At 38.6% G+C, this 65,531-nt stretch overlaps 2 protein-coding genes across 2 annotated transcripts; both read right to left on the bottom strand.

Annotated features, from left to right (window-relative positions):
• Positions 1 to 12,647: 12,647 nt before the first annotated feature.
• Positions 12,648 to 25,021, bottom strand: tfe3b (transcription factor binding to IGHM enhancer 3b). The gene is made up of 9 exons (XM_037679285.1): positions 24,878 to 25,021; positions 21,660 to 21,882; positions 16,210 to 16,434; positions 15,669 to 15,764; positions 14,889 to 15,000; positions 14,732 to 14,788; positions 14,167 to 14,242; positions 13,854 to 14,019; positions 12,648 to 13,455 (listed from the first exon to the last, which is right to left on the bottom strand). The coding sequence occupies exons 2-9, from the start codon at positions 21,849 to 21,851 to the stop codon at positions 13,009 to 13,011; spliced, it is 1,371 nt and encodes a 456-aa protein (XP_037535213.1). The 5' UTR covers positions 21,852 to 21,882; positions 24,878 to 25,021; the 3' UTR covers positions 12,648 to 13,008.
• Positions 25,022 to 25,375: 354 nt separating this feature from the next.
• Positions 25,376 to 42,939, bottom strand: gnl3l (guanine nucleotide binding protein-like 3 (nucleolar)-like). Its single transcript, XM_037679284.1, has 15 exons — positions 42,843 to 42,939; positions 42,706 to 42,749; positions 40,678 to 40,788; positions 40,481 to 40,597; positions 40,306 to 40,389; positions 40,067 to 40,202; positions 39,869 to 39,972; positions 39,614 to 39,758; positions 38,744 to 38,831; positions 32,272 to 32,449; positions 31,631 to 31,773; positions 31,401 to 31,537; positions 26,950 to 27,116; positions 26,667 to 26,838; positions 25,376 to 25,484 (listed from the first exon to the last, which is right to left on the bottom strand). Exons 1-15 carry the CDS (start codon positions 42,853 to 42,855, stop codon positions 25,432 to 25,434), a joined length of 1,692 nt encoding a protein of 563 aa, XP_037535212.1. The 5' UTR covers positions 42,856 to 42,939; the 3' UTR covers positions 25,376 to 25,431.
• Between the last annotated feature and the right edge of the window lie 22,592 nt (positions 42,940 to 65,531).

Below are 65,531 nucleotides of genomic sequence, written 5' to 3'. Positions count from 1 at the left end.
CTGACTACATGTTAGCATGATCTTTTCTGACTACATGTTAGCATGATATTTTCTGACTTCTTGACAGTGCTTTCACATTATTTACTTTTTTATTCCCCTTCACACTATTTAACAAGAGCTGTTAGTAAAAGAAGAGGTAATTTTCATTAGGGAATTAATTTTAGATTAACATTAAACCAGTATGTTTTTATATAGAATGTTCTGTTAGCTACTAATGTCAGTGCAATATGCAAATGTTCTGTGCAACTCTGTTCCAGACATCTATCATCACAGCACATGGACAAACATTGAAGGGCCTGCCTTTGTGTCTTCGAGACAGTGATGAGAAGCTCTTCCGGAACTGCCTTGTGAGTAACAAAAAATGATGGACAACTGCGATCAATGTAAAAGATCAGTTTTCATTACAAAGTTTCAGCAATTTTTCTCTTTGTGCTGTGACAAGGACACAGATCCAGAGAACCAGACCAAGGGCCTCACCGTGGGGATCCTTACTGTGCTGGAGGATGACGACACCTCCCCTGCTACAAATGTCACAAGTCTTGCTGCTGTTGTGGAAGAAACCATCATCTTCCAGGATCTCCCTGACTTGCCAACAGCTTTTGCTTACCTCTTCGAGCTGATCTACACTTTTCATTTCCCAAAAGATCTGAGGTACACCTTTGAAACCATTCACAAGATTTTTATGGGACTTGGGACAGATCTGTCTGCAGGGGTCTGATCCCTCGAAAGCAGACTTCTTCAGTGAATCCAGCAAGAGAGCTGATGGGATTTGTTTTGTTTTCCTTTTTTTTTTTTTTGGGGGGGGGGGGGGGGAGATTACCTTTAATTTTGGTGTTCTTAATGTTAGTGCTCTTAAGTATAGAGCTCCCATCCTTTGACAGTTTAAAGGCATTTATATAGAAGAAACAACATTTGTTTGGATTCATGCTTTAATGTAAACCTTAAAGTAGAAACTCCTGTTTGAACTGGACTTAAAGTTGTTCTAGTTTCAGTATGTCTACCTCTTTAGATGACTTGCACCATATCGGTTCTTTAACTGGTGTTGTTCAGCTGGTTATTGTGCTGCTTGGTAATAGAAGGACTTCTGAAGCATGTACAAACTCAGTACTGCAAGTGTTGCTTGAGTCCTCATATTAACGTCTCTACATCACTGAACCTCAGAAGTAGGTTTTGTAGAAGTTGTGTCAAAATGTTCTGTATCTTTCAACCCAATACTCATCTCAAGTTCCACGGAGAAGTGACCTTGTATTTTGACCATTTCCTGGGCCGTCCCCTGTCTCATAGTGTTGTTGAGCAGTTGTGTATCAAACTGGTTTTGTACCTGTTTAGATCAGGTTTATGGTCCATATTTTTTCATTGTGTTTACTGAACATGCTAAAAATCACATTCAGAAAACAAGGAGTGTGACAAAAGTTAAAAAGAATAAACATTCTGAATGTAGATGCTGCTTTGGTGATAATTTTTTGCTCTTCACTGGTTGCTGTATTTACTGTAGATGTATCATTTTAAAGATGTCAGTAAGTTTAGCCACAAAAAAAAGTTAATTTAAACCTTTGTAATAAGAAAGTAAACACTATATTTTGAGAAATTATGAAGAACTAAATGGTATGTTGGGAATTCAATGATGGTACATTAAGAAATGTTTTAAAGTAAATACAACTTACTTTTGACTTGGCAAAAGTTCACAGTTGTACTTATGTAAAATTTCTAGTACTTCCTTCTTTAAGTAGAGTGGATAAAGAAATTTGTTGCTGCAATGTTAAAATTTAAGTTACTACAACTCATAATTAAGTTGACAGTAATCAAGATTTATAGTTGTCAGAATCTATAATTTTAGGTATCTGCAAACTATAATAGTTAGAGAAATATGAAATTCATAGTTTGTACAACATAAACTTTTAAGTTACTGCTACTTTAATATGAATTAGAAAACTCAGGATTCAAAGTTCTTACAACCTAAAACTTTAAGTCTCTACAACTTTTGGTTGAGTTACTAAAACATAGAAATCAAAGTTTGGCAAACTCAAAAGCAAAACTTAAATAGTTAATATTGAAGTCCAAAACTTAAAAATGCCCTGAAGTTTGGTGCCTTAGAATTTTGAGTTCTGCCAACTTTTCTTTTTTTACAGTGTGCTCAGTGGAATCTGTTGTGTTTTTGCACACTTGGGAACTGTCAAAAACATCCCATAAAATAGTTATCACATTTGTACCAAAGTCCACAACAAATAAACTGTAACTATTTAACTAAAAGCAATAAATTGTTGATGTAAAGGCCAAACTTTAGTCATATGTGTATGCCAAAAGAATAAATAAAGGTTTGTCAATGACGGTAAAAACAATATTCCCATTTAGCCTTTGTTACATGCAGAAAAAACAAGTTTACATGTATAGACTCCACTGAACTAATTGACACTGATTAGTATAATTCACTGGACTTTACAAAACATTAACCTTCTTTTTTATTGCTTGCTGTTGAAGGTGAAGATAAAGTGTGTACTTGTTTGTCTGTATCATTCCAAATTTGACTGTTAATGGTGATAATTTAAATAAAAAATATTCATAGGTAAAAAATTTAATTTAGATATTTCATGACCTCCACAGATAACAAAGTAAAAAAATATCCAACAAAGAGGCCTCACAAACTTACTGTATGGCAAACAAACATTCTACATTATCAAATAACCCATTTTACTTTAAAAAACCAAGAAACTGTTTTGTATTATATACAACATTTACTCAGCGCAAGAATTTCTCAAGAGACTGTTCAGATTTCCAGTTGATTTTTGCCATCAAGCAGAAGAAACCTCAGAACTTGCATTTCCTCATGTTCAAAGTAAAAGAGCTTTTAGCTGGAGCCTAAAATGTGAATTTAACTCATAATAAATTATATTCCTATCTTCACCCTCCCACACATATATTTTAAAATTATTTTTTTGAACCCATGTAACTTTAATAACTCTGACTGGATAAAAATAGTTAAGTTCACAAGTTAAGATCACATCTACTGCTCTAAAAATAGAAAGTCCTTGCATATCTTGCTCCAATTATTTTAAAATGCTGTATATTTTCAAAATCTACTTAACCCCTAATGTAGGTTTAGAAGTTTTATTTTTTCTAAATGTATTGTTTCAATTATGTTTTTTATTTTTATTTTTTCATACTCAGTGATATCTTAAATTTTATCTTATAATCTTTTTATTATGTAAAGCGATTCCAGTAAATAAAAAACATGAATAATTTGTTTCATGAAGAAACCAACAAACCTTAGCTGTTGATCATTTGAATTAACTTTTTTAGATTTTTCTACCTGGATCATTGAGCATGCATCAGGATATGTTGATCATCTAGTTTGATTCAAGTTAATCAGTGACTTATGAATTATGTAGATTTCTCCTCAAACAGAATATATAATTTTTGTGCTAAAATAAAAAGTGAACATGCTCTCTAAGCTCAAATATGAAACAAATGAAACTTACTTGTTGTTTGAATAGTCCAAAGTTTAGAAAATGAACCCTTTCAATCTGACATGAAAACAAAATCATAAGTGACACGTGTGACCTGCTTCCTGGATTGAACCAAAGTTTACCTGTGAAGCAGGTAAAACAGACAGGCTGGAGGGGCAGTAATGAGCTGTAATGGAAGTCAAGATTTCTATATGATTCTTAACAGAAATACAAGTGTATGTCAAGATGTTTGATTTTTGTTGGTTTGTTTTTGGTCTTATTATTGGGATTATTATTATATAATAATTTATATTATATGTATCATATTATTATTATTATTATTATCATTGTTGTTGTTGTTATGTTTTGTAATTCTTGTGTTTTTAGTTTTACAGTTCCCTATGTTGCTTGGAGCCAACCATCTATTCCTGTCCATTGTTTTTCCAGTCTGCCACACCCACTCCCACCTGTTTCCAGTCAGCATTCAACTCCATCTTCCAACAGACTGACTGGGAGCCAGAGAGCAGAGAGTTGGCACGGAATAAAAATCAATAATTAAAAATCAAATAATAGGCAACAATAGGAGAAACTGGAGACCCCACGTAAAACATTAATAAGCCCTAAGATATGAACTAAGAAATATACTAAATTAAAAATACACTAAGCACTACTACAAAAACAATATGCCGAACAACAGCAGCACGAACGTGAGTCTGTGTGAGCAGATGAGTACAAATGAACACAGCAGTGTGAAATAAATCAGCAGCAAAACATCAGCAGCATGGATAGTCAGCAGCACATATCAACAATCAAGTGGCATTACAGTGATTTTTTTTTCACAGTGTTTATTCTGGTTAGAGAGTCATGAGTCTAACAGCCTCAGGGTAGAAGCTGTTCCTCAGTCTAGTGGTTCTACACTTAATGCTCCTCAACCTCCTTCCTGAGGGGAGTGGGGCAAAAAGTGTGTGTGCTGGGTGAGTGGGGTCCTTCATGATGTAGGTGACCCTCTTCCTGCATCTTGAAGTGTAGATGTCTGTGATGGTGGGGGAGGCTGACTCCAACAGACTTCTGTGCAGCCTTCACCACTCTCTTTGGCACCATCTGATGGCCAAAAGACTTAAATGAATCATATCTGGTTTACAACCGAAATCTATCCATCCATCCATCCATTATCTTTACCTGCTTATTCCATTTTGGGTCATGAGGGTCGCTGGTGCCCATGTTCAGCAATCAGTGTGCAAGGGGCGGGGTACACCCTGGACGGGTCGCAAGTCCATCACAGGGCCACATAGAGACAAATGAGACAAACAACCATTCACTCTCTTATTCACACCTAGGGACAATTTTAGAGTTACCAATCAGCCTAACATGCATGTTTTTGGTCTGTGGGAGGAAACCGGAGCACCCGGAGAAAACCCATGCATGCACAGAGAGAACATGCAAACTCCACCCAGAAAGGCCCCTGGACCGGGGTTTGAACCAAGGACCTGCTCGCTGAGAGGCAGCAGCTCTACCAGTTGTGTCACCGTGCTGCCCAACAGAAATCTAGTTTGGACTTAATCTTGTGCTGCAAGTTCCCTGCCTTCATGACTATGTAAGTAACCAGTTCATATTTACTGTGAACTCATCTTGTTACTTACATACACTTGAGTTTAACTTTTTTCACTCACGGTAAATGTGCTTATAAATTGGTAAACTAAACACTAATACAGTAGTGCATGTCTCCTTGTATGTGACTCACTGATTTGTTATTTTTTGTGCACATTAGCCAACACCTTTTAACTTTTAAGTCCCATGTTGAAAACTTAGTAAAGAAGCTTAAGCTGTGTTTTTATTGTAGAAATAAATCTTGGTCTTCCTATGCCATCAGGAGAAAGCAATAGAGGCAACATTAGACACATGGACTGTGGTGACTTGCTGTACATGAACACCTCTGCCCAGTGCCTGCATTAGTTAGACACAGTGTATCACAGAGCTTTGAGATTTGTTACGGGCTGCAAAGCTCTTACTCACACAGGCTCACACATCAGTACCTTTTCATTTGTAAAGCCATTCTTGGGTTGTTTCTCCTCCAGTCTTTGTGGATATATTTCATTTAAAACTAGCCAATAACTGCATTCAAATTATAATATTTTATTGATTGTTCCCAAGCTTTGTAAAGAACTTGGTAACAATGATTTATGTTTCCTGCCCCTGCAGCATGAAATCACTTGCAAACTAAATTAAAGCTTCACGAGTTGATCTTGATCAGTGATTTGAAAAAGCAGGTGAAAGGTGGAAGAGGACTTGATTGAAGTTTGCAGCTGCTTCTCTACTGCTCTTGAATGTTTATTTTACACTGATTTATATTGAGTTATATTTTATACTTTTTGTTTCATTGTTTTGTTTCTAGAGGTTTGTATGTTTCTGGAACTGGTGCTGTTGCCCTCTTGGCCAGGGCTCCCTTGAAAAATAAATCTTGTAATCTCAATCTTGGGACTCATCTGCAAAAAACACCACAAATCCTGCCAATGAATCACTTCTTTAAAAACATTTGTATGAGATACCAAAACATTGACTTCAGTGCTTGTTGAAGTTTTGGACATCGTGTAACATTTGCCAAACAAATCAAGCTCCCACACAAAACTTCTAAAACATGTTATTTGTTTGTTTGTTTGTTTATACATATGTCAGAGCTTCAGCTTTAAATGGCCTATCATTAACAATTCTTTATTCTAAAAAAGGGGGTTAGTAAGAAAAATAATGTAGATATTCATGATATTCAGCAGTTCAAAACTACATATCATATATTTTATTTCTTTTTAACCAAATAAATGTGAGGTTTTCCTGAAGGAAACAACTCTCTTGGATCTTACTAAAGTGTAGTTTGTGGTCCAAAGAAAATGACTCAGTTCTTGGACTTTACCAGTAGAGTGATTGTGAGAAGTGTTTAATGATTAAACCAAATAATTTATGGTTTTTATGACAATCTTTGTTAACATGTAACAGGTCTAAGAAATAGCATTGCTTATTTTGGCCTTTGTGATGTTTTTATATGTTTATGTACACATTTTCTACTCTGAAACTCCATTGTTAGATAAATGTATTCAGGAAATGAGAAGTTGTTTTTCATATTTTATTCATTTAATTTAAATTCAAGTACAGTTGTTGTCTTTAGGCTCTCTAATCAAACCCAAATTGAACTCCTCAAAATTCTTGCCTTGTTTTGTTGACTTTATTTTCTTCAGAATTTTATTTTGTAGCATTTTTACTGTAAAGGTGACAGTAAGTTTATCTCATCATTTAAAGAAGTATGTTACAATCCCCGACCAATAGAACAGGTGAGGTCACAATCTCAGCAATCAACAGTCACACATTGAACATATAAGATTCATTAAAAGGACAGTAGGAATTTATTATAAACTGTCTTCTACATTCTGAGCAGCTTTCTTGACAACCTGTTGACCTGAAAGGATTTTCAATGTCGCAAAATGTGGGACAATCATGTATTTATAGTGTAAATGGTGCACTTTTTATTCCTCTAAAATTGCTTTAACTCTATTTCTCAACACAACTGAACAAAATATATTTTCTTTTTCATTTTTAATTGCATCCAATAAAATTGTTCTAGAATTGCACCGCTCAAGGTGGCTGCATGGTGGAGCAGCTCTGTTACTTTCATTCTGAGATTTTGCTTTTGGAAACTTTTAATTCCTCTTTTTCTGGATGTAAATCACATTTTTTGGATGATCGTTTCCTCTGGTATCAGATGCTGTGCAGCTGGAAGGATTTTTATTGAAACTTTTTTAGTTTTGGACATTTGTTATGATGCGTAACCATGGCAACAAAGCAGTTTTCTACAACCAACAGCAGCTGATTAACAACTCAAAAGCTGAAATAATATCTCCACTACAGCCCCAAATCTCAAATGAGTTGAAAAGGATGTTCTGTGGACGCATTCTCATCTACCTGCCAGCTGCGCTCAAGTGCCTGACCACTGAGATCCTGGAACTAGCAGGAAACATGGGTCATGACAGCGGAAGGACAGGATCGTTCCTCGACACCTACAATTGGCTGTCCACAGTGACGAGGAGCTCGGCAGACTGCTGGGAGGAGTGGCCATCGCTCTAGGAGGAGTTCTGGCGGGAATTCGGGCGGCCCTGCTGCCCAGGAGGACCGAGAGGCCAGCCGGATCTGACAGTAAGCTGGATCTGGGTGGACAGATCAGTATCTGTGGCCAGATTCTTCGTATTCGCTGCAGGAGATCCTTCCTTCCCACAGCAATCAGCATCTAACAACTCTTGAATAAAACCAGGATGATGAGCTACGACAACACTTAATTTCCCTCTGGGATTAATAAAGTATTTTTGAATTGAATTGAAACGAGTTTTAAGAAAAATTTCGAACTTCAATTTTTTTTGTAACGTTGCTACTATTAAAAAAAAATACCTAAGAACATAAACAAGTTGTAAAGTCCCCAATATGTAAATGCATACTTCACAATTTATTTCATTTGAAGCCATCTGTAAAGTAATAAAACTTTTGTTCTTGTTTTTATTTTCTGTACTTTTACTCGAGACCCTTTAGAAAGGATGGTCCCCATAAGTACTGATTATAACTGTAGTCCCTGCTGAACAAGGAAACCAGTGTGTGTGTGTGTGTGTGCGTGTGTGTGTGTGTGCGTGCGTGCGTGCGTGTGTGTGTGTGTGTGTTATGGTGTGTGGGTGGGTGTTTGTGTGTGTGTGGGTGAGTGAATGAGGGAAAGTGGTGCAGACAGAAAGAGGTTATTTGATGGTTACATCTCCATAGCTTACAGTTCACTGAATGATGTGTCTACAAAAGAAGTTACATCCTGGACTTTCTACTTATAAATCATGACATGAAATGTAAGTACTCATATTTCTTTCAAAACCAGCAGAAAGCAAAAAGGGGAAATTGTTTTTTGTATGCATGCATGTATACTGACGTCTCATTAAATGTTTTTAACAAGTACAATTTCAACCAAATATTCAAGATTATGGTAGTTTTTAATAAATTAGCAGAGTCAAAGATATTTGTATTATTTATTTTGTATTTTCCATTTTAAAATTTTGCACAAATACTTATTTTTAGTTTATTTGAATGCCATGTATGCTTTATACATGACAATTTATTTAAAGACCCCTTTAAACTCAAGTGAAATCTATGTGAATAAAGAAGTTTAAAAGAAAACAGCACAATATGTCACATCAGGTAAATATTGCTTGAGGACATGAATCATTAATGACAGTAAAATCTGAATGTTGCTTTCAAATAGCGGTCAGGATGTCAGCATGCTACTTTTCATCCATTTTATAAATGTTGCCAAAATGCAGATGAATAATTAATTAACTTCAGTGCCATTTCAAAGATGCCCATTCATCACTAACAGCTAAGAAACCTCAACTATTGATCTGACACAGACTCTGCAGTGTGAAGAAAAACATCTTTTAAACATGCATTTTCATTCAAACAGCCACAAGAACATATATACTGCGCCTATGTGATTTATTTGATGCAGATTTCTCATTGTTCTTTTTGTATAAATTTGGGCTGGGGCCAGTTATTTGTTTTGTTCTGTTTTTTTCTCCTAAAAAGTCTCACACAGATGACTTTACATAGCAAATGCCACAATGGATGACCAATCACTTTCTGCAAATGCAAATGAAAAACAGGATAAAAAAAATAAAAAAGCCAAGTTCCAATATTCACAAACCACTTCCTCGAAGTCAAACACCGAGGTCGAAGATCAAACAGGTATGTTTGTCCAGGGTCTGTGATTAACTGCTGGTTTTAACAGGAAATTGAATTCACTGAGTTTTTGTCTTTCAGGATCTTTGACTGAAGTCAGTTCTTCAGAACAGATGTCCACAGATAATACTGAACTGTCCTCAGCTGACGTCTCTGTGAATGTCTTCTCAAATAAAACTAAACGTAAGAAGACATTTTTTAACACTAATATAACGGACAAAGTTAGTCAGGTCTTCTGGACGGTTCAAGTTCAAGTTCTAGTTTCTTTATTGTCATTCGTATCACATGTGGTACATGAAGTGGAACGAAATTCAGGGTCCCAGTTACACCCAATAATAGCAAAAATATAAAGTATAAAAAGAAACAGTGGATCTAAGATATATGCTAAAAACTAATAATGTAAAATAATACGGTGTATTAAACAGCAGCCCGAACATGAGTCTGTGGTGAGAAGATGGGTATGAATATAGCAACATGAGATCAGCAACATGTATAATCAGCAGCACAGATAAGTCACATATCACCAATTAAAGTGGCATTACAGTGATTTTTCTGGTTAGAGATTCATGAGTCTAACAGCCTCAGGGTAAAAGCTGTTCCTCAGTCTAGTGGTTCTATACTTAATGCTCCTCAACCTCCTTCCTGAGGGGAGCGAGGCAAAAAGTGTGTGTGCTGGGTGAGCGGGGTCCTTCATGATTCAAGTGGCTTTCTTCCTGCATCTGGAGGTGTAGATATCTGTGATGGTGGGGAGGCTGACTCCAACAGACTTCTGTGCAGCCTTCACCACTTTCTGCAGAGCTCTCCTTTTCCTTTGATGGTGACAAGATAGTTTCTGGAGTCCACCCTCTCCCTTGCCAACTTGTTTTAGGCAGTCATGGTCAAAGTGGTTCAAATACTTGAAACGTTTCAACAAGAAGAATCAGTCCAGAGGACCTGACTTAACTTTGATGGATTGTTCTACCTGGATTATTGAGCATGAATCAGGAGACAAATAGAACTGGCTTTATGACAGTTTAATTGAAAATTTGTTCATTTTAATGTCTGTCATAGAGGATACCCCTGAAAAACACATCATGATTGACTCTAAGAGAGGACCGGACACTGAGGTGCACACCTGTAGCTCATGTCCTGTTAAGGTAGACCAGCCAAAACCTCTTCACACCCTGCTGCCATCCTCGACAGAGACCTGCACACTTCCTGAAGCAAGTCAGTCGTTCTCATCAGCCAGGAGTCAAGACAACCTCAAATCTGCCACAGTATACACCGAGCCAGATGGGAGCGGTAAGAATATATATATTTTTTGTTTGTGCTCATTTTTTTTTTTTTTCTTCTCTTCATCTCACTGCTGGTCATCCTTCTTTCCCACATGAGATTACTGTGCTGCAATCCTACTGGCTTGCCTGTTCTGCCATCCACTGGACTGTCTGCTGGAGACGTTCAGAGGGTGCGCCTGGTCGCTGTGCTCATCCCTGTGCGGCTGCGAGCCCACCACCCTGCAGTCCCTCCTGGACGTCACTCAAGGCTGTGACCTGTGTGGGTGTCTGGGGGTTCGCTGCTTCATGTGCGACTGCGACATCTGCCTTCCTGTCACCGGGTGCCTGGACCTTGCTATGGAGCTCTCTCAAATGCTCTACCACTGATACATCAGGACAGACAACAACCAGAGATAAGCCAATATGAAGCATTTATTTGTTAAAATCTTCTGAAAGACAACGTATGGGGACAAGATTCATGGTTAACAGTCACTCAAATCTTTGTCTTGGTTGAAGTTGCATATGAGCAGAAAACTCAATATAAATGACTATGAAACTGGAAACAACACAACAGATGTGGCACGGAGTGGAGCTGCCTTCAGCTTTTGAAAGAGAACAGCTAAAACATTGTGTAAAACTCAGAATAGATGTTTTTGGCTGCTCTTGGAGGAAAAAACCTACACCAGAATGAAAATATGAACATTTATGTTCTCAAACACACATTCACTGACTGCACACAGGATTGCGTTGAGCGTCTGACAAATAAAATACAATTCTTAATTTTGTGCCTATAAAAAAAAAAAATTGCAGGTTTTACTCAACAGTCACACATTATTCTTATTAGTTAGGACATGAGACTAGTGGTTTCTGAACAGTCAAAGCCCTCTGAAATTCACACTACAATGAGCAACGATGCACTTTTAGAAATTGCATTTGATCATCCAAAATAATGCAAACGACTTGGTAGAGCATGCCAGCTGTTAAAAAAAAATCACTCAGTGATCACAAAGGTTAAAGAGACAAAAATCACAGACAACACAAGATATTAGTCAGGAAAAAACACTTATCAAACTATCGAGTTTATAAAAACAAAGATGAACTACAGTACTGTTGTGGAAAGGATAAACTTGTTCTCTATTTCTTACACGCTCCTGCTTTTCTATTTACCGAGTGTTCAAAAATAAAATGCTGATCTGTGATCTGTAGATACTCCAGAAGAAATCCTGCTTTGGCTAACTAGCTACAGCAGAAAGTGATTTTCCCACTGCCTGTAAGGTTTAATACAAGCACATGCAGCCTGGGTAACATCTGTCCACGGTGTTGTAATTACCGTATTTTCCGGCGTGTAAGTCGCATCAGTCCAAAAAAAGCAACACAAAGAGGCAAAAAAACATTGTGTCGCTTCAGCGTATAAGTCGCATTTATTATGCGTCACCGCTGACAAGCTCTCCAGCATTCCTCCACCTGTACCAGCTGGGTGAAGCAAGCGCATACGGGAGGACTCACTGTTGCAGTTCTTCAAAATTTAACAAGATTAACACTTAAAAACAATTATTTGTTTGCTCGACATTAAAGCAACGGTGTGTCTCAGTTTAATTTTTACTTAATAAATGCACTTTAATGGTCAAAACAGCTTCATTTCGCCTGGGTGGCACGGCGCCATCCATCTGTCGTGGCTGGAGCCCCTAGCTCTCCAGCATTCTTCTGCCTGCACCAGCGGAGTGAAGAGAGCACACAAGAGAGGACTCGCTGTTGCAGTTAGAAATTTAAAGCATCAGTCAAAATTTGCATTATGAATACGGAAAAAAAAAAGGATATACGTTGCTTCGGCGTATAAGTCACAGGACTGACAAATCTATGCAAAAGACTGCGACTTATACGCCGGGAAATACGGTGTGCTAAAAACCAACAAAAAGCGTTCATAAAATGCATAGACTGCCGTAAAGTAAGGTGCGGTCAAACTGCTCAAAATAAAATACTCTTATATACAAGACGCAGTAAAACATTTCACCATGTGCCAATTCCCTTAACATGGATCCCTTCTGTAGCTGCTGGTGAAACGGCCCAACACGGAGGAGAGCGCGACTGCTTTTACACAAACCCTGATTCCAGTCAGTTGAAGGAGAATAAAACACGTGCACGTATTGTTGGCACCTCTCAGTAAGTTTGCTATGCCAACGTCGCCATGAAAAACACTTCACAGCTTTTATCGTTACAAATAATAAATGCATATATTAAATACAAGCTAAAAACAAGACATCCGTCTTAAATCTCTGAATCAATCTTAAAAACTACGTAAGAATGTTTGATTTCCTAAATCTAGGCCCATGCCTGCTATATTCATTTAATTAAGATTGTATTTATAAACTTAGACCTAATCACTTGACCTGTTCTGAACAGGAATAGTAAATATATCAGGAACTGCCTGCTCTGGTTTAATCTTTTAGTATCATTATCTAGAATAGTTTGTTTTAGGTTCAGTTGTATAAATAGACTTTTGGTATAAAGGCTACACCTCCTGACATTCTTGTCCCTACAGACGGTCTCTGACCACACCAGACTCATCACAAGTCCTCGTCCATTTCAAAGCTGCTCCTGCGGCTGCTGGTTTTAGAGGCACCTGGTGACAAAGGAGAAAACAGCGGCTCGGCCCCCTGTTCTGGAGACAGAACGCACCCCTCGTCCATTAGAATGTCTCCCAGACCAACGTCGGGGTAGAGAGCCGAGGCGGCGTGGTCGTCGAGCTCGGCGAAGCTCAGGCTGCCGAGGTCCAGCGGGCTGCTGATGGTGACTCCTGCGGGGGAGTCTGAGGAGGGCGGGGACAGAAAGGAGGCTGGCAAAGGCTGCCCGGCGGCTCCCAGACCAACAAAAGTCTGGGTGGAGGCGCCTCCTGGCACCGACTGGCTGCTCTGTGGAGCTGCCTGATGCTGCAGCAGGGAAGGATCAGAGCGCAAACCCGAAGAAACGCCAGCAGATGAGAGTCCGTGGAGCCGTGCCTGCATTTCCAGTTCCTGTGAACAACAGCGACACGTAGGCATTCACACTGATACGGGTACTGGTTTACACCTAGGAGAATGTGTTGGTACATGGAAAGTGGTTTAAAACATAGAAACCATGACTGAAGCAGCTCTCACTGACACGTGTTTTAACCTGCAGTCATAACTGTGTGCTAAGTAAGTGTTGGCACCTCTCAGTAAGATATCATAGATATCACAAGTGTTATGCTGATAACACAACAGCATAAAATATGATGAACATTATAACGTAAAGTCTGCACAGAAAGGTTTACTTGAGCATATTAACAATTACTTCTTAGAATATGTGCATTTTTGTCTTGTTTTTCTCGAATATACAACAATGTTTTGAGCATCTGTGGTTTAAACGTAACATTTTTTACCACTTTTACTACCTGGATGCGTAACATTAGAATCTGGTTGTTTTGTTCCAGCTTTTTTTGCCGCATTTCAATATCTTTTGCTTTCTGCTGCTCCTTTTGCAACTTCCTGATGTAATCCACAGAAGCTTTCAGGATGGTGCCTTTATTCCATCGCATGTCCCTGTCATTATTGTACGACCGTTAGAGGGGAAAAAAAATAAAAGAGAAAACACAGCAGAAACAAAACTTGATTACTTACAACAGTTGAAGGAACAAAGTGCAGAACTTCAAAAGCTTTAAAATTTAAAAATAAATAATTGGAGAAAAATTCAATAAGGCAACTTACGGGTCACTGGATTTGGGTATCAGAGTACCCAGCTCCTTTATGCGGTCATTGATGTTGAATCTTCGCCTCCTTTCAACTGTAGTCCAGAAGGTTGAGAAAGAAAGGAAACATGAGTGTAACATGGAAAATGGAAGAGAAAAAAAACACATACCATATTTTTTTGGACTATAAAGCGCACCAGATTATCAGGTGCAATATCAATGAACGGGTCTGTTGTCATACATAAGGCGCACAGGATTATAGGTACATTAAGTAAAACAAAACAGTCAGATAAGTCAAACTTTATTCAACTCATTCACAATGACCACATAAAAATGGTTTGAGGTCAGTAAGTACAATCAGAATTAATACATAAGATGCACCTGATTATAAGGCTCGCTGTCAATTTTTGAGAAAATTTAAGGATTTTAAGTGCACCTTATAGTCCGAAAAATATGGTACCTTATGCAATGACAGCTATCTGCATTGTACTTGTGCATAGTGTTACTGTATTCACATTCATTTCAGTACAAGTCGTCAGTATGCTTACAGAAAAAGCAGAACGCATAAATTAATGTGAACTTACTGAGGTTATGGTTGTCTTTCTTCTGCCTTTCTTTCATTAGTGCTTTGGCATCTGACTCTGACAAAACAAAGTCATGTTTTTTAAACTCTAATCAAACTAAAAAGAGAATTACTGCATGTTTCATAAAAATCAAAGCACGTGTAAGTGCATTCTGTACCAGAAAGTTCCCTTTTAATTTTTGGCAGGTCAGCGGGGCAGGAGTTGCTGACAGTAAGCGTAGGAGCAGCCATTCCGGGGCTGTGGTAAACGTCCAACAGATTTCCTGGGAGCTTGAACCACAAGAAACAACGCGTTACAACAGATAGATACTTTTAATGGAAGAAATCACAACCGCTACATATTCAGAAAAAAATGCATATTTAACAATTGGTTTCTTAGAATCAGATAAATGCCTTTTTTACAAGCTGAAGCAAAATATTGACAATATTTTCAAACTAAGTTTTAATCGACTGCTGTTATTCAAACAACAAACGGTCTCTCTTTGCTTCAATACCAAAGAACACATTTACCTCACTGAGTTTCTTTTTCTTGTCCTCCAAAATCATCACCATAATCCTCATTTTCTATTTTACCGTTCAGTTTTGACGAGCTTCCTGAGACTTAGTGGTTAACCTGCCAGAGTACTTTCCTGTCAGCAAAATCCACTGTCTCGCTTCCCCCTTGTCTTCCACCCTCCCACAGCTTTACCCCGCCCAGGCAGCACTTCTGTGACGAATAGTAACAAAGTGCCAGAAATGCATATTTGTTCCCACAGCTTTCAAATTCCACACATAACAGAGAGCGTTCATTCACAGAAAAAAACACTCCGATTATAAGGAGATAAGTGCGACTGAGCTGCCTAAAATCAAGTGAGATTTGTCACCAAAAACCAGAACAAACAGTCAGAGCTAATGTTGAAAAGGAAGTAGTCACAGTTCAGTGAATGTATTGTTCTCACCGTGCTGGGCAGCTGAAGACCAGAGTCAATCAACGTAATGATGTCATCATTAAAACTGGATTCAAGGCTAATAATGTCGTCGATCACATCATCGATCTAGATACAACACAGAGATTCACCCACAGGGACATGTTAGACTGTACTAAAGTAATAAAAATATAGACATATTGTGTGTGTTTTAGCATCAAACACAATGTCATGACATAAAGCATTTAACCCAATGCAAGAGCTGTAAAGGAAGATGATTCCAAAGATGCAGGAGAAGTGCTGGCTCAGTTAAACTACAGGTGTAGTATTTCACATCTTATTGTGACAGCAGCCCAACAGGAGCGAGATGATAACGGGCACGCTTCATCACAGTGGGAGCTTCTAGTTTAACGCTGCACAACAAACGTAAATAGGCAAGAAACGAGTTGTGTTTAACTTCCTCAAAATTGTACTGTGATTTTGCAAAAAAGGCAAATAGGCAGCATTGAGCAACCTGCTGTCAAAGCAAACACAAGCCCACAGAGAAGACAGTAAACCACAGGATTTCTCTTACTTCCTCTTTGTTGGATCCAATGTTGAGCAGAGCCATAGGACTGTTAGGGGCACTGCTGGCCGAAGGGCCAACTTCAGGGGCCGAACTGGACTGGGGGGCAGGGGACACACTGAGAGTCTGAGTCACCGTCTTGTTTCCCAAAGTGGTGGAGAGGTACTGCTTCACCTGCTGCCTCTGAGCCTGCTGGATGTGGTACTTGGTGGGGTTCTCCAAGTGGGTCTGCACCTGAACCATACCAAAAACATTAACGATAAATGTGTAAATCTGATGCACTAAACAGTTAATACAAGTTATGTTATGAATACAAAAGTGTTTAGACAGTTAAACGCTGAGTAACAATTATATTAAGAAATGCAGTGATGTGAACAGTTTTTTAAACAAATGTTTTTATTTAATTGTGTTTTGCTGTTAAAATTGATATAGGTGGTAGAGCTGTCATTTCTAACCCAAACCCAGAGCCTGACTCCACCCAACCTGGATTCATACTGGGCCATAATAATGTGCTTAATGTGCGAGCCGGGTCGGTGTCGGGCTTTTGATTGCGTCAGCGGACGAGCGTGGCTGACGATCCAATTATATGGCAACATGGCTTGCCATACAATCACCAGCTGCACATGGCCATTTGACCGCGTGCTGACCAGCTGGTTGAAAGAGGTAAAAAGTTCAGTTAAGCTTCAGATGGACTACTGCCAGTGATCCATCGCCCAAATGGACATTCATTCAGCCGCTGCACTCAGCGGATGAGCGCGGCCGACAACCCAAACAGGTGAGATCACAAAATATCCAAGATGTCAGAGCAGGGTCTGTGTCTGAATAATGCAGAATGCAGCACAAGCAGGGATTTTAATGCGCTTTGACAGCCATGAAAGGACAAACATCCCCTCAGCTCTGATCTTCTGCCCCCTTTACTCAGCCGCGCGCATCCGCCGACCCTTAACTATATAAGCAGTCAAAGCTTAATTAAACTGTTCGGGGGGGGGGGGGGGGGGCTTCAGGTTCGGACCTGTAATTACTGTTAATTCCTTGGGTCGGGTGGGGTTCGGAAATTATGGCTATGGGCTGGGGCCGGATTTTTGGGGCCCCGAATGCAACTCTAACAGGTGGTAACCAAAGACAGTATAAATTGTGTATTAAGAGAGTAATAAATACATGCAATACCCCACAAGTACTGAAGTTCTTTGGTAACATTTCAATAGAAGAACTTGTAAACTCCACACAGAAATACACCAGGTCCAACCAGGAACTGAACCCAGGAACTTCTTGCTGTGAGGCAACAGTGCTAACCACTAAGCCATCGTGCTATTTTCTTTTTAGGTTTTAGACTAATGGTTGTAAAACTGGCAGGTTTCTTTATTTGTCATACACACCACATGTGGTGGAATGAAATTGGGTGCACAGGGTCCCAATCACATCCAACAAAAGTATAAAATGTAAAAGAACTTCAGTAATAAGATCTAAGATATGAACTAAGAAAAATGTTTAACTAAAAATACACTAAGCACTAGTAGTACAAAAACAATACGAGGAACAGCAGCAAAAACATGAGTCTGTGTGAGCAGATGAGCATGCATGAACACAGCAGCATGAAACAGATCAGCAGCAACATGATGTGATTTTTCACAGTGATTATTCTGGTTAGAGATTCATGAGTCTAACAGCCTCAGGGTAGAAGTTGTTCCTCAGTCTAGTGGTTCTACACTTAATGCTCCTTAACCTCCTTCCTAAGGGGAACGGAGCAAAATGTATGTGTGCTGGGTGAGTGGGGTCCTTCATGATGCAGGTGGCCCTCTTCCTGCATCTAGAGGTGTAGATTAGAGCTGTCATTTCTAACCTGAACCTGAAACCCGGCCTGGACCGACCAGTTTAAATAGGTTTATAAAAGTTGCGTTAAGCTCAGATGGACACCTGTCACCGGCCTGGTTGAAATGGACTTGTGATCTGTCCAGGGAGTACCCCACCTTTCGCACAGTAACTGCTGGACATGGACACCAGTGACCCAGCAACCCGAAAAGGAAGAAGTGGGTAAAGATAATGGATGGATCAATCAGCTGATCGCCGGCTGCGTGCATCTCCGCACCTGCTCTCATCTGCAGTGAAGGAAGTAGAAGAATCTACAAAAGCCAAAGCGAGCATCGCGTTCAATTAAAATAGCCTTTTCTATATTTTTCCTAATAATTTAGCTCTAAAAATAGTTTTGTTCATCTGTATAATAGCCTATCTTTACAGTTGAATTTTTAGGCTATTCTTTTTTATGTTAATATCCATTTGGTGACTTGTTAATAAAAATAAGTCTTATATCTTCCATTCATTACATTTGTAAAACTATCATGTCAAACTGATTTGTTTACAAAAGCAAGAAAAGCTTAATTATTATTTTTTTTTTTTTTTTCGGGTTGGGCCCAGGTAGGGCTCAGAAAAACAAACAAACTACGGGCTCAGTCCAGTCCGGGCCGGCTTTATTAGGCCCCAATGCAACACTAGTGTAGATGTCTGTGATGGTGGGGAGGCTGACTCCAACAGCCTTCACCACTCTCTGCAAAGCTTTTCTTTTTGTGTTTGTTAATGTGGATTAGCTGTGTAGAAAATCATCAACCGGTAATAATTATTTTCTGTAAGTTTCATTAAAATCTCTTTAGGTGTTCATAAGATATTTTGCTAAAACTATAGACAAGTGAAAACACACACAAAGGCAACAACTCTTTTTCTTCAGCAGTGGGAAATATGTATAAATCAGACTCAAACGCACTGTTGAATTTTCCAAGTCTACAATAATTAAGGATGAAGCAGAGTGAGGTGGAAAACTGTCTGATTTATACATTTTTATTAATTTTACGTTTTTCTCCATGAATAAAGCACACATCGAGGTAATAAAAGGAAGGATTAGACAATTTTTATCAGTTACATTCAAAATATTTTTACTACAGCCAGACTGATATATCGGGAGGACTGATATTTTAGGCCGGTATAGGCATTTGGGGACAGATCGTATCAGTGATAATTGTTCCATTATGTGCCAATATAAGCACTTCTAATTTTCACCCTTAAAATGCTGAGAATCTGCGTAATTGTACAACGTATCCAGCAGAGGGTGCATGCAGACTATTTCAAGTCATGGCAGTTCACTTTAAGTTTCGATTTCAGTTAAAGCAGGGAGTAATACTGTGTGGCATATTTTGCTGAGCAGAGCATGGTTAAGTTTATTTTAACTGATCTGTAAGATTAAAAAAAAATCAACAATAAAAAAAATTATCTTCAATCCTCCAACACGCTTGTCATTAGCTATGTGCCTCGCAAGTTAGCAAGCTAACATTTAGATAACCTAGCATTGGCTAGGTTTTCTAGGTTATCTCACATTTTACCTTGTAAAACTTTATCCAGAGCAATTAGTTTAACGTAGAGGTAAAATATATCAGTGTTAGCAACGTTATCTTTGTTGTCCTCAGTGAAATACATTGTCTGAAATCTTCACTTCTTTGCAAAGAAAAAACAAAATGCTGCTGCAGTCAATACTACTGTAATTAGGCCTTCACCATAGATGACTCACTGTTCAAACAATGAACAGGGAAGGGCATTTCTTTGTGTAATTTATATTTTTGTAAACACTTGATAACTTTACGTTGAATAGCGGAGGGTAGAAAATGTGAACACACGTTAGGAAGATTGTTTTTATGACCAGTACACAACTTGTAAACCTACTGTTGGACTAATTAAAGCGTGGATCTGATTAGCTTAGCTTCATGGTTGTTAACAGCTGCTCTAAATAAACAAGCCCTGCTCCACTTGCTGTTTACTTAGATTCTTAGGGGTGGACACAGCTCAGTTTTATTAGCCATTACATCAGTTATTGTCATTTGCCTTCCCCTCCCAATATCGGTATTGGCAATAGACAAAATTTGTATATCAGTCGGGCTCTAATTTTTACAAAACAGCGCATAGATTTCAGAGCAACAAATGTTGTCATCAAAACTTTTTTTCTGAGAAATGTCTTTCTAATTTTTCTTTGTTAATATGATCAACATTCTGCATTTAACACCTTTGATTTTGCTTTCTTTGAGTTACTTTCAAAGTTCTCCAAGATATTGTTCACAGATTTGTGTAAATCTGTGTTAGTGAGCACTTCTCCTTTGATGAGATAATTCATCCACCTCACAGATGTGGCATATCAAGATGCTGGTTAGACAGCATGATTATTGCACAGATGTGCCTTAGGCTGACCACAATAAAAGGCCACTCTAAAATGTGCAGTTTTATCACACCGCACGATACAGATGTCGCAAGTTTTGAGAGAGCATACGATTTGCATGCTGACTGCAGGAATGTCCACCAGAGCTGTTGCCCGTGAATTGAATGTTCATTTCTCTACCATAACTCGTCTCCAAAGGTGTTTCAGAGAATTTGGCAGTACATCCAACCGGCCTCACAACTTCAGACCACATGTAACCACACCAGCCCAGGACCTCCACATCCAACGTCTTCACCTCCAAGATCATCTGAGACCAGCCACCTGGACAGCTGCTGCAACAATCGGTTTGCATAACCAAAGAATTTCTGCACAAACTGTCAGAAACATCTCAGGGAAGCTCATCTACGTGCTCGCTGTCCTCATCGGGGTCTGCACCTGACTGCAAATTGTCATCGTAACCAACTTGAGTGAAATAAATGCTCATATTCGATGGCGTATGGCACGTTGGAGAGGTGTTCTCTTCAAGGATGAATCCTGGTTTTCACTGTACATGGCAGATGGCAGACATGGTGTTCTTTGGGTTATCGGTTTGAGAATTGAGTGGTCCTTGGTGGGGGTGGGGTTATGGTTTAGGCAGGCATATGTTATGGACAACAAACAGATGCATTTTATGTCTCACCTGTGAGGTGGATGGATTATGTCTGTAAAGGGGAAGTGCTCACTAACACAGATTTACACAAATTTGTGAACAATATTTGATAAAAAGACTATTGTGTTTGTAGAAAAAGCCTTTGAGCTTTGAGTTCAGCTCATGAAAAATGGGAGCAAAAACAAAAGTGTAGTTTATATTTTTGTTCAGTGTAGTTAAAAAGATGAATTTTAACCTGACTTAGTTAAGTCATGACTAAAAACTAAAGGGAAGTGCCTGAAACTATGGAGCCACATCAGGAAAAACAAAACACTTTTCCACTCGCCTGAGTTTCACAATGCTTAATGTTTTTTTAAGAAAAAAGGAATAAACAATGATGAAACGTTACATTCAAGGTTGTTGTTTTTTGTATCAATCTCTAAATTAGTAATTTCTAAAAATAAAAAATAAAAAAACCTAAAAAAAAACCCAACAACTTAATTTCCATTTTATCTTTTATAAGAAATGTTATCAACAAACTAAAACAAATTGAATTTTAAATCACTGCATTTTATTTTTAACCTATAATTTTCAGCATTTTAACAACTTCTTTTTAAGAACAGATGTACAAACTCTTACTTTTAGCACCTCCACGGGCACCTGTGCAGGAGGAGGGCGGGCAGCGTTGGGGGGCAGGGTGACAGAGATAGCAGGAGTGGAGTCGGAGGCTCGGAGCTGAGAGGCCGAGGCATGTTGCTGGGCCTCACGCCGCTCCTGCTCCTGAGCTTGTTCTCGCATTAGCTGCTGCCGCAGCAGCACACGGGATGACATGATGGGTACAGATCAAGGTTTAGAGCCGGAGCTGGAAAACAAATAAACAAAGTGTTGAACTGGTGCTAGAGGAAATAAAATAATCTGCATTAGTGTTTAAATGATGCTGCTTTGAATGTTTGTCATAATGTGACTGCTCCTCATGGTTTCTAATATATTTAAACTCAAAATAAACACATTGTTTTCATTCATCAATATCCCAAGCACTTGGTTTACTTACATAAAATCAAAATCAGACTATATAAAATGATTTTTGATGCAAGAAGGATGACATCACACAGATGAAAACGACAAAGACTATGATAATTATACAATTATGTTATTGGGCAACCACTTGTTATCTTAGATGTAAATTTACAACAGTGAATTATTGAGGCTATAAAAATCTTGGATAGTTTGTGACTAATTGGCTCAAAAATGTAAAAAATATTCAGTTTTATATGTGCTGATGTTCAACCCTTATAAAAACAACCATATTTCATGATGTGTAAGAACATGCAGATCAACTCAATATACTGAAGAGGTTATTAAAAAAACAAGCTGATGATCATAAATTGCTCTGTGATCTCCTCACTGCTGAGCTTTTTCAAAATAATACAATATTTCTGACAATATTTACAATATATATAAATCTACTCTGTAATAAGCAGCTATGAATTATGCCATACTGAAAGAAACTTTCTAAACATGTTACTAAAGTCACTAAAGCCCATCAGCCCCTGCTACAGTTGCTTTAGGAACTGACAGTCAGTAAAATTAGTAAACAGTTTCTTTACAGCGGCAGGTAACATTGTTCACAATGAATGGGTATGTCTGTTTACATTTTAGACTAATGTAGAACTACTGTAAAAGGTGGAGAAAGTTGTCTAATGGATACAACCAAACATGAGTTCGCTTAACCGTTCCGTGAATAATTTTTCCCAGCAGAAGTTTTGATTTGTAAATTGTAAGAGTATAAAAATGGATTAACGAAGTGAGCGTTCCTCTAAGAGGAAGTTCTGCAGTCGTGCACCTTGTACAGGAAACCAACATGCACAGGTGGAGAAGTGGAATGCAACTCTTCAGCACCTACAAGTCAAAATGTGTGAGGTGAAATAAGAGCGTCTAATATTTCTAAAACATCTGACTAAAGGTGTGGCTGTGCTCTGTCAGCTCCTAGCTTTTAAAGTCTATCTTTACTCTTGAACTGGCAAGATGAAGTGTACAGATAACTCAAAATAATCTTAGTTGCACAGTGTTAGAATACACAAGTGTAATATTGTTGCTGAATTCTACAGTCAGTGAATATATGAATTGTGATAAATCCACACTTCTCTTTTTCTTCTCATTACAACTCACACCACTGTGTGTTTTATTGTCCACCATCTTCATCTAAATAAGGAGTGAGCTCCGTCTGGACAGTCTAATGTATTTCTGGTATGTAGAGCATGAATGCATCACACTCGGAATAATAACCTAATGTGATCCAAGCAGCGTTTTTGCAATATTGTTACTGCACACACTGATAAAACAATGCATAATGTGATGTACTGTACTGTCATACAATAATGCTATATTTAATATTTTAAATATACAACTTAATAATAATACATTTATTTGGTAATGGGTTGGAATAAGGGGCACCTGCGTTGATCACATATAGAAAAAGTACCCAGAACTCCATCTGTCATCTAGTTGTTTACTTCCCACTTTAGAGACAACCATAGCATCATTTTAAACTTTGGCTCCAACAAAAGCTGCTTGATTATCCTAAATGTGAAAAAAGAACTTTTTCAACACTAAGGGACTCTTAGTTTATATTTTAAGCACATAATTATCTAAATCAACCAGAATGGTTCATCAGCATATACTTTTTCTCACTACCAAAGTGTTATGAAAGGTAACTACAGTGCTCTGTAGTTTTAAGCAGTAATTAAAACACTTTTGAGGGATTTAAGGTCTAATAATAATAATAATTTTATGAAAAATATTGTATTAATATTGTTCTAACCACTGAAAAAGTCAGAACATTTTAAAATCTTTATTAAAAAAATACTCGCAGAAAGGTTCATGAAGTAGAAATTATTAATACGCAATACATTATGCCAGTTTTACTGACTGGTGACAACCTGTTACATTAGTCAATGGAAACTATTCATTCCAGAGGTTGTCATTTTATAACGCTGCAATCTTTCTGTTTTCATTATTTTTTGTACCTGCATATTGATCATTTGAAAGTTAATTTTAAGCTTTTATTAATGGCAGTCATTTGTTTTAACACACGACAAAAATATCTTCAGGTCGAAGAGACAAAGGCATAAGTAATCTGTTAACTTGCTTTATTTCAGGTGACAGTCCGTTAAAAACAATGTGAACATTTTGTTCTTATGAAGCTCAAACTATTTGTTATATCTCAGGTGGTGCTCAGACCCTACAGGAGAGTTTGTTGTATTTATTGCGTATATACTACATAACACAACTTTGTTAAAAATAGACCACTAACTTTAGAAAACATACAAGTTTTCCAGTGTTTAATATGCAGTTTGCATTCAGAGCACAGCTTACTCTTGGCTGGTTATGTAATAAACACACCGCTAATAAAAGTGCTAAGCTCATTTTTCTGATAGGACTCCATTTTTTAAATCATATATCTGTTTGAGTGGTTAGATGATAGTTAACAAGCGTCAGACATCAATCTGAGGATACTTTTTGTTTTGTAATCTCCATGTTAAGCAGCGGTGTTCAGGCGTCATGACTTGGCAGAGCTGTTTGACAGCTCCGGGATGCTAACGGGCCGCTCAAACAAGAAACATACACAAAAATACAGCTTTTACTTCAGAAACCTTTGACTGAAGCTTTAAAGTATAGCAAAAGACAGGAGTGGTTTATGTTTGAGGACAGATTCGATCTTTCAGCAGTAACGAACAACACAACCAAAGTAAAAAAGGAAGTTAGCGCTTAGCTAACTAGTCGGCTAACCCTCGTTAGCTGCCCCAAAAGCTACTGCTATGTAGCTAAAATATATATTTTAGATTCAAGATACGTACCATATAAATTACTTTAAAGTAATCAGGGCCATAAGTTTGCGGAGTCCTCCGTTTTCTTTGCCATTGTACAATGTCGGTGATTACAAAATCGTTAGCTAACCACTATTCTAAACACTGTTTACGTTGGACTGAGGTCAGCAGGAAAAATGTGACCCGGAAGTAGTTGTCAGCTGTCAAATGGGATTCCTCAGCAGCTGTTTTGTACATTTAAAAAAAAAAAAGCTGTTTTGTACATCAAGTACTGTACTTAATCTAAGTATACTGTACTTCTGTACTGTACTGTACTTTGTGTCAGTGCAGCTGGGTGCAGAACAAAGTCTGCTTTTGTATCATATTTAAGGGGTGTTCAAATAAAACAAGGGGAGGACGAAAAATGTACTGAAAATTTTTAATTTTAGAAGTGTCCAAAAAAAAAAAAAAATCAGTTTTACAAAGAGATTTTTTTTTGTGTGAGAAAATCAGGTTATTCGTTTCACTGAATAAAGACAAGACAAATAAAAAAAATGTTTAAAGTTTTTTTTATTTAAATACAATTTTAATTAGTCTTTTGAAAACTAGAAGTCCATTGCAGATGTCAGTGTGTCTGAAAGTTTGGTGGCAATTTTGTCTGCAAAGAAAGATAAAACGTTATTTTAGTTATAATAGTTTGACAGTAAGAAAGTTATTTATTGTTAACGTTTATTTAACCAGGTTATCCCATTGAGATGACAGATCTCTTTTGCAAGGGAGGCCTGGGCCTGAAGGCAGCCTAACATGCATGTTTTTTGGATTATGGGAGTAAACCTATGTAAACATGAGGAAAACATGCAAACTGCACACAGAAAGACCCCTGATTCAGTCAGGGATTGAACCCAACACCTTCTTGCTGTGAGGCAACAGTGCTAACCACCAATCAACCATGCTGCTCAATAGTGGTTGCTGAGACAGTAGACATTTTCTGTCTGCTGGGTGATCCAAGGAGCTGTGCTCCACAGTTGCTTTAACCAACAAGACTCATTATGTGACTGCTTAACTTAAAGTCAACCCAGGTTTGCATTACCTACACAGAAATATGTTGCATCAAAATCTGATGACCACCATCTGCATACCTGAGCTGCACATTTGCAGCAAAAAAATAAAATAAAATAAAAACGGTAATCTGAAACTAAAAACAGATTACATTGACCTTTAGCAGATTGAAAACAACATAGCTGCTCTGCTTCAAGAAGAAAAAAAATGCCTACGCCAACCTGATAATTTCTGATACTCTTTATTTTTCAAAAAGGATGTGTTGCATGTTTTGTTTTGAGACGTGAGCAAATTTTAATCCTGTTAGTTCTACTAAACAGAAAAGATTTGTCAAACAACTGCAGTTTTTAAACGCGTAAAAAGATAAACATGGATATAAATATGAACATACAGACAGAACTTAATGCACTCTGCAAATATTATGTGCTGTGTGCCCTTACTGCATATAAGAAAACAGGATATTTAGTGTTCAGTGATAATTTTAGTAAAGGAAAACATACCAACTCCAAAATTCTGAAATGTCACAGGAACTAGATTTAACAGGTTCCTGTTTAAAACTACATTTACTTTGTTCTGATAAGATGCTTCTAATAATGCTGACTACAGGCTCTTGGAGGGTTGTAATCTAGCTTAGCAGCTTTTGAGTTTTCAGACTTGAAACAGACCTTTTTGTTTTGTCTGTTAAAACTGGGTCATAATGAACTTAAATACATTTATTGTCTGAACACAGCGGAGAGGTTATAATGTAAAATGTGATGTTGAAACCAGCAGTTATACAAACCTGCTCTTTTCTGGAGCTTTTTCCTTTTCTTGCTGGCAGCCAGGAGCGCCTGACCCTGCTGCAGAGGATCTACACTTAAAATACCCTTCAAATCTGGAGCTTTAGGTGCAGCATCCTTTACAGGTAAATCAGTCTTCTTCTGTGCTTTGATCTCCACTGTCATTGGTCCAAACTATTTTGAGGAGCACAGAATTGTGAGAAACAGTGAGTGTGATCACCTGCACTTAACAAGAGTTGAGGACATTTAAACATCTTAAGCTGTAAGGATGCAGTCGTTTCTCACCTCTGAATCACGATCATCCTCCATAGATTCATATTCATCTTTAAACGTTGAGCCTTCCACTGAGCCTCTTTCCACCTCTAGCTCATTACTTGGCTCAACTTGACTACCCTGTGTCATTCCAGTAGTTTCCATGCAGAATCCCATTGGGACATCCAGACAAGAGGACTCTGAATAAAAAAAATCATCTGTCAAAAAGTTTGACCTCACATCACTGTCAAACTAGATGAGCTGCTTGAGCTTTAGGTAAAACTTATACTATTTCCACTTAAGCGCTTTTCCGTTTTAAATACCTCAGCAGCAATCTGAGTACATATTTTTCAGATTAAAAACAGTGCAGTTCAAGTAAACTAATAAAATTTTCTAAAACTGCATATTTAAAAACAGTAAATGACTGTACAGTAAACACCATATTAATCCAGGTTCAGCTGGGCAACCACTTCTGCTTCTTCTGTAACACACACTATTCCTGTGGTCTTCAATCAAAACTCAACAAAATCCACCTAAAAAATTTCTGTCAAGCAAAAATCCAAACTCATCGCTTAGAATATAAAATAAATCTGTCTAATGTGTATACCCTGTAGGGGTTGAACGAGTATATAATTTTTAAACTCGACATTAACATAATAAAACCCGAGTAGAACTAGAGTATTTGATGACGTCATAGATCTCAAGATACATAAATAAATAAAACCGCAAAAAAAGGTAATTATTCACAAAAAAGACCAACAAAACATTGGGAGCATATATTATGCTCCTACAATTTATCATACTGCAAATAAGTCACAGGAAAAACTAAACTATTAGTTATTATGATTAAAGTGCAAACGTGAAAAAACATGCAGCACGTCAAAAACGAAACTTAAACCGAAACTGGTTCTGGTTCGGTGGATTGGACCCTGTGTTACACCATACTCTGTGACCTGCAACAGTGCAACACCGCCCCCTACGGTCATACGGTGGTCACAAAATATGACGTCACTACGGATACTCGACGTAACATTTTTAACCTTGATAGATGTTCTAGCAATCGATGTGTAGATTACTCGAGTACTCTGTTAATGCCCTAGTACCCTGTCTCTCACACAATAACTGCAAAAAAACAACATATATTTTCCCTTCAAACATTTCTCTTTTAGTGACAGCCATGCAGGTTGTTTCCACTCACAGTAGCGTTTTATCAGGCTTGTACCGCTACAGAAGAGGAAGAAGTTACTGCCAGCCCATGGACAAAAAACAAAGCGTTAACCACTGCAAGAACTACAGGTCCTTCTAAAAAAATTAGCATATTGTGATAAAGGTCATTATTTTCCATAATGTAATGATAAAAATGAAACTTTCATATATTTCAGATTCATTGCACACCAACTGAAATATTTCAGGTCTTTAATTGTTTTAATACTGATGATTATGGCATACAGCTCATGAAAACCCAAAATGCCTGTCCCAAAAATTTAGCATATTTCATCCCACCAATGAAAGACAAGTGTTTTTAATACAAAAAACGCCAACCTTCAAATAATCATGTTCAGTTATGCACTCAATACTTGGGCGGGAATCCTTTTGCATGAATGACTGCTTCAATGCGGCATGGCATGGAGGCAATCAGCCTGTGGCACTGCTGAGGTGTTATGGAGGCCCAGGATGCTTCGATAGCGGCCTTAAGCTCATCCAGAGTGTTGGGTCTTGCGTCTCTCAACTTTCTCTTCACAATATCCCACAGGTTCTCTATGGGGTTCAGGTCAGGAGAGTTGGCAGGCCAATTGAGCACAGTAATACCATGGTCAGTAAACCGTTTACCAGTGGTTTTGGCAATGTGAGCAGGTGCCAGGTGGTGCTGAAAAATGAAATCTTCATCTCCATAAAGCTTTTCAGCAGATGGAAGCATGAAGTGCTCCAAAATCTCCTCTCATCTCTCCACAATCCTCCTCAGGGTCCGGTCACCTCTTCTCATTGTGCAGCGTTTTCTGCCACACTTCTCCCTTCCCACACACTTCCCACTGAGGTGCCTTGATACAGCACTCTGGGAACAGCCTATTCGTTCAGCAATTTCTTTCTGTGTCTTACCCTTTTGCTTGAGGGTGTCAATGATGGCCTTCTGGACAGCAGTCAGATCGGCAGTCTTGCCCATGATTGCGGTTTTGAGTAATGAACAAGGCTGGGAGTTTTTAAAAGCCTCAGGAATCTTTTGCAGGTGTTTAGAGTTACGTCGTTGATTCAGATGGTTAGGTTAATAGCTTGTTTAGAGAACCTTTTCATGATATTCTAATTTTTTGGGACAGGCATTTTGGGTTTTCATGAGCTGTATGCCATAATCATCTGTATTAAAACAATTAAAGACCTGAAATATTTCAGTTGGTGTGCAATGAATCTGAAATATATGAAAGTTTCATTTTTATCACTACATTATGGAAAATAATGACCTTTATCACAATATGCTAATTTTTTGAGAAGGACCTGTATATAAACACACACATATAAAAATACTAAAATAAACTACTACTTACTACTTGTACTACTATCCCTATTTTGCGGTTTTTCAGTTATCGCAGGGCTTCAGGGTACAGATCCCCCGCGATAAATAAGGGACTACTGTACTTCCATTAGGTAAATTTATTAAACAGAATGGGATAAAATTTCATTGTTATGCTGATGATACTCAGTTATACTTGTCCATGAAACCTTAAGAATGCATTCAGTTACTTAGATTACAAGCATGTCTTACAGACATAATAACCTCGATGACCCATAAATTCCTGCGTTTAAACTCAGACAAGACAGAGGTTTTGGCTTTTGGACAAGAGCATCTAGAAACTTTGTAGCCTTCCACTTTCTCTGGACTTCAGTTAATCCAAAATGCTGCTGCCAAAGTTTTAATGAGAGTTGGTAGGAGAGATCATATTTATCCAGTATTAGCTTCTCTCCATTGGCTCTCTTTCAAATTCAGAATGAAATTCAAAATCTTACTCACAAAGCTCTCAACAACCTAGTTCCATCTTATATTACAGATCTTATTGTTCCATACTTTCCTAACAGAGCACATTGCTCAGACTGCAGGTTTACTTGTGGTTCCTAGTTTCCAAAAGTAGAATGGGAGGAAGATCTTTCAGTTATCAGGCTCCTCTCTTGTGGAACCAACTTCCAGTTTCTGTCTGTGAGGCTGACACATTGTCCAGTTTTAAGACTGGACTTAAGACTTTCCTTTTTGATACATCCTATTGGGGGGCCTAGATTGGACAGAGGAACGGGAGCCGACCCGGGACCCAAAGCCCCAGGTTCGATCCCCAGCCATTCCCACATGTCGTGGTGTCTCTGAGCAAGACACCCAACCCTAATTGGTCCCCGGGCACCTATATAGCTGCCCACTGCTCCACCTGGGTTTATCCCAGGTGTGATGGGTTAAATGCAGAAAACTAATTTCACCATTATATGGGAACATACAATGATGACAACAATAGCACTTTATTTATTTACTTATAGTTAGGGTTGGCTTGGGTTTCCTATCTATTAGAATCAGCTTTGTTGTCATTGCACCGAAGCACAACGAAATTGCATTTCAGTACAGGCCGTCCGAGAGAAACAAACAAACAGACATGGGGAGACAGAGGCTTACTATCCCTTAGTTATGCTGCTATAGGCTTAGACTGCTGGAGAAACACATTTCCTCACTGCTGCTTTTTACTTGCTCTATTCTACCAGTTTGTATTTGTAATTATTTCTACCCTTAACATGTGTTGTTGTTTTTAGGTTTGTTTTCTTCCAATAGGGGGTACACATGGACCTGCCATACTGTGTTCATTTCTCCTTCCCGTCTTCTCAAACCAGTCAGTCAAAGCAGATGGCCGCTCATCCTGAGCCTGGTTCTGCTGGAGGTTTCTTCCTGTTAAAAGGGAGTTTTTCCTTTCCACTGCTGCCTTTGTGCTTGCTCAGGATGGGAGACTGTGACAAAGTTAAGATTCAACACATCTGCTGCCTTCCTTAGAGAACTTTTATTAAATGGCTTTTCTATGTATGTGAATATTTCTGTTCAGTGCCCCGAGACGACTTCTGTTGTGACTTGGCGCTATATAAATTAACTGAATTGTTTTGTTAATAAAGTATGCGATTTGTGTGATTCCTATGAAAAGCAGATAAACACATGTTTTAGACATGCTTGTTTTTCTGCAATTCAGTTCCTTGTAATAAAAATTTGAATTTAATAAAACAAAAATACAGATTTAAATCTAAAAAAGTTAAAAAAATAAATAAGACTGATAAGACTTATGAATAAGACTGAGCTGAATACAGCACATTAGACTGAGGAAGTCTTTCGGATGAAAGACGAAACGTTTCTACAATTTATTTATTTTTTTTTGAATGTCCAGAGGACCAGATTTAACTTTTTTTTTTTAGATTTTTCTACCTGGATTTTTGAGCATGCATCAGGACAGATTTAAATACTTTTTGTTTTTTACCTGCAAGAACTTCCTGATTTCCTTTTTCCAGCTCATCCCAGTCAAAGGCTTTGCCCATCTCTGAAACTATCTCCGCACTGACATGTGTGGGCAGAGTGTGGGTTTCTGGAGGATGTGTGAAGTAGCTGATCCTTCCTCTACAGAAAAAACACATAGGGGAAATAAACCCAAGGTTAAACAACAATGGCTGACAGTTATTTTTGCAACCTAAACTGTTAATTTTTACCAACCCAGTCCAGTCCATCAGCACACTCTTAGCAGCTTTGTCGGTGTCAGGCAGACCTGCCTTCCTCAGTTTGCCTTGCCGTCGGGCAAGAAGAGCCAGGAACTCCTGCGCTGTCTGAAAGTCTGGCACACCGTAGTGCTCCAAGATCTGAAAATACAACACAAGTAAAGTTAACGCATAGTTTTAATTTCATTTCATTTATTTCTTTATTTAAATTAGGACAGTGCATATTAATCAACATGTCAGCAGTAAGCATCGATGTAAATATGCCGGAGTTAGCACAGTAGCTAATTTTCATCCGTTGTCCTAAGGCAGTCACAATCACAATTTCAATGTGCAGATTTTTTTTTTTTTCATTTAGCCTTTATTTATCCAGGTTAGTCTCATTGAGCCACGAGAACTCATTTTCAAGAGAGACATGTTTATTTTTTTATTTTTTAGGGAGCACATGGTGGGGGTTAAGGGCCTTGCTCATGGGCCCAGAGTGGGGCGAATGAGGGTGGGGGCAAGTGTGGGTGTTTCACCTACCCCACCCACAATTTTTGATGTTGTCGGGGCCGGGGCGTGAACCGGCGATCTTCGGATCACAAGCCCATCACAAGATTACAAGATCACAAGATTACTGTAGGGGGTGGTGTTTCATACCTGTGCTTTGTTGCAGCGTCGGAGGATGGCTTCAACGGGTGGAAGAGGATCCACAAGCTGTTCGATTTTCACACAGTTACGAAGAATCATCGCTGCATCGGTTGTTGACGTTGCCATGACAATACCAGGACAATCCAGGAGTTTTATGTGTTTGTCTAAATGTACTTCTTGTAGACATCTAAAATCCAAAAAATAAAAAAAGTTAATTCTCTAGTTCACTCTTCTATACTGATGATTTTAGCATTAGACTTTTGTAAGCTCAAGTTCAAGTTGTGTTTATTTGTCATGTGCAAGTTGAACACAAAGTTAACAGTACAATGAAATGCTTAGAAGAACCAATTTGACTCGCTAAAAAAAAATCAAAGAACAAACAAACAAGAAATACTAAAAGCATGCAATAAGGGTGCACAAAAAAAGTACCAAAACGTGAGAAGGTAATGATAATATTTACAGTGTTTTAAAGAGAGATAGTGAACATGGTAGAATATAATGATGCAGCAGGATGAATTTGAATGAATAAGTATTTCAAGGTAGTAATATAAGCTGAAATGCACAATATATACATACATACATACATAATACATAATTCAGTGTGATTGTTTGGCATGCTCGGTTCTGTTAATGGGGTGGGGCGCCCTGACGTATTACGTCATGAAATTAGCATATCATATCATCATTTGCCCGGGCAAGCTTTTTTTACAGGTATTATCGTGAACTATATGATATGGCCCAGCCCTAACACACACACACACACACATCACATAATTAACATATCCTACAAGGTGTGCCATTCAACAATTTCATGTACCAAGTCATTACTGATTTTTACTGTAAAACTCCCGAAATACATTGACCTGGCAGACCTCTGTTGGCTTGAGTTGGCTCAAATCAATACTCATTTGTCATTTAACTGAGCAAAAACAATTTAAAGAACACAAATGTTGGCTATCTTGATTAGTGGTGTCCATATACAAACTGCTTTATGAATATGCAAAAGTTTTTTTTATTATTATTTTTTTATTATTAATTTAGCTTTGCATCCACACAGAAACAGCCTTTTAGGAGCCTGTAAACCAGGGCTATTCAACTGGCGGCCCGGGGGCCAAATCAAGCCTACAGGTGAACTCGGTTCAGCCCACCAATGGGTTCATTTCTAAATAAAACTAGATTTTAAACCACAAAACAAACTTTCTTAATGACAATAACTGCTGGATGTCCGGCCCCTGAGCTCTTGGCTTTCAGTAACTGTGGCCCCCTGAACAATTCAGTTGGATAGCCCTGCTGTAAACGGTATTTTTTAAAGTTCAAGAGTGAAAAATTATAGAAACAACCCTTGTGCTTTGTTGTAGATGACCAAAACACAATCTTTTGAAAACTGTAATGTCATACACCAACATCGAACCTGATCTACAACTCAAGCAGATACCATACAATACAACAAATGATTTGTTTGCGCTTTTGCTGCAGCTGCTACAGAACCTACAGCAAAACTTTATAATGTAAATGGCCTGCAAATGGATTCCACTTATATAGCGCCATTCTATCCATCAAGATACTAAAAGCTCTTTACACTACAATCTGTGCCTCATTTACCCATTCATACAGCTCTCTACTAGATCTCTGCAAAGCTAATCTGAATCTATAGAGAGTAATCAGTGCTTTATCACATTCATACACCGATGGGACACCTAGGAGGCAATGAGGGGTTCAGTGTCTTGCCCAGGGACACTTCGGCAGGTGACTGCTGGAGGAATCGAACCCCCAACTCTTGCATTGGAGAACAACTACTCTAAACACTCAGCCACAGCTGCCCTTAACGTATATTTCAAATTAAAGACAAGGCTGATGAATGTACATCACATATTCGACTCACAACAAAATAGACAGGAAATGAGGAGAAAACTCTGGGTGTGGTGTTTCAGACTCCTGTCATCTGCAGAAATATTCTGATGACTCTGCAGTAGTTGGGTGTATCAGAGATGGACAAGAAGCTGAGTACAGGGAACTGGTGGACCGCTTTGTGGCATGGTGTGGAAACAATCATCTCATCTTGAATGTGAACAAAACAAAGGAGATGATTGTAGATTTCAGGAGAATCAGGAACAGATCCAACCCTATTTCCATCATGGGAGAAGAAGTGGAGGTGGTGGAGAAGTATAAATACCTTGGGGTTCACCTGTACAACAGACTGGACTGGAAATGCAACAGTGAAGCATCTACAAGAAGGGACAGAGCAGACTGTACTTCTTGAGGAAGCTGAAGTCCTTCAACATTTGCAGCAAGATGCTGCATATCTTCTATCAGTCTGTTGTAGAGAGCGCTATCTCTTCTGCCATCATCTGCTGGGAGAGCAGCACCAGAGCAAGTGACTTAAAAAAGATCAACAAGCTCATAAAGAAGGCTGGCTCAGTTCTGGGGACTCCTCTAGAACCTTTGGAGATGATTGTTCAAAGAAGGATTCTTCATAAAATGAAAAACATTATAGACAACCCTCAGCATCCTCTTCATCAGACTGTCATACAACAACAAAGTGTCTTCAGTCAGAGGCTTCTTCAAATCCGTTGTAGGACAGACCACTACAAGAGATCCTTCCTGCCCACAGCCATCAGCATATATAACAACTCATTAATAAAACCAGGATGATGAGTTACCACAACATATAATTTCCCTCTGGGATTAATAAAGTATTTTTGAATTTGAATTTTGAATTATCATTTGTATCCAGGAAGTAAGCTTGTCACTGTGAGCAGCAGTGCATCCAGCACTGTCTCCAGCAGTCACTGTGTGAGAGGCAGGGTACACCCTGGACAGGTTGCAAGTCCATCACAAGGCCACTAATGGTGCTTTGCCACAGTCCCAACTCTCATCAGTTCCGCACAACGCTGCACCAATTAAGGGCCTCCCCATTGCCAGTACACCCCCCCCCCCCCCCACTCAGCTTGGTTTATGGGACCACCATAATTGAGGTTCAGGCTAGGGCTGGGCGATATGGCCTAAAATCAGTATCACAATATATTGAGCAGTTTACCTCGATAACGATAAATGGACAATAACTGCAACCCCCCACCCCTGAAAATAATGTGATAGGCCAGCATAAATAATTCACAGCCAGTTATATTGATGGCATAATTCCCTTTTTATTGCCACGTTAATGAAATTTAAAACTACAGCTTCTGCAAATAAATGAAGGAAATGTGTACTTTTAGTTTAGATGTTCGCTCATATTGTTGAGAGCCTGCAAACGCTTGAGCTATTGACTGCTGCCTGGTGGTGGAAGAAGAACTTTGTTCTGGTCCTCGCTTTGAGCTTTTTTAAGTTCTTCCCATTGGACCAGGTGGTTGTGTTGCAGGTGATGGAAGAGGGTGGATATATTGCCCATGGCTTGTCGCAACAGTCTTCTGGCATAGTTTACACATGGCTTTTTTTGTTCAATATCATATTTGCTGAACCCAAAATGTTGCCAGACGACTGATGACGCTTTTTTTAAAATTAGCTGCTCCTCTTCCTCCTGGACCAGCTCTGACCCTGCTGCTGCCGCTTCAACATTCGAAATTTCCTCCATTTTCTCAACCGCATCATCTCTTTCACTTCTTGTTACAGACTGGATGGGGTGGAGTCACATGACTAGACTGCACGTAGTGCAGCGTCTTAAAGGGACATGAGCATAGCTTACCTATACACAGCCAAAAGACAAATCAACTTTTATTTTTATAAAACACCGAAAATACTGACATGGGCAAGATGATGTTAATCATTGTTATAAATTTCGGTGTTGGTTAATTCTCGGTACATTGCCCAGCCCTAGTTCAGGCTGCTCTGAGAGGCCGGTTTTGTCATAAGCAGACAGCAGCCGTTGATTGACCAGCGGAGCTACATCACTGGATGACCTGCCCAGCAAAACTGCAAGCTCCATCTGAACCTTCACTTTCTCATTGTGTTGACAGATGATGCCTCAAGAAATGAGCGCATTCACAGAGAGATATTCAAGATTATGGCACAGCATGGCTACACCCGGACTTATCAGCAGTGGAGGGATAAGCTAAAGAAGTTCCTGTGTCAAATAAGCATGAGATCCTGAATTGTTTCAACAAACATTTTGTTGCTTCTAGTTCTTTATTTGACACAGTCACTAATGGAAAATCAGCCACTTCACTTAATAACCAAACTTCTACAAATCAAATCCTTCCTACAAGTCAACCCTCAGTTAATCACACCTTCTCTTTTTCTCCATTCTCAGTCAGTGAGGTTAATAAACTGTTAAAAGATCTTGACCCTAAAAAATCTGCAGGTCCAGATGAACTTCCACCTTATTTCTTAAGGCTGGCCGCTCACATCATCACAGTCCCTGTGACCCACATCTTCAATCTCTCCATAAGACAAAACTCCATTCCAGATACTTGGAAAACAGCCTTTGTTCTTCCTTTGCTGAAGGGAGGTGACCCCACCTCACTGAACAACTATCGACCAATCTCTAAACTCTGCATTTTAGCCAAGGTTCTAGAAAAACTGATAAACCCTCAAATCAAAAATTACCTGGACTCATTTAACATCTTACCTCCACATCAATCTGGTTTCAGGAAACAACACAGCACAACCACTGCTTCACTGAAGGTTATTAATGACGTTGTTGAAGCACTGGATGCTAAGGATTATTGTGCTGCACTTTTCTTAGACCTGTCTAAAGCTTTTTTGACACTGTGGATCATAACATCTTGTGTCATAAGCTCTCAGAAATTGGTTTCTCAGAACACACCATTGGTTGGTTCTCTAACTATCTCTCAGATCGGAGGCAATGAGTTCAACATAATGGTACTTCCTCCAGTTATTTAACAGTCAACAATGGTGTACCACAAGGCTCAGTCTTAGGACCCACCCTCGTTACAATCTACATACATAATGTAGGTAAAAACATCCTTAATGCATCCATACATTTCTATGCTGATGACACAGTTGTTTATTGCCGAGCTAAAACAGTTGATAAGACTTTCCAGCTTTTGAAATCTGCATTCAACAACATCCAGACAGATTAGTTCCACCTCAAACTTGCCCTAAATGCTGACAAAACCAAAGAGATGCTTTTTTCAAATAGGAAGTTGGTCCCAGCAGTTCTTCCTCTGATTTTATCCTCAAATGGTGTCCCGATTGAATTTGTTGATTCCTATAAATATTTGGGTATCTTAGTCGACTCGCATCTCTCTTTTAAGCTCCATGTGGAAAACTTGGTAAAGAAACTGAAAGTTAAACTGGGTTTCTTTTTCAGAAATAGATCCTGTCTAACTCTGAATGCTAGGAAACACCTTGTATCTGTGATCTTCCTTCCCTCCATTGATTACGGTGACATTATTTACATGAACGCTCCTATAAGAACTCTGCAGATGTTGGATGCTGTCTATCATGGTGCACTAAGATTCATGCAAACATGTTCCTGTTTTTAGTTTTCTACATTCACCTTAGAATCTAGCTGGTTTTGTTACTTTTTTAGCCATCCTATTTGTTAAAAAAATAAAAAATAAACAACTGTATGACTTTTTATAACTGTTTATTGTTGCTGTTGCCCATTGTTGTCATCATTCTTTGTTGAAATCAGGTCTCTCTTGTAAATGAGTCCTCGAGGCTCAATGGGATTTACCCGTCTAAATAAAGGTTGAATGAAAAAAAATTGAAGTCTGACTTTTGGGTGATTAAGGACCACAATGGGCGGAGTGGCTCAAACACAATGACCTGTTATGATCTCACCCACAGAGCAAGGAAACGAGTCACAGTGGCAAATCACCTACACCTGAGAAGAACTGATAAGAACTGAGAGCTAAGGAAGCTAAAGGAAGGAGGCAAAGCAGCTATAGAAACAACCATTCACTCTCTCACTCACACCCATGGACTATTTAGAGTTATCAATCAGCCTAACATGCATGTTTTTGGACACTCGCGTTTTGTTATGCTTCAATTAAAACTCACTGACCAACTAAATGCTTCAAAATCCAAAAGAACAGATTTACATTTTGTCCTGTTTCATGCTCAATAATCCAGGTGGATAAATCTAAACCGGTTGAGTCAGGTCCTCTGGGCAGATTGTTCTTTGTCTTTTCAACAAAGAAGAATCTGCCCGGAGGACCTGACTCAACCTTGTTGGAGCTTTACATACTATTTTTATCTTAATTTGAGAAAATATTTTACTATTATAATTTTGTTCCATGAACTTGAGTCAATGCATTTACTGTGTATGTTTTTATGATTTACTTAGATAAATCTTGGTTTATTTAATTTTTACTGTAAAGTACTTTCGTGCAACGTTTGTTATAAAGTGTTTTGTAATTAAAAATGACGCTAAAAGTTAATTTAGAGCTGAATACAGGAAATAAAAATAAACACAACCTAAAGTCTCTGGATAGTTGTCTATTTTGCTGATTCTTAATGAGGCAGGAGCAGTTTCAAGTACAAAGAATGCAGGATAAACATAATAATGTTCACTTACTTAGTAACACCAGGAGTGGCTCCAACACTGCACGCTCGTGCTCGTTTCAGACTGTTGATCAAACTACTCTTCCCAACATTAGGAAAACCTGTAAAACACAACAGGCTAAATGATTGCAGCTCAGATAAAAACGTTATCAACAAGAACAATGGAGTGGATTTGTCATTTATCGACACCATCAACAAGGTGAAGCTTCAGGTCTGTTTTGTACAACGGAGCTTTAGGGCCACGCTAAGAAAAAAAAATTAAAAGCCATAAAATTACGAGAATAAAGTCGCACAAGACTTTTTTTTCAGCTCTCGTTTTTTTTTCCCACGATGCGACCGGTCAATCAATCCAGTAGGCTTGTCTAAAATGACCAGTCCAAAGCTAAATGCTCCTTACCTGCAGAGAGCTGCTGCAGCCCATCAGAGTGTACCACCTTACTGTAAGCAGGCAAGCTGTTTATTGATAATTTTGTCCTTCAACATTGTATAACAGCAAAGTTACATTATGTTATTACGTTGCACAGTATGCAAGCCTTCTGATGGGCTGCAGCAGCTCTCCGCAGGTAAGGAGCATTTAGCTTCAGATTGATCATTTGCTGACATGCCTACTGGATTGACTGACAGGTCACATCATGGATCTGACTCATAGAAAATAAATAAATGAGTTATATACATAAAAAAAAGAAAGTCTTGTACGACTTTATTCTCATAATTTTATGGCTTTAAAAAAAAATTTTCTTAGCGTGGCCCTAAAGCTTCGTCGTAGTTTTAAATGCATCTACAGTTCTTGGGAGAAACTCAAGAACAGGTTTAGCCTAATACCAGGACTTCAGAACAGGTCTTCTGTGGACAACATGCAAACCGGACTCATTTTGCAGCTTACCTACAACACCTACAGTGATGGCCACCTTTATGTCCATGTTGCGACAATAGTTGCCCAGTAATTTCATCAAGCAGTCTGCTCCAACACATGCACTGCTGCTGAGCAGCTCTGTGGTGGCCTGTGACACTGGAACATTACTGCGTTTCTGCTCATTGCAAGACAAAAAGTGCAGAGAGGTGATTATTATCCTAAACTACTAGAATATGATGATGATTTTTCATTAGGTAAAACAAATCCAACAGCGTCTTTTCTTACCAAGTTTTTATTTTGATGTTGAGTCGATGCTTTGAATGCCACAGTGGGAAACTCATTTCGAAGATACTTAATCCACTTTTCAACAATTTGCTTTGATACCAAATCTGTAATAAAGGAATCAGTTTGTTCTTAAAACAAAAAAAGGCAGTACTTGTAGCTGAGCATTTTTTTAATCACTTCTGTTGTTAGCACTCTCACCAATCTTATTAAGGACTAAAACTATCTTCTTGTTGGTTCCACTCTGGATGACCGCCTGTTCAACCTGAGGACATCTGCAGCCCAGAGGATCTCGTGCATCCAACACCTCCAGAATGACATCTGAGGCCTCCACCACCTTAAAAACAAACAAAACAAATAATTTATTCTCTATGTAAAGATTGACTTATAATTCAGAACAAGACTGAATATTGTTCAGAACCAATACATCAGCTACCTACCTTTTTAAATTCCCTGTAATATGCCTTTCTTGAATTCTCATTCTCAAAGTTAACGTGTTTCTCCAAACTCTGCATCTCTGTTTCCTGTGAAAACAATTAAAGAGTGAACAAAACGCTACAAGCACACTGTGCAGGAAGTGAGTCTAACTGGATTCAGCAGCCGGCTGGTATTTACCTTCAGCTCAAATTCTCTCTGGCGCTGCAAGATGTCATTCTGAAAAACTTCCAGGTTTCTCCTCTTCATCATCTCACGGTCTCTGGACAGTTTCTGCTTCTCCTGGTGGGCTTGAAGCTAAAAAGTAAAAGTGTTTTTAGGGACTGTTGAATCTTAACTGCATTAATTCATGTAATCCAAGACGTAAGCAGATTTACCCTTTGCTTCCTGACATCCTCTGGTTTTCTGGAGTTCTTGGCGTGTTGAACAGCTGTTAGCTCTGTATTATATGTCCTTCCTGAGGTATTAGCCTTTTGTCCATCTTTAGTCTGTATTAATAACATTTACAAATACCAACAAAAATACAACCCAGATGTTTCAGTTCAACAGAATATTAAATGACTCTGTAAAGTGCTAAAATCTCTAAGCTTTTTTTTTTTTGGTAAAACATAAATAAATTAAAATACAGTTCCTCGTGCATTTTGTTTCATACGAGAACAGAAACTGTCCTTTCTTTGATAAAAATTAAAGGTTCTTCACTTTTAAACTTGTTTAAGACATTTTTGTCCTTTGCTTCCTGAAAGATATCACCACAATGTTAAAGTTTTAAAAGTAAGGGCTTCAAAGTCAGCAGGGCTTAAGTTAGTGATACGTTCACTGCTTCGTTTATACATCGCCCAGCTACACAGCATGGCCTCTCTGAAATCCACCAGGATTTATTGTTTTCCACATACTTGTTGCAAACTGTAAAAAAAAAAAAAAAAGATAAAGTTTTGCACCACCATATGTAACAATCGTTCATCAAAATATGTAGTAAATAATGTCATAACATGGAGAATAAAAAAACAAAAATAAAGACCAGCCTCCAACAAAAGTCTCACCTCTTCAGCATTTTACACGAAGGCCCACATCTTTAAGGAAATACAATCAATACTCAACAAAGTGGTCTATTTGATGCTTATTCCTTCAACTTTTTAATTTGTTTGCAACTATGCAAATGCAATATTTTGAAATAATTTAGTTATTTTTAACAAATAAGAAAAGAGTTTAAATTGGCTAATGTAGTTTTGTAATTTATTCATCTCTTATCAAATCAATGCTAATTTTAGATTCAACAGTCAGACTGAACCAGTTGTAAAATGTAGTTTCTTTCACTTGAGACAGCTGGCCAAGAAAAGGCCCATTCTTTCTCAGCAGCTGTTTGAAACAGTGAACTTTCCTTCGTTACAGCTCAGCTGGACTAACGTAACGCTCTATGTTGGGTCGGTACATCTGCCGTCCCATCCTTTTACAGATGGCGAAAAATGAAGTGGCACGTTTTTAACTGGCACAAGAACGTTTTATCAATTTTCAACAGTTTGAAAATCTCTTCAATGGCTGTCCCAGTTTAAAATTAACAGGTCTCTCTTGTAAATGAGACTTTGAGGCTCAATGGGAACTAATCTGTATAAATAAAGGTCTAATAATAATTAAAAAAAATGTTTTATTCGTTTTAAAATCTAAAAATGATCTTGCCCCTCCTTTTCTTTACATACCTGCCTGTTCTCTCAGGTCTGTTGATCAGCTGATCCTGACTGCACCAAAAACGATGTGAAAGCTCAGAGGGGACCGGGCTTTTGGGGTGGCGGGGCCAATGTGGAATAAATTGGCTTTGCACATTAGAAGGGCATCCTCCATAGCTGCCTTTAAAGCCTCGATTAGAACTCTTTTTGTATTTTTTGCCTTTTGTTACCTGATTTTTTATGTTGTTGTTTTTTTATTTCTAATGTCATTGAATTGTTTTTCCATTTGTTTTATTGTATTGCACTGTACAACACTATTTTCCAATGTCAATGAGGAGTTAAAGGGCTTTATAAATAAAATGAAATAGAATTGAAATGTTTTTCTTCCTTTCTTCATAAGTTTGATTTTTTCCCTCAACACAAAATATATTTAAATTATTTTGCATAAATCTTATTCTTATATTATAGTGTTTTTAGAAAACACAAGTTGTCATCTTTATTTTATGAGTCAAACAGAAATTTGAACTGTAAACAAACTATTATGACGTGATGACGTCTGACTGTAACAGATGTACAGAAAATGTAACTTATCAACATTTAAACTGTTTTACATCAGTCATGTTTTGACATGTTGTCACGATGAAAACTAAATGTAAATAAATGAAAACTAGGCTCGCATGACTTTCTGCCAAACAGAACCAACCCGCCTCAGCCTGACACTCATGCTAGCTTGTTAGCACTTACTTTAAATTTTCCAAGAAAGCCGAGACGTTTGGCCCGTTTCTGTTCTGTAAAATACAAGAACGAGAAGACGAGCCGATTAAAAACCTCCACAGACACATCGAGAGTTCACACACTGAACGAAAACATTCACTACGTACTAGCTTTGGACATGACTTCTCGTCTCCTTCGAGCTTCACGTGTTTTGGAGAGGACGGCTACATTTAGCACATGATGACGTCACTTTAAACTTCCGGTACTACCAAAATAAAAGATTTTCAGCTCTACAAGGTCCTCGGAAACTGGCGGGGTTCTTTATGGGATTTTATTTTTATTTATTTTTTTTTAATTTCTTGATACGATGCGAAATAAATAAATAAATGTGCCCGGACTCTGACTTAGTCATCAATAAAAACATTGTTCCTAATTTTTACAATGTTAAAATAAAGAGCATGTTAAGAAATGAAAAATGTACACATTGACTTGGCATTTTTAACATCACTCTCTAGACCATTCCACAATCCAATTCCTTGGATTGAGGTAGATTTTCCCTTCAGACTAGTTCTGAATTGTGGTTTGACAAATATCTCTATCCCCTTAAGATTATAACAACTTTGTCTTTTAACAAAATTTCTTTGGAAATTTAATGGTAATGTGTTATTTTGAGCCCTATACATAACTGATAAAATACTATAATCTACCAAATCATGGAACTTCAATAACTTCAGTTGATAAAATAATGTGCTTGATGGGTGACTGTAATGCTTTCTGGTGATGATTCTTACAGCTCGGAACGTCAAAAAAGTAAGTTTCTAAAATTACAACAGAGAGCGGTTTTCTCATCACAAACCATCAGTCAAGATCAGGATTTTGTTGCCAACACTAATTTTCAGGACCAGTGGGTTAGAAATTTGTCTAACAGGACTTTGACACAACCTGAGAAAGACGTGCTGGCAAAAGGACTAAATTTTGCCATCTCCCCTCAAGAAATACCTGTTGTAGAACTAATCACGGCCACTGAATCCGCGATTAGGAACAACAACTTGACGGAAGGAGAGGCAGAACAGCTCAGAATGGAAATATCAGCAACCATCTCCAGTGCCAAACCGCCTCCTTCAAACCTCACACCACAGGAAAGGAAAGCTGTAACATCACTCAGCCAGGACCAAAACATCTCCATTTTACCAGCTGATAAAGGAAGATGCACAGTAGTCCTCAACACTTCTGATTACTGGGAAAAAATAACTACACTACTGAACGACCGTAACACCTACGAGACCCTGAAGAGGGACCCAACCAGTGCCTACAAAAAGAAAGTCACAGATTACCTGCAAAAACTTGAAAAGGAGAAAACAATCAATCGATCTTTGTATTATAGATTGTACCCAGGGGAAGCCACTCCCTGTCTTTATGGACTCCCAAAAATACACAAAGAAGGAACACCACTCAGACCCATCGTCAGCAGCATGAACTCAGTGACATACAATATTGCTAAACATCTGGCTGATATTTTAGCTCCTCTTGTTGGAAACACACCTCATCACATAAAGAACTCCATTGATTTTGCTAACAAAGTTCAACACTTGAAACTAACCCCAGGAGAAACCCTTGTATCGTATGATGTGACTTCTCTTTTCACATGCATACCCATCTCTGAAGCAGTAGAAACCGTCAGAAAACAACTTCTACAAGACAAGGACTTAATCAACAGGACCAACTTCACCCCGGACCAGATCTGCACCCTGTTGGACCTCTGCCTCTCCACCACTTATTTCAAGTTCAATGACAGTTTTTACAGACAGAAGCACGGCTGTGCCATGGGATCTCCAGTGTCACCCATTGTTGCCAATCTCTACATGGAGGAAGTGGAACAGAGAGCCCTACACTCCTATGAGGGAACGATGCCAAGCCATTGGTTCCGTTATGTGGATGACACCTGGGTCAAAATCCAAGCCAAGGAAATAGAAGCGTTCACCAGACACATTAACTCGGTCGATAACAACATCAAGTTCACCAGAGAGGATGCAAACGACAACAACTTGCCTTTTTTGGACTGTTTGGTTCAGATGGAGAGAGAGGACAGCCTCAACATTGAAGTGTACAGGAAACCAACCCACACAGACCAGTATCTTCTGTTTGACTCCCACCATCCACTGGAACACAAACTCTCTGTCATCAGAACTTTACAACATTGGGCCGAATGCGTCCCCACAAGGACAGAAGGGAAGGAAAAGGAACTGAAACACGTTCAAGAAGCTCTTCTAACATGTGGATATCCTAACTGGGCTTTTGTCAAGTCAGCGAGGAAATCTACAAAACACACCAATAAACTGAAAAAGGAGAACAACAGACGGAAAAACATTGTCATCCCTTATGTTGCTGGAGTATCAGAGAAATTCAGAAGGATCTTCAACAAACACAACATCCCAGTACATTTCAAACCCAGCAGGACCCTCAGACAGAGGCTGGTCCACCCTAAGGACAAGACACCCATACACAAACAGAGTGGTGCAGTGTATGCGGTCCAGTGCAGCGAGGACTGTCCAGACCTCTACATTGGAGAAACTAAACAGCCTCTTCACAGACGCATGACTCAACACAGGAGAGCCACCTCCACAGGACAAGACTCAGCTGTTCACCTCCATCTCACAGATAAGGGACACTCTTTTGAGGACCAAAATGTGCACATTTTGGACCGAGAACACAGATGGTTTGAGAGGGGGGTGAAGGAAGCAATTTATGTAAAAAGAGAAAAACCCTCTCTTAACAGAGGAGGAGGCCTCAGATTCCCACTTTCAAAAACATATAATGCAACTTTAAAACAGATTCCCAGCCGGTTTTCACACCTGATGGGAACAGAGGGGGCCTCGTCTGTGAATTAGAGGAACAAAGACCTACTGTTTTAGGTTTTAGGTGTGAACTGCCAATATACATATATGTGTGTGTGTGTCTTATGTGTGTGTGTGTCTTATCTCACTCAGCCTTATAACCTGTATCTCTCACTCTCTGCTCTTTGAATTGAGAAAGCTCCTCGGATGAGGAGCGAAACGTCTTCTGTTACAAATAAAGTCCAGTTGTTTTTGTATTGAACGCTTTTTGAATTCTTACAGCTCTTTTCTGTAAAATAAAAATAGGTTTTGTAAATGTTTTACACGCTTTCCCCCAAACATCAATGCAATAGATTAAATGTGGAACAATGATTGTGTTATACAACATGTACAGAGCTTTATCATTTAATAATTCCCTGACTTTGTATAGTACTGCAATAGATTTAGATAATTTTGTTCTTACAGAATTTATGTGATTTTTCCATGTTAGCTGTTCTTCAATGATTACACCCAAAATTTTCATCTCATTAACTCTACAAATCTCAACACCCTCAGTTTTAAGTGGATCATCAATAGTTCTCTTTTTGTTACTAAATATCATGTAATTATCTTCCATCCATCCATTATCTTTACCCAGTTAACACTTGAAACAGTTACCAGTTTTAAAACTCTTTTAAAAACACATTTTTACTCCCTGGCTTTTAGCACACACTGAATTTGATCTGCACTGTTTTTATTACTTTTATTGATCTTAATGTTTTAACAACTGTTTTTATGTGTTTAAATGTTCTTGATTTTATATGTACAGCACTTTGTGGCAGCTGTGGTTGTTTTAAAGGGCTTTATAAATAAAGTATTATTATTATTATTATTACCCGCTTATTCCATTTTTTGGTCACAGGGTTCGCCGGTGCCCATGTCCAGCAATCACTGTGCGAAGGGCGGGGTACACCCTGGACTGGTCGCAAGTCCATCACAGGGCCACATAGAGACAAACGAGACAAACAACCATTCACGCTCTCACTCACACCTAGGGACAATTTAGAGTTACCAATCAGCCTAACATGCATGTTTTTGGTCTGTGGGAGGAAACCGGAGTACCCGGAGAAAACTCAAGCATGCACGGAGAGAACATGCAAACTCCACCCAGAAAGGCCCCTGGACCGGGGTTTGAACCAAGGACCTGCTCGCTGAGAGGCAATCATGTATTTAGTTTTATCTAAATTTAATGATAATTTATTAAGTTTAAACCAAGTTTGTATTTTATCAAATTCTGTCTTCATCAATTCCAACATCTGTTTTACATCTTTACCCAAACAAAAAAATGTGGTGTCATCTGCAAAAAGGACACATTTGAGGAGTCCTGTTACATTCACTAAGTCATTCATATATAAAATAAATAACTTTGGTCCAAGTACAGAGCCTTGAGGAACTCCACACGTGATATTGCAGAGGTTAGATCTTACACCATTTATTTGTACAAACTGTTTCCTATCTTTTAAATAGCTAGATACCCAGTGTAATGCTGGTCCTCTTATACCATATTTATTCAAATTTTCAAGGAGAATAGTGTGGTCAATAGTATCGAATGCTTTTAATTTTTAAATCAACAAAAATACTAACACAATACTGTTTTTGATCGACAGCAATAGTTATTTGTTCTATTAATTCCAATGAGAGCCATTGATGTAGAGTTTTTTTTGCTCTAAACCCATACTGACTGCTACTTAGAATGTTTTGTTTAGTAATAAATTTATCTAATCTGGTCACAAATAGTTTTTCTAGAATTTTCGAGAACTGTGGTAATAAGGATATTGGTCTATAATTATTGAACACACATTTATCACCATTTTTAAAGAGAGGAACTACCTTAGCTACTTTCATACTGTCTGGAAATATTCCTTTTGAAAATGATAAATTACAAATATATGTAAACGGCTCGATAACATAACTCATTATGTCCTTTACAAACATCATATCCATGTCCACCCAGTCTTTTGATCTCTTATCTGTAAGATTTTTTATTACATTCATTATTTCTTCTTTGTCAGTTCCATTAAGAAAAATACTGTTGTCACAACTTATAACTGAATGGTTCACATTATTGTCTACTTTTGGTTTTTTTAGCAGCAAGGCTTGATCCAATGTTCACAAAATGATGATTAAATCCATTTACAATTTCATTTTCATCATGGATTTCATCGTCATCCTTCAAAAAATATTGTGAAATACCTGTTTTTGCTTTATGACTCTTCAGAACACTATTTATTACTCACCATGTTGCTTTCATATCACCATTACTTTTATTTAATAAATCACTAATATTCCTTCTTGTGTTTCCTTATAATCCCTCCTAATTTATTTTTATACTTCTTATATTTTTCTTCGGCCTCTTGTGTTCTCAATTTCAAGAAACATGTATACAAATAATTCTTTTTTTTTTTTACAACCATTTCTCAACCCTTTCGTCATCCATGGTTGGTCAACAACATTTCTCTTTGTATAATTATTTTGCACACAATTCTTTTCATACAGAGCTCCTAAAATATTCATAAACTCATCATATGATCTGTTCACATCATCAACATACACGTCTTTCCAGCTTTGTTTATGTAAATCATCTTTTAATTTGTCCAATGCTTTTTTTAAATTTATTTATTGTTTTTTTTCTTAATTGTAATTTCTTTTGTAATGCTTTCATCATTTTTATAAATCATGAAAACTGGTAAATGATCACTCAAATCACTCGTTAAAATACCTCCCATCACATCCCCATTTGTTACATTTGTGAAAATATGATTGATTATTGTAGCACTATGAGTTGTAATTCTTGTTGGTTTTGATATTAACAGATAAAGATTTAAGCTACAATGAATTTGTAAATGTACTGATGTTATTTGAATCTGTTTTATTTCCCAGGTCAATATTAAAATCTCCACACAAAAAAATGCTTTTATTAAAACTCTTGTCCAATAGTTGTACGATTTTATTGGTGAATATCTCTATATTTGATCCTGGAGATCGATATACACAACTTATCAATATGTTTTTATCATTCTTGTTTATTATTTCTATTGTTATTATTTCCATGATATTATCAACAATTATTGACATTTCATTAATTAATTTACATTTTATTTCATTTTTAACAAATAGAGCCACTCCACCACCTCTTTTGTTGCTTCTGTTCACATGATATAATTCATACCCTTCCATGTGAACATTAGTTGTGTTTTCATCGTTGAGCCATGTCTCCGACAGTGCTATTATTGTAAAAGTTCTGTTTAGCTGTTTTAAATAATCTGTTATTTTGGATATATTTGCATTTAAACTTCTACTATTAAAGTGAATAATAGAGAGACCTCCATTAGTTATATTGATGTCATTAAACTGTTCTTCATTGTAATATTCACAGTCTTTTATTGCAGGGAAAAAAATTGTATCAATCACATCTTCAACATTGTATATTTTAAACTCTAAGTCTTCGTATGTTGCCATGTTTTAATGTATTTGTTCATTTTTATATTTTGTTAATTTCTTGTTTATGAAGTTATGTCAATGATTTATCATCTGTCCTCTCCTGAGCTCATTTTAGTCTTTCCGAATCCTTCAGTTCTTTTATTTTATTTAGCCTGAGATCCTTCCTGTATTTTGATCCAAATGTTTCCATTTCTTGTCCAAGTTGATGCTATTTTTTTCTGTTTTTTCAACAACCTTGCTTCACGTGGAATATTTCCATTTTTTTTGTTTGATGTTCATTTATGTTAACATTTGTTCCCTTCAGTTCTTTTGCTTGCATTATTACATTGTTTCTTGATTTCCTGCTAATGAACTTGATGACTATGGATGGTTTGAGTTTTTCTGATTTGCTGGGCAGGGTGTGACAGATTGAAATGTCCTTATGTTTGATGTCAATGTTTTTGTTTTGTAAAAAATTCACTACTTGCTCGTCCAGAGTATGTAGTTCTTCCTGTGGTGCGTCTTCTGTATTGTTGGTACCTGTAGCAACTCTTGCATATGTCCGGTTCCTAACTTCCAGTCCAGTGATCACCAAGTTGTCTATTTTTGTGTATTGTTCCACGTCGTCTACTTTTTGTTCCAGTTCAACTATTTTTTTGTCTTTGTTACTTATCAGTCCTTTCAATTGTTTCACTTCTTCAAACAGTCCGGTCAGTAATTCACACTTAGATGATAATCTAGTCAGTTCAGCACTCATAAAGTTCAAAGATTTCTTTAACTTCCTCCATATCTTCTGAATTATTTTCCGACTCTTGCTTCCTTTGTTTGTATTTGCTCGGCATTACTCATGATACTTCTGGATTGTTGGTTTCAACTCTCAGAAGCACTTGGTCTAGCCACGAGGTTCGCAGGCTTATGTTGTTAGCCGAGGCCTAGCCGAGGCCTAGCCGAGGTCTAGCGGCAACAACCCCCAGATCCCACGCGGTCTCTCGGTTCACTCGGCCCCAGCAGCTTACAGGTCCAAACGGCGGCAGACCGGGTCTCCGCTGCAACAGCTCCAAGATCCGACAGCTGTAGCTCGGCTCCCTCGGCTTCAGCAGCTCACAGGTCCAATCAGTGGCAGACAGGGTCCAGGTTACAACAGTTCCCCGATACGATTGCCGTATCTCGGCTCCCTCGGCTTCGGCGGCTCGCAGGTCCAAATGGTGGCAGACTGGGTCTCCGCTGTAACAACCCCCAGGTCCGACAGCTGTAGCTCAGCTCACTCGGTCCAACGGCTAGCCAATGGCTTAAAGATCATGGCATGCATGTAACCTTTGCTGATTCAGTTGTCTGAGAAGGTCTTATATGTTTGAAATTTGCCAGATTAAGTTTAATTATACATGAAATTCTCTTTACATTCTGCTTGAAATTTAGATTGGAATCAAAAATGACTAGAAGGTAAATTGTTCGACCACATCTAATGTCTCGCCATTGACTAACACATATGGTTGCTCATTATCTGCTGGCAGCTGAGAGAAAAACATACACACTGTTATTTTAATGTTGAGATGTGGACAGAAGTCCTGGAGCCAGTGAGACACCGGCATCATAGTACTAAAAAGCACAGCAGCAGCTTCATTTTTTGTTTTTCCATGAACATACAATACAGTATCATCTGCATATAATTGCATTTTTACAGGTCTTCAGAGAAGCTGCTGAAAATGGGGTGGCGCTAGACCTGGAGCAATACACATCCTCAGTTCTGGGGTACATTAGTAAATGTGCTGATCTAAAAAAGTTAAATCTGGTCCTCTGGACATTCAAAAAAACAAAACAAAGCAAATCAACAAAAAAATGTAGAAACGTTTCGTCTCTCATCCGAGAGACTTCCTCAGTCTGAGGAGCTGTATTCTGGAGAGGAAGTCTCTCGGATGAGAGACGAAACGTTTCTACATTTTTTTGTTGATTTGCTTTGTTTTGTTTTTTTGAATGTCCAGAGGACCAGATTTAACTTTTTTAGATTTTTCTACCTGGATTATTGAGCATGCATCAGGATAAATGTGCTGATGATGTCACCACCATGTTAAGAGTTACCCGAACAGGAAATCTTGGCTCAGTGCAAAGGTTCGCACCCTGCTAGAAGCCAGGAACACTGCCTTCAGGTCTGGATACTCACAGGAGCTGAGAAGAACAAGGAAAGACCTGGTTGCTGGTATTAACAACAGATTTTAAAGGCAGGAGTGAACAATGCCCTATAGACCCATCATTGCTTGATGCCCTCAACAAGTTCTACGCACGCTTTAAAGACCCGAACAGACCACCCAGCACCAGACTCACCTCACCACCGAATGAGGAGCTTCTCAGCATGACCTCAGCAGAAATAAGGAGTACTTTCAGGAGGATTAACATTCACAAAGCAACCGTCCCAGACAACATCCCCGGGAAGGTCTTGAAAGACTGTGCCTATCAGCTCTGTGAGGTGCTGGCCAACATCTTTAACTCCTCACTTACCCTGGCAACAGTTTCCACCTGCCTGAAGACTGCCACCATCATCCCAGTCCCAAAGAACTCTACAGTGACTGGTCTGAATGACAATCGGCCAGTAGCCCTCATCACGATATTCGCTAAATGCTTCAAAAAACTAGTCACAACCCACATCAAAACAACCATCAACATCAACGAGGACCCTTATCAGAATGCATACTGTGAGAATTGATCAACAGAGGCCACCATCTCCTCTGTGGTCTACACTGCTCTCACCCACCTGGAGTAGAAGGACTCCTACATCTGTATGCTCTTTGTGGACTTCACGTCTGCCTTCAATACCATGATCCCCCAATCCCTGATGGACAAACTACTCACACTAGGACTAAGCCCCTCCATTTGCAACTGGGTACTAGACTTCTTAACAAACAGACCACAGTCAGTGAGGATCCTCAATGTCTCCTCCTCCTCCACCCTCAGCACTGGCTCCCCTCAGGGATGTGTGCTGAGTCTTCTCCTGTTCATTCTGCTCATGTATGATTTTGCAGCTACCCATCCAGGCTGTCATATTGTAAAGTTTGCAGATGATACATCAGTGGTGGGATGCATCTCATACAACCATGAGTCCAGCTACAGGCAGGAGGTGGAACACTTGGAGAGCTGATGCAACAAGAATAAACTTCACATTGTAGAGATATACCTGCATCCCTGAATGTCATTTTATAACGTACTTTTATTTCTGTAACTGAGTAGTTAATTCTGTAAAGATGTTTCTGAAAAAAAAGGAAACTCTTCTCCCTGAACAACTGAGACCCCCCCCCCACACACACACACACACACACACACACACTTCAGAACCTGGGACAGTTAAAGTTGTTTTCAGCATCTCTAACTCTGGAAAGTGTCAAAAGAAGACTTTTATGGTTTGCAAGACAACCAAAGATCCAATAAATCTGAGTAATATTGGAACACCCTTTCTGTGAACCCCAAAAATGGACGTTTGAGTTATCACAGATCACCCAGGATGTCCTGGGATCACCTTGTACCAATCTCCGACCAGTCTATCTTTCAACGATCATAAATAACAGAAAGCCTTGTGGCTGTTCAAAGGAATTCCAGCCTTGACACTTGGGTCCCCTTCCTGCATGCAGAAAACGGACAGACTTTTATTCACATTCTAGAAGAATTGATACTGTTTTTCTGTAATGAAATAATTGTTTATTGTGAATAACTAAATAACTTGCCTTGTTGTTTCTCCTACAGCTGACAAGAACCTGTGTAGCCCAAAAGTTTACAAATTTGTTTTCTGTTTATAAGGTTAACAAAGTGTTTGTATTGGTTTTAACCTTATTTAAAGTTGATAAGTGTCTTAAATGGTTTTATTTGATTACTTTTTCAACAGAGCAGATTAAAATAATTCTTTATTTAGTTGATAAAGTTCAGCCCTTCCATTTTGATTGGTTCAAATCGACCACCTCTTTCAAATCAGAGGTGTGGTCAGTTGTTTACCAGAGAGGAAGACCTCACAGATGAAAGGAGAGTGATGAGGAGTAATGATGAGAAGAAGTGATGAAGACCTCCAGATGAGGATAAAGAATAAGCTTTAAGATACAACCTACAGAAGACTTCCAAGGAGAAAATTAGCTTCAACTTTAGCAAAGTCTGATAGAACCCTCTTCAGCGATCCAAACACCTGCAGTTATCATCATCAAGAGTTAACAACAACTGTTCAGAACTCCAGGAGACGTTCCGGTTGACCATTAGAGCCAGTGACCAAACTCATCGCCTTGATGTCAGGGATGTGAAGGAATTTCCACCTTCACATCACAAGACCATCTGAGCAGAAAGAGTCTAATATCTGGTATCTTCAGGCAGCCTTCGAATACGACTTCTGGTAGGAACAGCTGATTTGATACTCTGACGGTTGACTCTGGTGTCCAAGAATTTAGATTTTAACCAAATTAGTATTAACTCAGTTCAGTAATTATTTTTCCTTAAATTTCAGACCAAATTTTAATTACTGAACGATAAAACGTATTTCTTTTAGTTAAATTTGCATGATTAATCTGCCCTGCTGAAATTTTAAAATTGTTCTACATTTTGTTTCTGTAAGGATGGTACCATTTACTGGCCCTGTTTGTGTCTGTGTGTCCCTTGTGTGTTCTCTTTAGTTTAATTGATGCCACCCTTGTCTCGTCACAGCTGTTTGTAATCACGTCTCGTTTTGTCCTTGTATAAAAGCTGTCTGTTCTGTCTTATTCCTCGTCGGGTCGTATTCGTTGGGTCTCTGCGTTCCCCTGTGTTCTCCTGCGTCTCCCCTGAGCTCTCCTGAGTCCTCCCTGAGTTTCCCTCTGAGCCTTCTGTCATCACGTAAGTTTTGCTGCCTCGTCAGCGTGTTATTTTGTAAATACACTCCTCTATTAAAATACTTATTTTTGTAATCTGCCGAGTTGAGTTCTGTCTGCACAATTGGGTTCGTTCCTGTCCACAAAATCCTGACAGTTTCTGGTTTGGTTAAGCACAGAATAATTTAATTTATCTGTTAATTCCTGCTAACAAGCAATTTTAAATGTCAGAAATAATTTCCAACAGTTGTTTTTATCATATATAGTCAAATAAACATCACAAAATTGTATTCAAGCATGTGTGTTTTACTTATGACATCTGAATCCTTCATATAAAAGAACTCACGGTGTAAAAAGGGTAAATCGAGGTAATTAAACAATAATCAGAATTGATTTTCAGACCTTCACATTTTCTCTCAGAGCTGAGAGTGGTACCCTTTCAAAATAAAATTCATAACGAATTTTAACTATTATTAACCCTTACTGCTACAACATCAATGTGAAAAAGACAAAGGAGATGGTTGTGAACTTCAGAAAGAACAAACACACCTATCCCCCCCCCACCCCCCCCCCCCCCCACCCCAAAAAAAAAAAAAAAAAAAAACAAGCAAAAAACATAAGAGGATCTGCAGTGGAAGTTGTCTCCAACTACAAGTACTTGGGTGTGCACCTGAATGACAACCTCAGCTGGGGCAACAACACCACCAGCCTGATCAAGAAAGCTCATCAGAGACTCTACTTCCTCAGGCGGCTGAGACAAGCTGGTCTGGGAAGCACAGTCCTCACCTACAGGTGTGCAGTGGAGAGCATCCTGTGCTCCAGCATTAACGTGTGACATGGAGGATGCACATCTGCAGAAAGAAAAACTTTACAGAGAGTGGTGAAGGCTGCACAGAAGTCTGTTAGAGTCAGCCTCCCCACCATCACAGACATCTAAACCTCTAGATGCAGGAAGAGGGCCACCTGCATCATGAAGGACCCCACTCATCCAGCATAGACACTTTTTGCCCCACTCCCCTCAGGAAGGAGGTTAAGATGCATTAAGTGTAGAACCACTAGACTGAGGAACAGCTTCTACCCTGAGGCAGTTAGACTCATGAATCTCTAACCAGGATAATCACTGTGAAAAATCACATCAGGTTGCTGCTGATCTGTTTCATGTTGCTGTTGATCTGTTTCATGTTGCTGCTGATCTGTTTCATGTTGCTGCTGATCTGTTTCATGTTGCTGCTGATCTGTTTCATGTTGCTGTGTTTATGCGTTCTCATCTGCTCACACACTCGTGTTTGTGCTGCTGTTTGACATATAGTTTTTTTGCTAATAGTGCTTAGCAAATTTTTAGTTTATGTTTTTTCTTAGTTCATATCTTAGATCTTATTACTGTTTTTCTTATACATTTTGTTGTTGGATGTAACTGGGACCCTGTATACATAATTTCGTTCCACCACATGTACCACATGTGGTGCGAACAACAATAAAGAAACTGACTCTCTGACTCTAATCTGAGCTCTTCACATTATCGTTAATGCTGAGCCCAACCACCCTATGGAAGAAGCCCATTTCAGCCACTTTTATCCAAGATCTTGTTCTTTTTGTAATGATTCACACCGCAAGACCATAAATGAGGGTGGTAACATAGCTGTAAAGTGAGAGTTTTGCCTTTCATCGCAGCTCCTTCTATACCATGACAGTCCAGAGCAACACCCTCATCACTGTGAACATGGCCCCAATCTGTCTCTTGCTCCATCCTGTCATCACTCACGAACAAGAATACTGGATATTGAACTCCTCGGATTGGGGCAGAGACTTACCTTCAACCCAAATGGAGCATTCTACTATTTCCTGTTCACAACTATGAATTCAGACTTATTACATTATTGCTCAATGTATCTTTTTATACAATGATGAAATTAGTTCTCTGCATTTAACTCATCACATGTGAGAGACACCCAGGTGGAACAGTGAGCAGCTATGTAAGCACACAAAGAGCAATTATGGATTAGGTGTCTTGTTCAGGGACACCACGACATGTGGGTCGGTGAGGAGTTGAGCTTGCAACTTTCTGGTCCCATATTGGCTGCCCTAGCTCTACACCATCTCAACCCCCCAAATGTTGATAGCAACAAGTCCCCTCATGAAGTATTTGCACAAAAATAAGTCTAGAGTATTTTCTTTTTTTGCATGTGGTTTAATTTGCCTTTTTCAGTGTCTTTGGCACCAACATTTTAGATGGCGAAGACTACAAAAATACATTAATATGTTTCTTTCATCTGTTTAAACTGCATTAAAAAACACAAGTTGTGCAGTTTTTCTTGTTTTATCAGAAACCTGATATATGGTTAACAGTAACCTACAACAATGTTGGATAATGTCAGTGACTCCATGTTGTGATGTAGTGAGTGTTCACATCCCCGAGCATTACATCAGATTAAAGGTACACCTCAGGTTGTTCTGTGATATTAATTAACCCCTTTAGGTCTGTCACATTTGCTCCATCATCCTTAAACTCTCTCAGTTGGCCGTTAACTTCGGAAAGCCAAGATTAACCAAAGCTGTTGTAACTGTTTAATCTGGTGTATTGGTGCTTTTCTCCCAGGGCATAATGGTTGTCTGACAGTGAACAATGGTTTGTCTGGACTCTGATGTTAATTGATTTTTCTCTCTGTGATAACGTATTGCTGCTATTAACTCAGTCAAAATGTTGGCACAGAGACATATCTTTATTCTTATGGGTGTCAACGTATAAGCATAGAATTACCCTTACTAATATTCAGCCTTTATTGTTCCATTCCATTAATTTCACTGTATTTTGAAGTCCTTGTGTTTGAGGTTTGTTACTGTTTTTACCTGATTAGTCCATCCATCCATCCATCCATCCATCCATCCATCCATCCAGCCAGCCAGCCAGCCAGCCAGCCAGCCAGCCAGCCAGCCAGCCATCATCCATCCATCCATCCATCCATCCATCCATCCATCCATCCATCCATCCATCCATCCATCCATCCATCATCTTCTGCTTATTCCGAAGTCAGGTCGGAATATCAGGTCTCTCTTGTAAATGAGTCCTCGAGGCTCAATGGGATTTACCTGTATAAATAAAGGTTGATTGAGGTCACGGGGGCAGCAACTTGTGCAGGGAGTCCCAGACCTCCTTTTCCATGGTCACCTCTTCCAGTTCTTCTGGGAGGATTCCAATTTATTGGCATTCACAGGTCAACCAAGAGGCGTAGTCTCTCCATCATGTCCTGGGTCTTCCCCGGGGTCTCCTTCCAGTCGGACATGATCGAAGCACCTGCCTAGGGAGGCACACAGGAAGCATCCTTACCAGATGCCCGAACCATATCAACTGGCTCCTGTTGATGTGGAGGAGCAGCGGTTCTACTCCGAGTCTCTCCCGGATAACTGAACTTCTCACCCTATCCCTAACGGTGAGTTCAGCTACCCTGCAGAGGAAACTCATTTCAACTGTCTGTATCTGCAATCTCATTATTTCAATCACTACCCAGAGTTTGTGACCATAGGTAAGGGTAGGAACATAGACTGACTGGTTAATAGAGAGCTTTGCCTTATGACTCAGCTTCCTCTTCACCACAATGGACAGGTACAGTCTGCAATATTGCAGATGCTGCACCAATCTGTCTGTCAATCTCATGAACCATTCTTCCCTCACTCGTGAACAAAATCCCAAGATACTTGAACTCCTCTACTTGAAGCAGAACCTCACCCTCGACTCGAAGAGAGCAAGCCACCCTTTTCCGTCTGAGGACCATGGCCTCAGATTTGGAGGTGCTGATTTTCATCCCACCTTATCAGTGTTCCCCCCCCGCGTTAGTTTACCGGTTGTCTTCCTAGTCTGTTCTCTGCCCCTCTATTCCGATCACATCCACTCTCTTCTGCTCATTCTGCTCAAGTGTTATTAATTAGGTCATTCGTTTCACTATATTGCATGCTTTGGAGTTTTTCTGCAGTGGAGCATTATGCATTTGTTACATGCAAGTCTCAGTCTAAGTTTGTGTTTATGTTTTATTCTCTGTTACTCTTCCTTAAGTGTGGTTGCCATGTCAGCTTTTTGTTTTTGCGTTAAAGTACAGGTAGTTAATATTTTTCTTGGAACCCTTTGTGTCATCTGGCCTTCAGGCCCCCTCCCTCTCGGTTTTCAAGTCCCGTTTAAAAACTCACTACTATTCAATAACTTTCAACACCAGATGATCTGTGTTTTGATCCTGTATGCTCTACACTGGTTTGTCGTCATTATCTGCATCGTTTTTATGTCTATATTCTGATTTACCTCATTTTGTATTTTGCTTTGTGTGTTACCTGTTGTTTTGTCTGTACAGCACTTTGGTTGGCCTTGTTGCTGTTTTAAGTGCTTTATAAATAAAGTGGTATTGTATGGTATGGTATGGTATGGTATCTGCATCCCTGGGTCCAAAATGTCCGGTTACTGTGATACACCCGCTTTTGTCAGGATTTGGGCGGCTGTGGCTGAGTGGTTAGAGCAGTCATCCTCCAGTGCAAGAGTTGGGGGTTCGAATTCACCAGCAGTCACATGCCGAAGTGTCTCAGGGCAAGACACTGAACCCCTCGATGCCTCCGATGTGTGTCCCATCGGTGTATGAATGTGATAAAGCTCTGATTAGTTTCTTTAGAAAGATTTGTTCCATTAGCTTTGTAGAGATCTAGTAGAGTGCTGTATGAATGGGTAAATGAGGCACAGATTGTTGTAAAGATGTTGGTTTAACGAAAGACAATAGCTTACTCATGACGAATGAGGATTTGGAATTTAAAATATATAATGTTGATGAAGAACTAGATAGAAATCTTTTTCCAGCTAAAAAAGACAGTAAATACTACAATGAAGAACAGTTTAAGGAAGTTAACATGACAAATGATGATCTTTCTATAATTCATTTGAACTGTAGAAGTATAAATGCAAATATATCTTACATGTTAGAAAATCTCCAAAACATAAGAAAAACTTTTACAATAATAGCACTATCGGAGACATGGCTTAATGATGAAAATATAAAAAACATCCACATTGAAGGATATGATTTCCATTATATAAACAGAAAAAATAAAAGAGGTGGAGGAGTAGCTATATTTATAAAAAATGAAATAAAATGTAAGTTAATTAAAGAAATGTCTATGGTTGTTGATAATATGATGGAAATGATTACAGTGGAAATAATAAACAAAGATGGAAAAAATATTATAATAAGTTGTGTGTACCGATCGCCAAGTTCAAAGATAGAGACATTTACAGATAAAATATTAGAATTATTGGTTAAGAGTGGAAATAAAAAAGTTTTTTTATGTGGTGATTTCAATATTGATTTGGGCAACATGACAGACTCTAATAATACCAGTATATTTATGAACTTGATGAATAGTTTAAATTTATATCCGTTGATATTAAGGCCGACAAGAATAACAAATCACAGTGCTACGTTAATCGATAATATATTCACAAACATAGAAGATGATGATGTGATAAGTGGAATATTGATGATGGATATCAGTGATCATTTACCAATTTTTTCAATTTATAAATGTGATGATAATAAACCAAAAAAAATAAAAAGAATAAATACAAACATAAACACATCAAAACAAGCATTGGATAAATTTAAAGAAGATTTAGATATACAAAAATGGGATGAAGTATATGTGGATGATGTAAACAAATCTTATGATGAATTTATGAGGGTCCTTGAAGTTTTGTTAAAAAAAAATTGTGTAAAAAAATCTACATAAAAGATAAGAAAGTCGATCATCCTTGGATGACTAAAGGATTGAAGAATGCATGTAAAAAAAGAATAAACTTTATTCATGGTTTATAAAATCTAGAACATTAAATGCTGAAAAAAATACAAAAAGTATAAAAATAAATTGGTAGGGATAATAAGAAAACATAAAAGGGAATATTATAGTCAATTATTACATAAATGCAGTGGTGATATGAGAGCGACATGGCGAGTAATTAACAATGTTTTAAGTAAACAAAATGGTAATAGGGGATTGTCACAACATTTTGTTGAAAACAATGTGGAAATTTATGATGATACAGAGATTGTAAATGGATTTAATAATTATTTTGCAAATGTGGGATTAAGTTTGCAACGTCAATTCCTAAAGTAGATGGTAATGTGAATTATTTGATCAATGGATGTGCAAACAGTATGTTTCTTAACGGTACTAGTAAGGAAGAAATAATGAAGGTAGTTGGACAATTTGCTGACAAAAGATCCAATGATTGTGAAGGCATGAATATGTGGATTGTGAAGGAAATAATAAGTAATGTGTTGGAACCATTTACATATATCTGTAATTTATCATTTTCTAAAGGCATTTTCCCAGAAAGAATGAAAATCGCAGAGGTGATTCCAATTTTTAAAAATGGTGAGAAAAGTTTGTTTAGAAATTATAGACCTATATCGATGTTACCACAGTTTTCTAAAATTCTTGAAAGATTATTTGTGTCCAGGCTGGACAAATTTATAGATAAACATAATCTTTTGAGTAATAAGCAATACGGTTTCAGATCTAACAATTCAACATGTCTGGCTCTTATGGATTTAATGGAACAGGTTACTACAGCGATAGATGAGAAGCAATATTGTGTAAGTTTATTTGTTGATTTGAAAAAGGCTTTTGACACCATTGATCACACTATTTTGCTTGAAAAATTGAAACAATATGGTATTAGAGGTCTAGCCATACAGTGGATATCTAGCTATTTAAACAGAAGAAAACAGTTTGTACAGATTGATGAGGTTAGATCTGGTTTATGTAATGTCTCATGTGGAGTACCTCAAGGTTCAGTTCTTGGGCCTAAGCTGTTTATTTTGTATGTAAATGATTTAGTTAAGGTGTCTAGTATTCTCAAGTGTGTTTTATTTGCAGACGATACAACTTTCTTTTGTTCGGGTAAAGACTTAAATAAGATGTTTGAATTAATGAAGATTGAGTTTGTAAAAATTCATACTTGGTTTAAATTAAATAAATTATCACTTAATCTAGAAAAAACAAATTATATGATATTTAGTAAAAAAAAGCCATCTATAGATTTTCCTTTTGAAATTGATGGTGTTGTGATAGAAAGAGTGAGTGAAGTAAAGTTTCTGGGAGTGATTATAGATGACAAATTGACATGGAAAAAACATATTCATTTTGTAAGAACTAAAATTTCCAGGTCTATAGCAATGCTACATAAAGTACGAGAATTTCTGACTGATAAAGCATTGTGTCTACTGTACAATACAATTGTTGTGCCACATTTGATTTATTGTGTTGCTATCTGGGGTACAGCTTGTAAAACTGCAACCAAGTCTATTTTTATTTTACAAAAAAGAGTTATAAGTTATCGCAAAAAAGCATTATCGCCATCCTTCAAGTATTTTGTTTTATCAACTGAAAATTCTTAAGTTTTATGATTTGGTGGATTACAATATTCTATTATTTATGTACAAGGCTCAGAACCAAAATTTACCATCAAACATACAAGTGTATTTCGTTAAAAGGAATAGTTGTTATAATTTAAAGGGAACAGATATTTTTGTAAAGATGAAATATAGAACAAGTTTTAAGGGTAGGTCTACTTCGATCAAGGGAATTAGTTTATGGAATGGTTTGGATAATGATATCAAAAAGGAGAATTCATTAGCTGTATTTAAAAAAAAGATTAAGAATGTATTGATGATGAAATATATTTAAGTTGGATAATGGTATGGAATTATAATGAATTGTGATAAGTTTTTTGGTTGGTTGTATTATGTATTGTTTGAATAGATCGTTTTGAATTGATATTGTTTAGAAGGGGCAGAAATGATAAGAATTCGTTCTTCTTCTGCTGCCTTTCATTTTATATGTATCTTATTTTATTTGTATGGAATAAGTCTTGTTTTAACTGAAATTAAATAAATAAATAAATAAATAAATAAATAAATAAATAAATAAATAAATAAATAAATAATAATAAATAAAGAGCTTTGAGTATCTCAATAAGATAGAAAGGCGCTATATAAGTACAGTCCATTAGGATTTTACATTAACTACTCATTCTTCTAATTTGGAAATATTCATACCAATACTGGGCAGCACGGTGGCGCAACTGGTAGAGCTGCTGCCTCTCAGCGAGCAGGTCCTTGGTTCAAACCCCGGTCCAGGGGCCTTTCTGGGTGGAGTTTGCATGTTCTCTCCGTGCATGCGTGGGTTTTCTCCGGGTACTCCGGTTTCCTCCCACAGACCAAAAACATGCATGTTAGGCTGATTGGTAACTCTAAATTGTCCCTAGGTGTGAGTGAGAGAGTGAATGGTTGTTTGTCTTGTTTGTCTCTATGTGGCCCTGTGATGGACTTGCGACCCGTCCAGGGTGTACCCTGCCCCTCGCACAGTGATTGCTGGACATGGGCACCGGCGACCCCCGTGACCCAAAATGGAATAAGCGGGTAAAGATAATGGATGGATGGATGGCATACCAATACTATCTAAATATTAGGCTTAATTGGAAATATTGTCTTATGACTTTTAGACCTGGAGGGGTGTGACTGAGAGGAACGGCCTCTCTGATCTGAACCCGAGCAGTGTTCTTTTGTTGGACTTCTGTGCTAGTCATAGTTTGTCCATCACAAACACCATGTTCGAACATAAGGATGTCCATAAGTGCATTTGGCACCAGGATGCCCTAGGTCAGGGGTGTCAAACTCAGTTACAAAAGGGAGCTACAATTAAAACCTTTTTCAAACTAAGGGCCAGTTTCAGAATCTACATTACCTCAAGTTAGATACCCAACATCTTTTCTTGGATGCAGGTTCTTCAACAAGAGTTTGATTGGTCTCATTTGACATTATCTGTTGCACTTTTGACTTCAATCAAAGATTATTGAAAAAATTAAAGTGATAAAAGTATTTTACATTTAACATATCATTTCGGGGGCCAGATAAGATGTCAACGAGGGCCACGTTTGGCCCCCAGGCCTTGAGTTTGACACATTGACCCTAGGTTGTAGATCGATGGCTGACTTTGTAGTTGTGTAATCTGATTTGTGGCCATTTGTTTTAGACACTCGGGTGAAGAGAGGAGCTGAGTTGTCAACTGATCACCACCTGGTAGTGAGTTGGATCAGATGGTGGGGGAAGATGCCGGACAGACCCGGTAGACCCAAAAGTGTAGTGAGGGTTTGCTGGGAATGCCTGGCAGAAGAACTCATCAGAGAGATCTTCAACTCATACCTCCGGGAGAGCTTTAACCACATCCCAGCTGAGGTGGGGAACTTTGAGTCAGAGTGGGCCATGTTCCGTGACTCAATTGTTGAAGTGGATGCATTGAGCTGTGGCTGCGAGGTTGTTGGTGCTTCTTGCGGTGGGCATCCTCAAACTGGGTGGTGAACACTCAGGGTTAGGGAGGCTGTCAAGCTCAAGAAGGAGTCCTATCAGTCCTTGTTGGCTGTTGGGACTCTGGAGGCAGCTGAGGAGTATCGGAGGGTCAAGCGGTCCGAAGCCTTGGCTGTTGCTGAGGCAAAAGCTCAGATGTGGGAGGAGTTCAGTGAAACCCTGGATACTCTCGGTCAGCTCCGAGGAGATTCTGTCAAACCATCAGGTGGCTGAGGAGGAGAAAATAGTGTTTTACTAACACTGTATTCAGTGAAAGTGGAGTTCTGTTTACCTCATCCAGTGATGTCGTTGGGATGTGGAAGGAATATTTCTCAGACCTTCTCAATCCCACTGGCACGTCTTCCATTGAGGAAGCGGAGGTGGGGGTCTTTGGAGTCGGTCTGTCCATAACCATGGCTGACGTTGCCAAGGTAGTTAAAAGCTCCATGGCAGCAGGGCTCCGGGGGTGGATGAGATTTGCCCTGATTTCCTAAAGGCGCTGGATGTTGTAGGGGTGTCTTGGTTGACACGCCTTTGCAACATTGGACATCTGGGGCTGTGCCACTGGATTGGCAGACTGGGGTGGTGATTCCCCTATTCAAAAAGGGGGACCGGAGGGTGTGCTCCAATTACAGGGGCATTACTCTTCTTAGCCTCCTTGGTAAGGTCTATTTTGGGGTACTGGAGAAGTGAGTCTGATTGTTGGTCAAACCTCAGATTCAGGAGGAACAATGCAGGTCCCATCCTGGCCGTGGAACACTGGACCAGCTCTTTACCCTCACTAGGGGCCTCGAGGGGCTATGGGAGTTTGCCCATCCAGTCTGCATGTGTTTTGTGTACTTGGAGAAGGCTTTTGACCATGTTCCTTGAGGTACACTGTGGAGGGTGCTCCGTGAGTATGGGATTGGGGGCCCGTTGTTTCAGGATGTTCAGTCCCTATACAAGCGGTGCGAGAGTTTGGTTCACATTGCCGGTAAAAGTCGGACTACTTCAGGATGGGAGTTGGACTCCACCAGGGCTGCCCATTATCATTGATTCTGTTCATAACTTTTATGGACAGAATTTCTCTGTGCAGCCAGTGGGCAGAGGGATTCTGGTTCGGTAGCCTCAGGATTCCATCTCTGCTCTTTGAAGATGATGTGGTCCTGTTGGCATTATTGTGCCGTGATCTTCAGCTCTCACTGGAGTGGTTCGCAGCCGAGTGTGAAGTGGCTGGGATGTGAATCAGCACGTCCAAATCCATGGCCATGGTTCTGAGCTGGAAAAGGGTGGATTGCTCTCTTCAGGTCGAGGGTGAGGTTCTGCCTCAAGTGAGGAGTTCAAGTATCTTGGGGTTTTGTTGACGAGTGAGGGAAGAATGAAGCATGAGATTGACAGATGGATTGGTGCAGCATCTGCAGTATTGCGGACCCTGTACCAGTCTGTTGTGGTGAAGAGGGAGTTGAGCTGTAAGGCAAAGCTCTCTGTTTACCGGTCAGTCTACGGTCCTACCCTCACTTATGGTCATGAGCTCTGGGTAGTGACTGAAAGAATGAGATTGCGGATACAGGCTGTTGAAATGAGTTTCCTCCATGGTGTGCCTGGACTTATAATTTTGTTTTATAATTTTAAACAGAATGTTCAACTTAGAGTATGAATATCTTTTGAGCTGGTTTACCTTTCCAAATTTTTTGCAAACTTTTCTTATTCCTACAGACTTTACACTTTTTATACAGTGTAAATATTAAAGCATAAAGTTTTGACTTTGTGTATGTGTGTGTGTGTGTGTGTCTCACTGCTATAGGATTTGTGAATTTCTCCCAAATCCCTTTAAAGTTAAAAAGCGTACAACCAAACTCCCATAGACTTCCAATGTATCTGTGCAAAAACTTTTACAGTAAACCTTAATAGTCTTTTTACTTTGGAATATCACATCAAATAAATACTTTAGGCAAAACACATGCATTTATCACCCTGGAAATCTGGCCTTTAAAGATTAATTAGAAGCTGGGTTTGCTGCACTTCAGTTTTGTACGACAAACAATCCCTCAGTTCTACATGAACAGGACACACAGTTTCTCAGCTCTCTCCTTAGATCAAAATGTTCAACTTTGGAAAATAACATACAGAAACATTTTTAGGAAGATATCCTGATGCATGCTCAATAATCCAGGTAGAAAAATCTAAAAAAGTTAAATCTGGTCCTCTGGACATTCAAAAAAACAAAACAAAGCAAATCAACAAAAAAATGTAGAAACGTTTCGTCTCTCATCCGAGAGACTTCCTCAGTCTGAGGAGCTGTATTCAGCTCATTCTCTTAAATAGCACCGTCTCAGAGTGGATCAACCAGTTTTGCTGCTGACAACCAAAACCAGCTGATCACATGCTCAAGAAGGACC

This window comes from Nematolebias whitei, chromosome 7, assembly GCF_014905685.2.
Source record: "Nematolebias whitei isolate Nwh7 chromosome 7, NemWhi1, whole genome shotgun sequence".
Lineage (NCBI taxonomy): Eukaryota > Metazoa > Chordata > Actinopteri > Cyprinodontiformes > Rivulidae > Nematolebias > Nematolebias whitei.
The sequence above is the reverse complement of the archived record's forward strand: the minus strand, read 5'-3'. Positions and strand labels throughout refer to the sequence as shown.

Excerpts from the sequence above, each read along its gene's own strand:
- gnl3l (XM_037679284.1), bottom strand. Across the intron at positions 40,203-40,305 it reads ATTACAGGGAATTTAAAAAG|GTGGTGGAGGCCTCAGATGT; the intron begins GTAGGTAGCTGA and ends TTTGTTTTTAAG. Across the intron at positions 26,839-26,949 it reads AGGATGATCGTGATTCAGAG|TTTGGACCAATGACAGTGGA; the intron begins GTGAGAAACGAC and ends TCCTCAAAATAG.
- tfe3b (XM_037679285.1), bottom strand. The coding sequence starts at position 21,851 with ATGTCATCCCGTGTGCTGCTGCGGCAGCAGCTAATGCGAGAACAAGCT. Across the intron at positions 14,243-14,731 it reads GAAAGACAACCATAACCTCA|TTGAAAGGAGGCGAAGATTC; the intron begins GTAAGTTCACAT and ends TCTGGACTACAG. Across the intron at positions 13,456-13,853 it reads TTCTAATGTTACGCATCCAG|GAACTGGAAATGCAGGCACG; the intron begins GTAGTAAAAGTG and ends TGTTGTTCACAG.